A 70,964-nucleotide genomic window follows, 5' to 3' on the forward strand; every position below is an offset into this window, starting at 1 on the left:
ATCAAAACATTTGTCGTATAGAACGTCTTGATCTTGTTTGATTACAGAGCCACGTCAATCAACATCAATCAAACTCCGCCCACTGTTGTAAACATCTGGCAACTACTGTACTGCAGAGGTGATCACGTGGATTTCGGATTAACCGGAGCACATATTCGGTTTTAGCACCTGACTCGTAATGAACATTTTTTCGAATAACAATGTTGTCTCACTATTTTTAGATGATTAATTTGGGCTTCAAGGAAAATCCATGAGTTATTAATGTCAAAATCTCAGGTGCGCGCAGTTAATCCGCAAATCAGATAAGAGTCTGCTGTAAAACTATATATTCTTTATTTTACCAGGTAAGGTCCACTGATTTCTAGCTCTTTTTTTCAGAAGCTATCTGGCAATCACAAATTATAGCTCAGGAAGTGGCTTATTATCATGTGGCAATTTCTAGAAGCAGCCGAACACAATAAACGCGTGGTGACGTTGATTCTAAATGTTGGAGGGAAAAAAAACGGAGGACCCGGAGAAAAATCCACGCCACCGTGGGGAGAGAGAGAGACACGCAAACTCCAAATATACAGCAGCAGGCGTCAGGGTCGGGATCGAACCCATTGCCTCATGTAGCCCAGGCGATGTGTGTGCATTGCGTTAGTGTCACGGTTAGGGGCCATCTATTTAGTACGTACGCATGGAGGGAGGAGGGGTTTTTAACCCAAATGCGTTCGCTTGCGTATGGCGGGTCTACTCACAATGTGCATACGCATAGGAAACGGGGGGGGGGGGGGGGGTGAAGCCTCAATAAACACATTCCTGCGGAGGGAGCTGGTAGGAACGTTGGGTTGCTCGGTCAATGGGCAGGGTCAACGGCGGCGTGGTGTATTCCGCAAATATGAGTAGGTTAAACGTTGAGTTTTATAAGGGCACCACGGGGTGACCAGCCCCTCCCCACCCAGCCCCACCCTTCCCACCCCCCCCACCCAGCCCCACCCTCCCCACTCAGCCCCACCCTCCCCACCCAGCTCCTCCCCACCCAGCCCCTCCCCACCCTCCCCACCCAGCCCCTCCCCACCCAGCCCCACCCTCCCCACCAAGCCTCTCCCCACCCAGCCCCTCCCCACCCAGCCCCACCCTCCCCACCCAGCCCCTCCCCACCCATCCCCTCCCTCCCCACCCAGCCCCTCCCTACACGACGGACGGACACAATAATCCCCTGCGGGCTGGTGGAACCAGTGGGTTCCTACCAATATAATTTGTCTACATTGGCCTTCAACTGAGTTAGATAGTCCGGCGGTGGACTATCTGTTTGCTTAAACACGTTAATATTATTAATCCTTGATCGTTTCGGCGTGGCTTAAATATCGGCCGTACTATAGGATTCGGGGGGGGTGCGTCAGGCGAACGTACGCAGGTGGGGGGGGGGGTGTAAAATTCCGCGTGCGTACAGAGACGGGGGGAGGGGTCACGTTTTGACAGATTTTTGCTACCTACTCAATAGATGGGGGCCGTCCGTAAATGACGTCACGCGATTTTGGACGATTTTTGAACCCCCCCCCTCGTCACACGGCGTCACAAAAAGTCAGACCCCCCCCTCAAATATAACGTCACAAAGCTCTGCCCTCTCCCCCCCCCCCCAAAACTATATTTCCATTTTGAAAATAAAACATGCTTCGAATCGCTTTAAACTATTGCCATTGTCGTGCGTATTTAATGTGGCGCTGCACTCTGTAATAAATGTTTTCTCCTACAACATCAAAGTCTATTTAATTAAGTAGAACGTGTTGTCTATATTTATTTAAAGTTGCGCATTTTTATGTGACGTCACAATTCTCAACCCCCCCCCCCCCCATCGTCACACATCGTCACAAATGTCTGACCCCCCCCCCCTCCCTAGGTGCGTGACGTCATTTATGGACGGCCCCTAAGGCGGTTAAAATGTGCCCTTTCTACCTAAGAAATATCGCCAGAATGCATCGCTTCCTGTCGCCTGCTGACTTGGACAGCCTGGTCCATGCTTGTGTGTCATCCCGAGTCGATTACTGCAACGCCTCACTGGCTGGGATACCGAGCAAAGAACTGGGCAGACTGCAGCTTGTCAAGTTCAAGTTTCATTTATTAGCTATAGCCCTGTCATATAATGAATCAATGTTCGCGACAGAACATTGATTCATTATATATTTTTTCAATCCAACATTAATTTATGTCTGTGTTACGTTGCTCAATTCCTCCCGCAAAGCGGTTGTTTCTGCTGCGATGTCTGTCTGTCTGTCTCTGCTGCGATGTCTGTCTGTCTCTGCTGCGATGTCTGTCTGTCTGTCTCTGCTGCGATGTCTGTCTGTCTGTCTCTGCTGTGGTGTCTGTCTGTCTGTCTCTGCTGTGATGTCTGTCTGTCTGTCTTTGCTGCGATGTCTGTCTGTCTGTTTCTGCTGTGATGTATGTCTGTCTCTGCAGCGATGTATGTCTGTCTGTCTCTGCTGTGATGTCTGTCTGTCTGTCTCTGCTGTGATGTCTGTCTGTCTCTGCTGTGATGTCTGTCTGTCTCTGCTGTGATGTCTGTCTGTCTGTCTCTGCTGTGATGTCTGTCTGTCTGTCTCTGCTGTGATGTCTGTCTGTCTGTCTCTGCTGTGATGTCTGTCTGTCTCTGCTGCGATGTCTGTCTATCTGTCTCTGCTGCGGTGTCTGTCTGTCTGTCTCTGCTGCGATGTCTGTCTGTCTGTCTCTGCTGTGATGTCTGTCTGTCTCTGCTGTGATGTCTGTCTGTCTGTCTCTGCTGTGATGTCTGTCTGTCTGTCTCTGCTGTGATGTATGTCTGTCTCTGCTGTGATGTCTGTCTGTCTCTGCTGTGATGTCTGTCTGTCTCTGCTGCGATGTCTGTCTGTCTGTCTCTGCTGTGATGTCTGTCTCTGCTGTGATGTCTGTCTCTGCTGTGATGTCTGTCTGTCTGTCTCTGCTGTGATGTCTGTCTGTCTGTCTCTGCTGTGATGTCTCTGCTGTGATGTCTGTCTGTCTGTCTCTGCTGTGATGTCTGTCTGTCTCTGCTGTGATGTATGTCTGTCTCTGCTGCGATGTCTGTCTGTCTGTCTCTGCTGCGATGTCTGTCTATCTGTCTCTGCTGTGATGTCTGTCTGTCTCTGCTGCGATGTCTGTCTATCTGTCTCTGCTGCGGTGTCTGTCTGTCTGTCTCTGCTGCGATGTCTGTCTGTCTGTCTCTGCTGTGATGTCTCTCTGTCTCTGCTGCGGTGTCTGTCTGTCTGTCTCTGCTGTGATGTATGTCTGTCTCTGCTGTAGTGTCTGTCTGTCTCTGCTGCGATGTCTGTCTGTCTCTGCTGTAGTGTCTGTCTGTCTCTGCTGTGATGTCTGTCTGTCTCTGCTGCGATGTCTGTCTGTCTCTGCTGTGATGTCTGTCTGTCTGTCTCTGCTGTGATGTCTGTCTGTCTCTGCTGTGATGTCTGTCTGTCTCTGCTGCGATGTCTGTCTGTCTCTGCTGCGATGTCTGTCTGTCTGTCTCTGCTGCGATGTCTGTCTGTCTCTGCTGTGATGTCTGTCTGTCTCTGCTGCGATGTCTGTCTGTCGCTGCTGCGATGTCTGTCTGTCTCTGCTGCGATGTCTGTCTGTCTCTGCTGTGATGTCTGTCTGTCTGTCTCTGCTGTGATGTCTGTCTGTCTCTGCTGTGATGTCTGTCTGTCTGTCTCTGCTGCGATGTCTGTCTGTCTGTCTTTGCTGCGGTGTCTGTCTGTCTCTGCTGTGATGTCTGTCTGTCTCTGCTGCGATGTCTGTCTGTCTGTCTCTGCTGCGATGTCTGTCTGTCTCTGCTGTGATGTCTGTCTGTCTGTCTCTGCTGCGATGTCTGTCTGTCTGTCTCTGCTGTGATGTCTGTCTGTCTCTGCTGTGATGTCTGTCTGTCTCTGCTGCGATGTCTGTCTGTCTGTCTCTGCTATGATGTTTGTCTGTCTCTGCTGTGATGTCTCTCTGTCTCTGCTGCGGTGTCTGTCTGTCTGTCTCTGCTGTGATGTTTGTCTGTCTCTGCTGTAGTGTCTGTCTGTCTCTGCTGCGATGTCTGTCTGTCTCTGCTGTAGTGTCTGTCTGTCTCTGCTGTGATGTCTGTCTGTCTCTGCTGCGATGTCTGTCTGTCTGTCTCTGCTGTGATGTCTGTCTGTCTGTCTCTGCTGTGATGTCTGTCTGTCTCTGCTGTGATGTCTGTCTGTCTCTGCTGCGATGTCTGTCTGTCTGTCTCTGCTGCGATGTCTGTCTGTCTGTCTCTGCTGCGATGTCTGTCTGTCTCTGCTGTGATGTCTGTCTGTCTCTGCTGCGATGTCTGTCTGTCTCTGCTGCGATGTCTGTCTGTCTCTGCTGCGATGTCTGTCTGTCTCTGCTGCGATGTCTGTCTGTCTCTGCTGTGATTTCTGTCTGTCTGTCTCTGCTGTGATGTCTGTCTGTCTCTGCTGTAGTGTCTGTCTGTCTCTGCTGTGGTGTCTGTCTGTCTCTGCTGTGATGTCTGGCTGTCTCTGCTGTGATGTCTGTCTGTCTCTGCTGTGATGTCTGTCTGTCTCTGCTGTGATGTCTGTCTGTCTCTGCTGTGGTGTCTGTATGTCTCTGCTGTAGTGTCTGTCTGTCTCTGCTGTGATGTCTGTCTGTCTCTGCTGTGATGTCTGTCTGTCTGTCTCTGCTGCGATGTCTGTCTGTCTGTCTCTGCTGCGATGTCTGTCTGTCTCTGCTGCGATGTCTGTCTGTCTCTGCTGTGGTGTCTGTCTGTCTCTGCTGCGATGTCTGTCTGTCTCTGCTGCGATGTCTGTCTGTCTCTGCTGTGATGTCTGTCTGTCTCTGCTGCGATGTCTGTCTGTCTGTCTCTGCTGCGATGTCTGTCTGTCTGTCTCTGCTGCGATGTCTGTCTGTCTGTCTCTGCTGCGATGTCTGTCTGTCTGTCTCTGCTGCGATGTCTGTCTGTCTCTGCTGTGATGTATGTCTGTCTGTCTCTGCTGTGGTGTCTGTCTGTCTCTGCTGTGGTGTCTGTCTGTCTCTGCTGTGATGTCTGTCTGTCTGTCTCTGCTGTGATGTCTGTCTGTCTGTCTCTGCTGTGGTGTCTGTCTGTCTGTCTCTGCTACGATGTCTGTCTGTCTCTGCTGCGATGTCTGTCTGTCTGTCTCTGCTGCGATGTCTGTCTGTCTCTGCTGTGATGTCTGTCTGTCTCTGCTGTGGTGTCTGTCTGTCTCTGCTGTGGTGTCTGTCTGTCTCTGCTGTGATGTCTGTCTGTCTGTCTCTGCTGTGATGTCTGTCTGTCTGTCTCTGCTGTGGTGTCTGTCTGTCTGTCTCTGCTACGATGTCTGTCTCTGCTCTGGATGTATATTGGACTCCACGTGACGCCCTCTGCTCAATGAGACCTTCACCCGAGTCCTCACCCTGGCTGGTCAAACACGAGCCATGCCTGCCGCTGAGACCAGCGCGGGCAGACCTCAGCTTCCTCGCCGAATTATTTCCTGAGAACCGTTCGTAAGTCGAACGGTTCGTAAGTCGGAACACGGCAATGGGCTGTATTTAAATGCCCAATACGGTGAGTGTAAATGAAATGCGATGCGGTTCAACTAACGTGGAAACGTTGGTAAACTCATAGTTAAGAAGAAGTGTTGTAGATTTGCATGTAACACTCTTAAACACCTACCTTGAGTCTTGATGCTGGCTTGCTTGTCGGAAAAGGGATAATGAGACACAAAGACAAAGATCCCCCGTGTAGCCTGAACAGACTGTCGGGGCAAGTGCTGTTAGCGAGCACCTATGAAGGTTGGCACGGCACACGAGGGGGTGGGTGGCCAGCAAACACGCCCGGCCGCCTTTGTCTCCCCAGTGGCGATGTTTACACACCGCACCAGGTACTAATTTGAGGCATAGTCGACCTAGGGGATGCCCGGGACGGGTTCAGATAATCGTCACCGGTGTTGGCCGTGAGCGGGAATTGAGACGCTACAATTGCACACGCGCACGGTAGCACGCGCGCACACACACACATACACACACACACATACACACACACACACATACACACACGCGCATGCAACAACAACAACAACAACCGCCATTCGCCACTAAGTGGCGGTGACGTCACCACGACGCTTGTGCCAGGCCATGTGCACCCTGAGGCCACGTGAAGTGTCGAACGCCCGCTGGCAGGAGGTCACGGGGCAGACCCAGGTGCCACGGGTCGACTGACCGAGATGACCGAGATGACTGGCTGATGCACCACCTGTGCCCCCTACTGTGCCAACTTGCTGTGCTTTAGCCACCCGGCGCTCCGCTCGTTGTTGTGAGCGTCGCTCCTCCGCCCTCCGTTGTTGTTGGAGGGCGACTGCCTCCAACTGCCCAGTAGCGTCCTTCACGAGCCTCCTCCACTGAGGCCGATCTTGACACCGCTGGTACCAGTCATCGGCAAGTCCACTCAGCTCCACGTCCTCCTGTACCACATCACTCCATCTCTTCTCTAGCCCGTGTCACTCACACACTCACCCACTCACTCACCCATCACTCCATCTCTTCTCTAGCCCGTGCCGCGCCCGTTTAGCCCCCTCGATCCGGCCGAACAAAAGCTGTTTAGGCATGCGATGGCTGGGCATGCGGGCTACATGACCCAGCCAACGCAGCCTTGCCTGCCGGAGGAGCTCACTGATGGGACTTTGCCCAGATCTTTCAAGGACTTGTGAGCTCCTCACACAATCCAGCCTGGTTAAACCCATGATGGATCGTAGGCAGGCCAGCCTAAATGTTTCCAACCGGCGAAGATGCTCCACTAGGGGGGTCCACGTTTCGCAAGCGTAGAGAAGGGAGGGAATGACCGTGGCCGAGAAGACCTGAAGCTTCGTGCGGAGCGACAGACCAGGTAGCTTCCACACAGCGTTACGCAACCGATGAAAAGATATTGCCGCTCGACTGATTCGGAGTGAGACCTCTGCTGATAAACTGGAGCCGGTCATAAGCACACTGCCCAGGTATGGGAAACTCTCCACTCTCTCCACAACTGCCCCATCACCGATTGGGAGTTGTGGGGGTGGAGTGCCCGATGGTACAAAATACCCAGGCAGGTGCTTAGTTTTGGTGGGGCTGATGGTAAGGCCCCACCTCTTAGTGGCACGCTCCAGTCTCAGCAGCAGCGTCTCCAACTCCTCTTCTGAATGAGCAGCTATTACCAAATCATCGGCATACATAACGTGGTTGACCAATAGGGAGCCATCCCTTGATCGCACCCGGGCGTCGATCAGCCTCCCATTATATCTGTACCAAATGGTAATTCCCCCGGTACGCGCATGCACACACACAAAGACAAACATACACACACACCCCAACGACAACGATCCCCTGTATACTAGCAATACCTACATTTATATATCGCCTTTCATCAAGGATCTCATAGCGCTGTACAGGCACATGAGCAGCAGACACTCCGCATAAAAAGAATATAAATACATTTTAAGTAGCATTTACTAATAGGCTGTTGGGGGCATGGAAGCTGGTTCATACGTACTCGTGTTCGTAAGTGTGGGTGTTCGTATGTACGAGTGTTCGTATGTACAAGTGTTCGTATGTACGGGTGTTCGTATGTTGGGTGTTCGTATGTACGAGTGTTCGTATGTACAAGTGTACGCATGTACGGGTGTTCGTATGTTGGGTGTTCGTATGTACAAGTGTTCGTATGTACGGGTGTTCGTATGTTGGGTGTTCGTAAGTGCACGTGTTCGTATGTTGGGTGTTCCTATGTACGAGTGTTCGTATGTACGAGTGTTCGTATGTCGGATGTTCGTAAGCCCGGGTGTTCGTATGTTGGGTGTTCGTAAGCGTGCGTGTTCGTAAGCCCGGGTGTTCATATGTTGGGTGTTCGTATGTATGGGTGTTCGTAAGCCCGGGTGTTCGTATGTTCGGGTGTTCGTATGTTGGGTGTTCGTAAGCCCGGGTGTTCGTATGTTGGGTGTTCGTAAGCGCGCGTGTTCGTAAGCCCGGGTGTTCGTATGTTGGGTGTTCGTATGTACGAGTGTTCGTATGTTCGGCTGTTCGTGAGTCGGGCACTGCCCGTAACTGTTCTTACGGAAGCCGCCCCCTCCCCGCGCCCCACCTCAGCCGTGGCGAGCCAGGCAGGCAGGCGAGTCGGCGGTCAAGGGAACAGCCCCACGTCAAATGGAATAAGCGCGAGACGGGAAACGGCTGATGAAGAAGGCTGCCCGATAGCGCCATATTAGGGCATAGGGGAGAGAGCAGCGGGCAGGGGGGGAGAGGTAGGGGCGGACGTGGGGGGGGGGATGTGGGGGGGGGTGAGGGATGTGTGTGGGGGGTGGTGAGGGATGTTTCGTGGAGAGGAGGAAGCCGGAGGGAGGAGTGGATCGTGAAGGACTCTGCCGAGTGTTCAGAGTTTGCGAGCTCCTCTCCCCCTTGATGCTAAGTGGAAGCGGCGTGCGAGTTGGGAGAGGGGGTGAGTGATTGTGTGCGAGTCGGGGTGTGTGTGTCGGGGTGTGCGTGTGTGTGTGTCGGGGAGTGTGTATGTGTTCTTCGTGTGTTGGAATGTGAGTGTGGGTGGGTGTGTGTCTGGGTGGGGTTGTGTGAGTGTATGTACAGTATGCATGTGTTAAATGTGCGTAAAAGTTGGTGTGTCGGGGTGTGCGAGTGTGTTGGTATGGAGGGGTGTGTGAGTGTGTGTCGGGGTGTGTGTGTGTCGGGGTGTGTGTCGGGGTGTGTGTGTATCTATGTGAGTGTGTGACTGTGAGTGTGTTGGTGTGTCGGGGTGTGTGAGTGTGTGTCGGGGTGTGTGAGTGTGTGTCTGTGTGAGTGTGTCGGGGTGAGTGTGTGTCTGTGTGAGTGTGTGTCTGGGTGAGTGTGTGTGTGTGTCGGGGTGTGTGAGTGTGTGTCTGTGTGAGTGTGTTGGTGTGTCGGGGTGTGTGTGTGTCTGTGTGTGTGTCTGTGTGAGTGTGTGTCTGGGTGAGTGTGTGTCTGGGTGAGTGTGTGTGTCTGTGTGAGTGTGTTGGTGTGTCGGGGTGTGTGTGTGTCTGTGTGTGTGTCTGTGTGAGTGTGTGTCTGGGTGAGTGTGTGTCTGTGTGTGTCGGGGTGTGTGAGTGTGTGTCTGTGTGAGTGTGTGTCTGGGTGTGTGTCGGGGTGTGTGAGTGTGTGTCTGTGTGATTGTGTGTCTGGGTGAGTGTCTGGGTGGTGTAGCGGTTCGCGTGCTGCGCTACGAACCCGGCGACCCGAGTTTGATTCCCGCTCACGGCTAACACCCAGTGACGATTATCTGAACCGGTCCTGGGCCTCCCCTAGGTCGATTCAGCCTCAAATGAATACCTGGCGCGGTGTGTAAACATCGTCACTGGGGAGACAAAGGCGGCCGGGCGTGGTGCTGGCCACCCACCCCCTCGTGTGCCGTGCCGGCCTTTATAGGTGCTCGCTAACAGCACTTGTCCCAACAGTCTGTTAGAGGCTACACAGGGGATCTTTGTATTGTGTTGGTATGCGTGTCTTGAGTGTGTCTTGAGTGTCATTGGGGTGTATGTATGTGTGTATGTGTGTGTATGTATGTGTGTGTATGTGTGTGTGTATGTATGTGTATGTATGTGTGTGTGTTGGGGTGTGTGTCTTGAGTGTGTGATTGGGGTGTATGGGTGTATGTATGTATGTGTTGGTGTGCGTGTGTGTTGGTGTGTGTGTGTATGTGTGTGTGTCTTGAGTGTGTGATTGGGGTGTGTATGTGTGTGTGTTAGTGTGTGTGTCTTGAGTGTGTGAATGGGGTGTGTATGTGTGTGTTAGGTTGGGTGTGTGGTGACTGGAGTGTGTGCTGTAAGCTGTGTATGTCTGGGGGGTGGGGGTGTGTGTGTTTGTGTGTGTGTGCTGGTGTGTGTATGTATGTGTGTGTTGGTGTGTGTGTATCTTGGTGGTGACGATTATCTGATCTGAGCCTCCCCTAAGTCGACTCAGCCTCAAATGAGTACCTGGTGCGGTGTGTAAACATCGGCACTAGGGAGACAAAGGCGGCCGGGCGTGGTGTTGGCCACCCACCCCCTCGTGTGCCACAGTGCCCGGCCTTCATAGGTGCTGCAACTCGCTAACAGCACTTGCCCCAACAGTCTGTTAAGGCTACACGGGGGATCTCTGTCTTGTGTTTATATAATATGGGTGTGCATGTGGGGAAATCGTGGAGTCTGTACGGTTGGATGTGTGTGTGTGTGAGGCTGTAGGAGTGTGTCATGTTCAAGTGTTGTACAGTACGTTGTGGTAGCACGGTTGGCTACGTACGGTGCGAAAGAAGTCCAACATGTCACGTGTGTTCTGTACGGGGAGACAAAGGCGGCCGGGCGTGGTGCTGGCCACCCACCCTCTAGTGTGCCGTGCAGACCTTAATAGGTGCTCGCTAACAGCACTTGCCCCAACAGTGAGCGCTAGGCTATCCGGGGGATCTTTGTCTCTGTGTACACACCCAGACAATCTGTGTATACACACACAGCCACGCACACGGCTGTGTAGGAGTCTGAATTTGCTGAGTGTATTTCCTGTGGTCTGTGGTATGGTGGCGAGATGTTAACTACCTCGCCTGGTGTACAGGAGATCGTGGGTTCGATCCCGACCCTGACGCCTGCTGCTGCTGTATATTTGGAGTTTGTGTGTCTCTCTCATCATCATCATCACGGTGGCTAGGAGATGTCAACTACCTCGCCTGGTACACAGGAGGTCGTGGGTTCGATCCCGACCCTGACGCCTGCTGCTGTATATTTGGAGTTTGCGGTGTCTCTCATCATCATCACGGTGGCTAGGAGATGTTAACTACCTCGCCTGGTCTACAGGAGGTCGTGGGTTCGATCCCGACCCTGACGCCTGCTGCTGCTGTATATTTGGAGTTTGCGGTGTCCTCTCTCTCTCCTCGTGGTCGGGTGGACTTTTTCTCCGGCTCCTCCTCTTCTCACCCTCCACATTTAGAATCACGCCTTGAGAGCATCTGGCTGCTGTACATTTCCACGCGATGATGATGATGATAATCAACCATTTGTGGCCTGGTCACCTCTGAAAAAGATCTAGACAGCTCAGTGGGCCTTACCTGATAACATAAACAAAGTTGATGGTTTAGTTTATGGCTTTAACAGCCGCTCAAAAACGTCCGGCAGTAACAACGACGACACCGCGTGTGTGTGGTCTTGGAAGGAAACCGTTTTTACAATATCCGACGTTTCGGGCGATGGCCCTTTTGCCGCTATCATTGTGGTGACGCCAGGCCACCCGTGCGAATGAGACTCCTCTCCTGGTGGGCCGAGTACTCGCCTTCGCCACGTGGAGAGGAAGCCACGCGGCCGGTCACTGCCGCTCCCCTCACGGGGAGGCCTCGTGGCATGAGAGTCACTCTTGAGCAGTAGCGGTGTCTCACCTGAGCCTCACCTGTGTGTGTCTGTGTGTCACTGTGTGTGTGTGTGTCACCTGTGTGTGTGTCTCACTGTGTGTGTGTGTGTCACTGTGTGTGTGTCTCACTGTGTGTGTGTGTGTCACTGTGTGTGTGTGTGTCTCACTGTGTGTGTGTGTGTCTCACTCTGTGTGTGTGTGTGTCTCACTGTGTGTGTGTGTGTCACCTGTGTGTGTCTCACTGTGTGTGTGTGTGTCACTGTGTGTGTGTCACCTGTGTGTGTGTCTCACTGTGTGTGTGTGTCACTGTGTGTGTGTCTCACTGTGTGTCTCACTGTGTGTGTGTGTGTCTCACTCTGTGTGTGTGTGTGTCTCACTGTGTGTGTGTGTGTCTCACTGTGTGTGTGTTTCACTGTGTGTGTGTGTGTGTCTCACTTAGGCCTCGGCAAGGTAAAGTAATTTACCCTTTTTACCGGGTAAAAGGGTAAAGAGTCAAGGTGTCGACATGCCAAGGGGTAAGGTAAAGAGTAGGGTAAAGGTAGCTCGGAAGAATTACCCGGTAGGGTAGAGGTAGCGCGAAGTATTACCCAGTAAATACGGTGCCTTGTTTACCACTAGAAGCTCCGTCGCGCAGTCCTTGGCCTCCATTTAATAAGTATTATTAAAAAAAAACCTTTTTTTTTTTAAACACGCTTTTATTAAATGTACCCTACTAGTAATGGCAGAACTCCACGACTCCAGGAAGTGGCCCGAAGCTTGCCACAACGTAAGGGACCGTGGCCAATTACAGCCAACGTCAGTTGACTGTGGACAATTAGACCCAAACCGAAACATAACATATAAACAAGTAATGTTTTAAAACATTTATTTTTTATGATAGAATATAGCGTTGTCATAAGTATGACCTAAGTATACCAAAGTTTGCAGTCTATACCATATTGGGAAGTGGGTTAAAATTGAGTTGCAAGATTTGAGGATACAAGAACGACAACAACGACAGAGTGAATGCAAATTGGAATCATCGAGAGTATGTTATATGTATAAAGCGCTCTACCTATAGCATTTACCGTTATAAACCTTGTTGATGTGTAGTAGTACCCCAGTAATTACTCTGTAATTGGGTAATTTGTATGGAGTAAGGGTAAAAGGTAGGGTAAAGGTAGGCTCGTTGCTTTTTACCGTTTACCTTTTACCTTACCTTGCCGAGGCCTAGACTCTCACTCTCACTCTGTGTGTGTGTCACTCTGTGTGTGTGTGTCTCACTCTGTGTGTGTCTCACTCTGTGTGTGTGTCACTCTGTGTGTGTGTCTCACTGTGTGTGTGTGTCTCACTGTGTGTGTGTGTCACTCTGTGTGTGTGTCTCACTGTGTGTGTGTGTCTCACTGTGTGTGTGTGTCTCACTGTGTGTGTGTGTCTCACTCTGTGTGTGTCTCACTGTGTGTGTGTGTCACTCTGTGTGTGTCTCACTGTGTGTGTGTGTCACTCTGTGTGTGTCTCACTCTGTGTGTGTGTCACTCTGTGTGTGTCTCACTGTGTGTGTGTGTCACTCTGTGTGTGTCTCACTCTGTGTGTGTGTCACTCTGTGTGTGTCTCACTCTGTGTGTGTCTCACTGTGTGTGTGTGTGTCACTGTGTGTGTGTGTCTCACTCTGTGTGTGTCTCACTGTGTGTGTGTGTGTCACTGTGTGTGTGTGTCTCACTGTGTGTGTGTCTCACGGTGTGTGTGTGTCTCGCTGTGTGTGTGTGTGTCACTCTGTGTGTGTGTCTCACGGTGTGTGTGTGTCTCACTGTGTGTGTGTGTGTCACTCTGTGTGTGTGTCTCACGGTGTGTGTGTGTCTCACTGTGTGTGTGTGTCACTCTGTGTGTGTCTCACTCTGTGTGTGTCTCACTGTGTGTGTGTGTCTCACTGTGTGTGTGTGTCTCACTGTGTGTGTGTCTCACTGTGTGTGTGTGTCTCACTGTGTGTGTGTCTCACTGTGTGTGTGTGTCTCACTGTGTGTGTGTGTCACTCTGTGTGTGTGTCTCACTGTGTGTGTGTGTCTCACTGTGTGTGTGTGTCTCACTGTGTGTGTGTGTCTCACTCTGTGTGTGTCTCACTGTGTGTGTGTGTCACTCTGTGTGTGTCTCACTGTGTGTGTGTGTCACTCTGTGTGTGTCTCACTCTGTGTGTGTGTCACTCTGTGTGTGTCTCACTGTGTGTGTGTGTCACTCTGTGTGTGTCTCACTCTGTGTGTGTGTCACTCTGTGTGTGTCTCACTCTGTGTGTGTCTCACTGTGTGTGTGTGTGTCACTGTGTGTGTGTGTCTCACTCTGTGTGTGTCTCACTGTGTGTGTGTGTGTCACTGTGTGTGTGTGTCTCACTGTGTGTGTGTCTCACGGTGTGTGTGTGTCTCGCTGTGTGTGTGTGTGTCACTCTGTGTGTGTGTCTCACGGTGTGTGTGTGTCTCACTGTGTGTGTGTGTGTCACTCTGTGTGTGTGTCTCACGGTGTGTGTGTGTCTCACTGTGTGTGTGTGTCACTCTGTGTGTGTCTCACTCTGTGTGTGTCTCACTGTGTGTGTGTGTCTCACTGTGTGTGTGTGTCTCACTGTGTGTGTGTCTCACTGTGTGTGTGTGTCTCACTGTGTGTGTGTGTCTCACTGTGTGTGTGTGTCTCACTGTGTGTGTGTGTCTCACTGTGTGTGTGTGTCTCGCTGTGTGTGTGTCTCACTGTGTGTGTGTGTGTCTCACTGTGTGTGTGTGTCTCACTGTGTGTGTGTGTCACTCTGTGTGTGTCTCACTGTGTGTGTGTCTCACTGTGTGTGTGTGTGTCTCACTGTGTGTGTGTGTCTCACTGTGTGTGTGTCTCACTGTGTGTGTGTCTCACTGTGTGTGTGTGTCTCACTGTGTGTGTGTGTGTCTCACTCTGTGTGTCTCACTGTGTGTGTGTGTCACTCTGTGTGTGTCACTCTGTGTGTGTGTCACTGTGTGTGTGTCTCACTGTGTGTGTGTGTCACTCTGTGTGTGTCACTCTGTGTGTGTGTCTCACTGTGTGTGTGTGTCTCACTGTGTGTGTGTGTCACTCTGTGTGTGTGTCTCACTGTGTGTGTGTGTCTCACTCTGTGTGTCACTCTGTGTGTGTGTCTCACTGTGTGTGTGTGTCTCACTGTGTGTGTGTGTCTCACTGTGTGTGTGTGTCACTCTGTGTGTGTGTGTCACTCTGTGTGTGTGTCTCACTCTGTGTGTCACTCTGTGTGTGTGTCTCACTGTGTGTGTGTGTCTCACTGTGTGTGTGTGTCTCACTGTGTGTGTGTGTCACTCTGTGTGTGTGTCTCACTCTGTGTGTCACTCTGTGTGTGTGTCTCACTGTGTGTGTGTCTCACTGTGTGTGTGTGTCTCACTGTGTGTGTGTGTCTCACTGTGTGTGTGTGTCACTCTGTGTGTGTGTCTCACTCTGTGTGTGTGTCTCACTGTGTGTGTGTGTCTCACTCTGTGTGTGTCTCACTCTGTGTGTGTGTCTCACGGTGTGTGTGTGTGTCTCACTCTGTGTGTCTCACTGTGTGTGTGTGTCACTGTGTGTGTGTGTCTCACTGTGTGTGTGTGTCTCACTCTGTGTGTGTCTCACTCTGTGTGTGTGTCTCACTGTGTGTGTGTGTCTCACTGTGTGTGTCTCACTGTGTGTGTCTCACTGTGTGTGTGTGTCTCACTGTGTGTGTGTGTCACTGTGTGTGTGTGTCTCACTCTGTGTGTGTCTCACTCTGTGTGTGTGTCTCACGGTGTGTGTGTGTCTCACTCTGTGTGTGTGTCTCACTGTGTGTCTCTCACTGTGTGTGTGTGTGTCTCACTCTGTGTGTGTGTCTCACTGTGTGTGTGTGTCACTGTGTGTGTGTGTCTCACTGTGTGTGTGTGTCTCACTCTGTGTGTGTCTCACTCTGTGTGTGTGTCTCACTGTGTGTGTGTGTCTCACTGTGTGTGTCTCACTGTGTGTGTGTCACTGTGTGTGTGTGTCTCACTGTGTGTGTGTGTCTCACTGTGTGTGTGTGTCACTGTGTGTGTGTGTCTCACTCTGTGTGTGTCTCACTCTGTGTGTGTGTCTCACGGTGTGTGTGTGTCTCACTCTGTGTGTGTGTCTCACTGTGTGTCTCTCACTGTGTGTGTGTGTGTCTCACTCTGTGTGTGTGTCTCACTGTGTGTGTGTGTCTCACTGTGTGTGTGTCACTGTGTGTGTGTGTCTCACTGTGTGTGTGTGTGTCTCACTTTGTGTGTGTGTCTCACTGTGCGTGTGTGTGTCTCACTGTGTGTGTGTGTGTCACCTGTGTCTCACTGTGTGTGTGTGTCACTGTGTGTGTGTGTCTCACTGTGTGTGTGTGTCTCACTCTGTGTGTGTCTCACTCTGTGTGTGTGTCTCACTGTGTGTGTGTGTCTCACTGTGTGTGTCTCACTGTGTGTGTGTCACTGTGTGTGTGTGTCTCACTGTGTGTGTGTGTGTGTCACTGTGTGTGTGTGTCACTGTGTGTGTGTGTCTCACTCTGTGTGTGTCTCACTTTGTGTGTGTGTCTCACTGTGCGTGTGTGTGTCTCACTGTGTGTGTGTGTGTCACCTGTGTCTCACTGTGTGTGTGTCTCACCTGTGTCTCTGCTGTCTCCCCCCACCGTAGACATGTGGGAGTCACGCACGCAGCAGGCGGCCGCAGGCCCGGGCCCTCGCAAGGCCCCTCCGCCAGCCGTGGCCCCCAAGCCCAAGTTCAACCCCCACGCGGGGGGGGCCGCCGGAGCCGGGGGGGGCCCCCGCGCCGCGCAGGGCATGCTGGGAACGGTGGGGCGGCTGCCCCTCTTATCCGGAGACGGTGAGTGAACGCCAGTGGCTGCCAAAGGTCACACAGAACCGCATGGCCGTGCGTGTAGCGGATCGTTCGCCCCTCGGGAGAAACGTACGAACGGGAGATCGAGCGAACGGGAGATCGAACGAACGGGAGATCGAGCGAATGGGAGATCGAGCGAACGGGAGATCGAACGAACGGGAGATCGAACGAACGGGAGATCGAACGAACGGGAGATCGAACGAACGGGAGATCGAACGAACGGGAGATCGAACGAACGGGAGATCGAACGAACGGGAGATCGTGCGAATGGGAGATCGAACGAACGGGAGATCGAACGAACGGGAGATCGAACGAACGGGAGATCGAACGAACGGGAGATCGTGCGAACGGGAGATCGAACGAACGGGAGATCGAGCGAACGGGAGATCGAACGAACGGGAGATCGAGCGAACGGGAGATCGAGCGAACGGGAGATCGAGCGAACGGGAGATCGAACGAACGGGAGATCGAACGAACGGGAGATCGAACGAACGGGAGATCGAACGAACGGGAGATCGAACGAACGGGAGATCGAACGAACGGGAGATCGAGCGAATGGGAGATCGAGCGAATGGGAGATCGAACGAACGGGAGATCGAACGAACGGGAGATCGAACGAACGGGAGATCGAACGAACGGGAGATCGAACGAACGGGAGATCGAACGAACGGGAGATCGAACGAACGGGAGATCGAGCGAATGGGAGATCGAGCGAACGGGAGATCGAACGAACGGGAGATCGAACGAACGGGAGATCGAACGAACGGGAGATCGAACGAACGGGAGATCGAACGAACGGGAGATCGAACGAACGGGAGATCGAACGAACGGGAGATCGAACGAACGGGAGATCGAACGAACGGGAGATCGTGCGAATGGGAGATCGAACGAACGGGAGATCGAACGAACGGGAGATCGAACGAACGGGAGATCGAACGAACGGGAGATCGTGCGAACGGGAGATCGAACGAACGGGAGATCGAGCGAACGGGAGATCGAACGAACGGGAGATCGAGCGAACGGGAGATCGAGCGAACGGGAGATCGAGCGAACGGGAGATCGAACGAACGGGAGATCGAACGAACGGGAGATCGAACGAACGGGAGATCGAACGAACGGGAGATCGAACGAACGGGAGATCGAACGAACGGGAGATCGAGCGAATGGGAGATCGAGCGAATGGGAGATCGAACGAACGGGAGATCGAACGAACGGGAGATCGAACGAACGGGAGATCGAACGAACGGGAGATCGAACGAACGGGAGATCGAACGAACGGGAGATCGAACGAACGGGAGATCGAGCGAATGGGAGATCGAGCGAACGGGAGATCGAACGAACGGGAGATCGAACGAACGGGAGATCGAACGAACGGGAGATCGAACGAACGGGAGATCGTGCGAATGGGAGATCGAACGAACGGGAGATCGAACGAACGGGAGATCGAACGAACGGGAGATCGAACGAACGGGAGATCGAACGAACGGGAGATCGAACGAACGGGAGATCGTGCGAATGGGAGATCGAACGAACGGGAGATCGAACGAACGGGAGATCGAACGAACGGGAGATCGAACGAACGGGAGATCGTGCGAATGGGAGATCGAACGAACGGGAGATCGAGCGAACGGGAGATCGAACGAACGGGAGATCGAGCGAATGGGAGATCGAGCGAACGGGAGATCGAGCGAACGGGAGATCGAACGAACGGGAGATCGAGCGAACGGGAGATCGTGCGAATGGGAGATCGAACGAACGGGAGATCGAGCGAACGGGAGATCGAACGAACGGGAGATCGAGCGAACGGGAGATCGAGCGAACGGGAGATCGAGCGAACGGGAGATCGAGCGAACGGGAGATCGAACGAACGGGGGATCGTACGACGCCGGCCTGACGCCGTCGCCAGAGCGGAGGAAGAGAGTTGGCGCCCGCTGGCTCCTTCCCACCACGGGGTGGCGTCAGAGGCAGCCTCCTTGTGTCCACTGGCACAAATAACTCATCACATAGGGACTGTTAACTGCAGAGTCTGGTATATTACAAAAATATATAATTTTAAAATCTGTCCTGCCGAGCTGCTGCTTACAGCTAGATGCTTGCACGCGTTCTGGGAGCGCTCCTGGCCCCCTGCTGCTGGCTGGAGCTCGAGAGCAGAGATGCTCGTGGCTGGGGTCTTCATCGCTTCACCCTCCACTATTCTGTGGTGTGGTGTGTGGGTGGAGGGGTGGTGGAAGGTGGTGGTGGAGGGAGTTGGTGGTGGAGGGTGGTGGTGGAGGGTGGTGGTGGTGGAGGATGGTGGTGGTGGTGGAGGGTGTTGGTGGTGGAGGGTGGTGGTGGATGGTGGTGGTGGTGATGGGTGCTGGTGGGTGGTGGAGGGTGGTGGTGATGGGTGGTGATGGGTGGTGGAGGATGGTGATGATGGGTGGTGTTGGGTGGTGTTGGGTGGTGGTGGGTGGTGGAGGAGGATGGTGTTGGTGGTGGAGGATGGTGGTGGAGGATGGAGGTGGTGGATGGCCCCTATTTATAGGAAGCTGGGCACATGCACGTGTGATTGACACCTCGCTTGCTGCACGCTTTCATCATTTCCAATCGCTCCCTTTCCCCTATCCAGGTGGGCCCCGCCCACCCCATTGTGTTTCCCCTCCTGACTTACGTGTCACATGTGACACACACAAGAACGTCGCGCCGGGAGCCGACTGTGGTTCATCGCGTTTGTTTCCCACCCAAGCTTGGGTTGGCTAAAGGTCTGGAGGTAGAGATGGGGAGGGCAAGAGGCCCGTGGGAGCGGGGTCACGCGGTGGGCAGGCTTTAATTGAAGTAATGAAAGGGGAAATGAAAATAAACACAAACGTGATTCTTGGAGGCAGCCTGGAGCACTTCCCTTGCTGGGGGAGTGCGAAGCGATCCTCACCCCCCCCCCCGGGGCCCCCTCCCCCCGGGAACCCTCCCCCTGCAGCCCCTCCCCCCGGGGCCCCCTCCCCCCAACCTGCGCCCGCTCGTCGCTTTATTTCCTGACTAGCGGGAAGTACCTGGAGTTGCCCGGGCGAAAAAGATACACACATACATCGACTTGGACACACACACAGACATCGACCCACACACACAAACACATCGACTTACACACATATATTAACTCACACACACAGACATCCACTTTAGAGACACACACATGGAGTTACACACACAAGTCGACGTACACACATACAGCGACTCACACACACACATACGTAGACTCTCACACACACATCGACCTAAGCACACATATGGACTTACACACACACATATCGACTAAGACACACACACATGTGGAACTACACACAAACATCGACTCACACACACATATACATAGACTCACACACACATTGGCCTACACACACATATGGACTCACACACACATCGACTTACACACACATCGACTCACACACACAGACATGGACTTTAGATACACACACATGGAGTTACACACACAAATCGACTCACCCAGCTGCCTCGCGCTGTAGGGAGTTCTCGAACGATGGGTCCCAAGCATCGCCACTGTGGCTAGGAGATGTTAATTACCTCGCCAGGTCTACAGGAGGTCGTGGGTTCGATCCCGACCCTGACGCCTGCTGCTGTATATTTGGAGTCTGCGTGTCTCTCTCTCTCATCATCACCACGGTGGCTAGGAGATGTTAACGACCTCGCCTGGTATACAGGAGGTTGTGGGTTCGATCTCGACCCTGACGCCTGCTGCTGTATATTTGGAGTTTGCGGTGTCTCTCTCCATCATCATCACGGTGGCTATGAGATGTTAACTACCTCGCCTGGTGTACAGGAGGTCGTGGGTTCGATCCCGACCCTGACGCCTGCTGCTGCTGTATATTTGGAGTTTGCGGTGTCTCTCTCATCATCTCCCCGTGGTCGTTTGAATTTTTCTCCGGGTCCTCCGGTTTTTACCCCTCCACATTTAGAGTCAACAACAACGTCGTCACGTGTTTAGAGTCTTTGGCGGCTGTACGTTTCCACACGATGACGGTAAGCCACCTCGTTGAGCAATCGTTTGTGGCCACGTCGATTGGGAAAGAGAGCTAAATAGCTCAGTGAGTGCCTTACCTGGTAAAACTAAAAAAAACGAATTGTGATATAGTAAATAGTTAGCTGGTAACTGAGGTGCTCCATTACTGCCACGGCGTATGGAGAGCTACGGCAAGAGCTGTAGGTGGAAGGTTCATGGTCTCTGTGTGTACGTACGTTGAACTTCTTTCGCACCGTACGTAGCCAACCGTGCTCATCGGCGGGGCGGGGGAAGGACAACAAACTAAACATCACAAAAAATAGTTCCAAAGAAGTGAGTTTGTCAATCTGGGCTTCAAGTGTGCGCACATCTCCCAGTGGCTTCCTCATATCGGAAGGGGAAGAACGTTCCAGACGGCCACAGAAGCGGCGCATCCGAAAGCGCCGCGCGATGCGGCGACCGCCGTCTTTGTTCGATGGGCAGCAAGAAGCCGCTGCGAGGAAGCCTGGAGTTGGTGCGATGATGGTTTATCCTTTACACTATGAGACATCTCCTTTACCAGTGGCAAAATATAGTAGTAGGTTTTTTACCCTTTAAACTGGTACAAAACTGACACCTTTATACAAGGCATCATGTTTGCAATAACCACAACACAAGCAGTCAAAATGCAAACAAAAAGAAAAGAAACAACTCTGATAATGATAACAAAGGACAGTGCATTTTATTATCATTATCAAAGTTGTTTATTTTATTATGTTGAGGCTACGTGGTTATTAGAGTGGCCGTGTTGACGTGGTTATTAGAGTGGCCGTGTGGACGTGGTTCCCCGTGTTGATGGAGGCCACAGACAGAAATAGTCTCCGCCAGGAGCCGCGTGTTTACAGCGAGGGGAAGGGGAAGAGGAAGAGGTGGGAGGAGGAGGAGGAGGTGGGGAGAGTGAGCGAGGCCACTGTCCGAGCTAGGGAGCGGTTCACGATCGGTCGTAGTTCTTGTGGGAGACGCAGGTCCCACCGGGCGACAGTCCTGCTGCTGCTGCAGCTGCTGCTGCTACTGCTGCAGCTGCTACTGCTGCAGCTGCTTCTGCTGCAGCTGCTGCTGCTACTGCTGCAGCTGCTACTGCTGCAGCTGCTTCTGCTGCAGCTGCTGCTGCAGCTGCTGCTGCTACTGCTGCAGCTGCTACTGCTGCAGCTGCTACTGCTGCAGCTGCTACTGCTGCAGCTGCTGCTGCTACTGCTGCAGCTGCTACTGCTGCAGCTGCTTCTGCTGCAGCTGCTGCTGCAGCTGCTGCTGCTACTGCTGCAGCTGCTTCTGCTGCAGCTGCTGCTGCTACTACTGCAGCTGCTTCTGCTGCTGCTGATGCTGCTACTGCTGCAGATGCGTCTGCTGCAGCTGCTGATGCTACTGCAGCTGCTTCTGCTGCTGCTGCTGCAGCTGCTGCTGTGCGCCGTGGTGCACAAGCACAGACAACAGCGCCCTGTGTGGACAATCCGAACAAACAATCGCGTGCACAATTCTCAAAAGCGTCACTTGTATTTCCACAGTACCCAGACGTCGCACGCAATTTGGGGTCGAAAGCATTTGGAACCGTCAAGTTTCGTGTCTTGTCCTCTGGCTGACTCTCTCATCAAAGTCACCGGAGTTGCAGCGCCAATGTGATTTTACAACATGGGTTGCTTATTATTAATCATCTTCTTGGTTCTTTCAGTAAAGTCACGTAGAAGGGAAATAATAAAATAATACAAATAAAACATAATAAAATAATTCTCACGACGTTTCGGCCACAACGCAAGCAGCCGTCCTCGGGTCTCATTCAGACGCTGTCTCCCCGACAGACCTGTTCTTCACCTGAGGACGGCTGCTTGCGTTGTGGCCGAAACGTCGTGAGAATTATTTTATTATGTTTTATTTTTATTATTTTATTATTTCCCTTCTACGTGACTTTACCGAAAGAACTATGAGAACCTCATTTGCCAGTAAAAATAGGATAATTGTTTTTTTACCCTTCTATCTGGCAACAAAACTGACACCTTTTTTGTGCGCCCTTTGGCGTCATCTGGTCCAACCCATGTGAGACTAGGCTCTAAGGAAAGCTGCATCGGGTGTGGACCAATCAACTTCAAGGACAGCGCACATTATCAGAGTTATGTCTTTTGTTTGTATTATGACTGCAGGTATTGCGGTCTATGCAAACATGACTCCTTGTAAAAAGGTGTCAGTTTTGTTGCCAGATAGAAGGGTAAAGAACAATTTACCGAAAGAACCAAGAAGAAGATTCTCCCTTCTTATTCTTCTTCTTCCTCAGCACTGCCGTCCGGCGAGGTCACCCATTCCGGCCTTCCGGCCTTCGAGTGCCGAGCTCACACACAGGGCGGCGGCGGCGGTGCGGGGTGGGGGGGGTAGTTATGAGTCTTTTAGCTGCAGCGAAGCAATGATTGTGCCGATTGGATGTGCTCACGTCTGATACGGCTGTTGCTCCACAATTTCACCCACGTTGTTTTAAATATAATAATAATAACATTCAAAGGTCGTTCACGTCCATGGGCACCCAGACCTCGGCACGAACCCGATCCGCCCGCTGTGCCGCGGAGAACGGGCACGGCGGTTGTTGTTCCCTGACGGGGCGTGCACGTGCGTGTGTGCACGTGCGTGTGTGTGCACGTGTGTGTGCTTCCTCTGTGGAGAAGGTGTCTATGTAGGCCTTGCCAGTCTCTGTGGGTCTCTCTTTGAGTATATAGCTTGTATGGGAGTCTATTGACTTTTTGTTGTGAGTCTATGCGCCAATAAGCAAGCCTATGAGTCTCTGTGTGAGTCTGTGGGTCTCTGTGGGAGTCTCGGTTTTTCTGGGAGTCTTTGGGTTGATGTGTGAGTCTACGGGTCTCTATGTGAGTCTATGAGTCTCTTTGTGAGTCTATGGGTCTCTACATTAGTCTGTTGGTATCTGTGGGAGTCTTGGTTTTTCTGGGAGTCTTTGGGTTGATGTGTGAGTCTATGAGTCTCTTTGTGAGTCTATGGGTCTCTATATTAGTCTGTTGGTCTCTGTGGAAGTCTAGGTTTTTCTGGGAGTCTTTGGGTTGATGGTTGATGTGTGAGTCTATGGGTCTCTATGTGAGTCTATCGGTCTCTATGTGAGTCTGTGGGTCTCTGTGGTAGTCTCGGTGTTTGTATGAGTCGATGCATCTCTGTGGGAGTCTTTGGGTTAATGTGTGAGTCTATGGGTCTCTATGTGAGTCTATACGTCTCTATGTGGATCAATATGGGTTTATGAGTATAGCGATCAGTTCTGTGCGTCTCTTTGGGTCTCTGCGTGAGTCTATAGGTTCCATGCGAGTCGATGTGTTTAACGTGAGTCTACAGCTTCTCTGTGTTAGTTTGTGGGTCTCTGTGGTGCAGTAGAGTGACGTGGTTGGCTTGGGCCCTGGTGCATAGACTGAAATGAAGGGCTATTTGGACCCCCCCCCCTTATCCGGCCGTTATGCCCTGGCGCAGTCGCACCGCCCTGCGCACTCCCACTGCCCCATCGCTGCGAGCGCCAGCGTTGTGCAGACAGATCGAGCCTCTGTGCGAGGGCTAGGCACAAGCCGTGGGTCAGGGGAAATTGCTGCTGCGTGTGGAGGAATTTGCGGTTGTGGTCGTGTCGGTGGTGGAAACGTGGGGTGGGTGGTGGTGCCCCTCCTCCCCCTGCCCACCACTGTGGCCCACGCAAAGGGGAAGTGCGTGCTTGGGCTAACACCAGAGATGGGGGGGGGATAAAGTCGCGGCTACGTGCCGAATGAAATCATGGGTCGTGCCGAATGAATTCGAGGGCCGTATCTGCCCCGAGAGTTGTTGTTCTTCTGCCCCTACTTGACACCCTCTCGCCCGCTCCTTCCCCCGCTCACCCAAACCAGGTGACCTCCCCCCACCGCCGCCACCGCCGCCGTGCGAGGAGCAGGAGGAGGTCTCGGGGGGCCCCGTGTCTCCCCCGGGGGGCTTCCCCCTGCCCCCTCCGGTCGTGTCGCCAATCGCGGTGAGGACGAGGGGAGACACACGGGGGGGGGGGGGGGGGGGGGGTGAGGAGGGGTGGAGACACGGGGAGGCACGGAGAGATAAAGGGAGACACGGGGAGACACGAGGAGACACAATGAGATAAAGGGAGACACGGGCAGATACGGAGAGAGCAGGGAGACACGGGGGACACGGGGAGATGCAGGGAGACACAGGGAGATAAAGGGGAGACACGGGGGACATGGGGAGACACAGGGAGATACAGGGAGATACAGGGAGATAAAGGGGGACACGGGGAGACATAGGGAGATACAGGGGAGACACGGGGGACATGGGCAGACACAGGGAGATAAAGGGGGACACGGGACATGGGGGACATGGGGAGACACAGGGAGATACAGGGAGATACAGGGAGATACAGGGAGATACAGGGAGATAAAGGGAGATAAAGGAAGACACAGGGAGATAAAGGGAGACACGGGGGACATGGGGAGACACAGGGAGATACAGGGAGATACAGGGAGATAAAGGGAGATAAAGGAAGACACAGGGAGATAAAGGGAGACACGGGGGACATGGGGAGACACAGGGAGACACAGGGAGATACAGGGAGATAAAGGGGAGACAGGCACAGCACGCACGTGTTTAGGACTCACACACAATGTGCACACAGGTGCCTCTGTCCACGTGTTCGATTCCGGCTCGGGGTGACCAACATCTGAACTGGTCCTGGGCTTCCCCTATGTCGTCCGAGCCTTGTGCCTGGTGAGGTGTGCAATCAAAATCAGCATTGGGGAGACAAATGCTGCCGTGGGCAGCTGGCCACCCACCCCTCTCGTGTACCGTTGTGGGCCTTGGTAGGTGCTCACTACCAGCACTTGCCTCAACAGTCTGTGACAGGCTACACGGGGGGGGGAATCTTTGTCTTTGTCTTGTAGAAGCAGCCTCTGGGGAAGCAGTCGAGCATCGAGGTGGAGATCGATCAGCTGAACAGCCTCATCGCCGAGATGGAGAGCCTGGCTCCACTGGAGCCACGCGGGTGGCAGGTACGCACGCGCGCACACACACACGCACGCACGCGCACACACAACAACAACAACCGCCATTCACCACTAAGTGGCGGTGACGTCACCACGACGCTTGTGCCAGGCCAAGTGCACCTTGAGGCCACGTGAAGTGTCGAACGCCCGCTGGCAGGAGGTCACGGGGCAGACCCAGCAGGTGCCACGGGTCGACTGACCGAGATGACCGAGATGACTGGCTGATGCACCACCTGTGCCCCCTACTGTACCAATTTGCTGTGCTTTAGCCACCCGGCGCTCCGCTCGTTGTTGTGAGCGTCGCTCCTCCGCCCTCCGTTGTTGTTGGAGGGCGACTGCCTCCAACTGCCCAGTAGCGTCCTTCACGAGCCTCCGAGGCCGATCTTGACACTGCTGGTACCAGTCATCGGCATCCACTCAGCTCCACGTCCTCCTGTACCACATCACTCCATTTCTTCTCTAGCCCGTGCCGCGCCCGTTTAGCCCCCTCGATCCGGCCGAACAAAAGCTGTTTAGGCATGCGGTGGCTGGGCATGCGGGCTACATGACCCAGCCAACGCAGCCTTGCCTGCCGGAGGAGCTCACCAACGGGACTTTGACCAGATCTTTCAAGGATTTGTGAGCTCCTCACACAATCCAGCCTGGTTTAACCCAGGATGGATCGTAGGCAGGCCAGCCTAAATGTTTCCAACCGGCGAAGATGCTCCATTAGGGGGGTCCACGTTTCGCAAGCGTAGAGAAGGGAGGGAATGACCGTGGCCGAGAAGACCTGAAGCTTCGTGCTTAGCGACAGACCAGGTAGCTTCCACACAGCGTTATGCAACCGATGAAAAGATATTGCCACACGACTGATTCGGAGTGAGACCTCTGCTGTTAAACTGGAGCCGGTCATAAGCACACTGCCCAGGTATGGGAAACTCTCCACTCTCTCCACCACCGCCCCATCACCGATTGGGAGTTGTGGGGGTGGAGTGTCCGATGATACAAAATACTCAGGCAGGTGCTTAGTTTTGGTGGGGCTGATGGTAAGGCCCCACCTCTTAGTGGCACGCTCCAGTCACAGCAGCAGCGTCTCCAACTCCTCTTCTGAATGAGCAGCTATTACCAAATCATCGGCATACATAACGTGGTTGACCAATAGGGAGCCATCCCTTGATCGCACCCGGGCGTCGATCAGCCTCCCATTATATCTGTACCAAATGGAAATTCCCCCGGTACAGCTTTTGAAGGCTTCACAAACTACGTGGTCAAAATAGATGTTAAATAATGTGGGAGCCAGCGGACATCCCTGTCGCACCCCAAGGTGTACAGGGAAAGGCTCTGACTCCCGGCCACGTAGTTTTACCCAGAGCCCGCTCGCCATCATGAAGGTCCTTAATGATCGTGAGCAGAGGGTCAGGGACTCTGAAAGCACGAAGAACAGCCCAGAGCCCAGGCCTACTGATGGTATCATAGGCCTTGACCAGGTCAATAAAGCAGAAATGTAGGTCTTGTTGGAATTCCCTACACCTCTGCTGTAGCAGACGGACAGAAAATATGGCATCTGTGCAGGACCGCCCTTTCCTGAAACCGCATTAGGGCTCCACAAGCCTCTCCTCAGCGTGCCTAGCAAGGAGATGTTGAATAATCCGTGCCAGGACCTTTCCCGGCACACTGAGGAGTGAGATGCCCCTTTAGTTGTTACAGTCTGTGCGGTCCCCCTTCTTAAAGAGGGGGACCACCAGGGCATCCTTCCAATCCTGCGGAACCCGTCCAGTGGTCCAGACTGTTGTTATCATGTCATATAGGGCAGTATGTGCACAAACGCCACCGTCCCTCAGCATTTCGCCTGGGAGATCATCTCTGCCCGGTGCCTTTTCTGGTCTCAGACTCCGGATCGCCTTCAAAACTTCCTCAACAGATGGCACCTCAGCCAGCCACTCACAGGGGGTGACCTCTTTCAATATTTGAGGCACCGCAGCCTCAGCAGGGTTATCCCCACTTTGTGCCATGATGTTTTCCTGGCTGAGAGATTTCCCCTCCCCCAGGACCTCACTGAAATGTTCAGCAAATCTGCAAACCTGTTCCTGGGGGTCGGAGATTTGATTACCGTTTTTTCCCCTAATGATGGTAATAGGTGTGGCGCTGCAGGTTACTTTGTTGATGGAGTTAAATAGTGATTTGTGATCGCAGGCCACTGAGGCAGACTCTAGCTCCTCAGCAACCCGCGACCACCACCCATCCTTGCAGCGCCTTACGGCTCTCCGAACCTCCGAGCGAAGGCTGCGGTAAACCTCCTCATTCTCTGACGTGGGATGCTATAGCCGATGAGAGTGGGCCTGTCGCTTTTTCTCAACTAACCTGAACACCTCCTCTGTCAGCCAGGGTTTCTGGGGAGGTCTGGACCGCGTACCCAAAGCAGCCATTGCAGCTGCATGAGTCACAGTCCTAAACCTCGCCCATTTACCCTCAACATCAGGAGGAGTGGGGGACGATGCCAACCCCAGCTGCAAGCGATGATGAAATTCTCGCTTGCAACTTTCATCAGCTAACTGAGACCAGGCCACTTTTGGTTGGAATGGGGTTCTGGGTGTACACCCACCACCAGAGTGGAAGAATGGCAGGCGCATCTAACAGATGACTAGTCTATGGTCAGATGGCAGATCAGCTCCACGGTAGGTCCTGGTGTCAAGGACATGGGCTCGCATCCGCTGGTCCGTCACTATGTAGTCCAGCAGATGTTCTTGCTTGGACCCGGCATGCATCCATGATGTTGTGTGGATGCGCCGATGCCGGAAGAGCGTGTTGGTAATTACAAGCCCATGGGCTGCACAAAAATCTAGCAGCCTCCTACCGTTGTTATTGAGCTGATCTGGCCCATGCCTTCCAATCACTCCAGACCAGGTGCCAGCATCATGACCAACTCGGGCATTGAAGTCACCCAACAAGATGACTCTGTCCCGAGTGGCCACTTTAGCCAGCACCTGTGACAGGAGGTCATAGAAGGCATCTGACTCATCGGCTTTGCCTGCATCCCTCCACGGATGTTCATTTTCGGTGGGGGCATAAGAAACCACGACCACCACTCCTCGCCTCCGGTTGATGGGAAGGTGAGCCCAAAGAATCCTGGAGCTTACAGCTTCCCACACCTCACCGCCACGCTCCCACGTCCCCTTCATTCTTTTGTTCAGAAGAAGAGCCACACCCTGTTGTTTGGCAGTCTCCTGTCCCGAGTGGAGGACTGTCCACCCCTCATGGTGGCAGGAGCCAGAACCGGTCCACCGGACCTCCTGAATGCCACAGAGATCCAGGCGCTACCGGTCCAGCTCCCGACAAAGGAGTGGCAGACTCTCCTCCGCAGTGAGCGTTCGAACATTCCACGTGGCCATCCGCAATGGTTTTTCGTTGTTTCTGGAGGAGCCCCGAGGGTGAAGATTCAATCTCCTGGCTCCACCAAATGGGGTTTGGCCGGGAGACGTCATATACGCCTGTTCCCCCGGGGCCTCCGGCACAAGCTTGTTAGTTACATATTTATGTTTAAGTCGTGGTTTCGTGGTAATGAATTGAAGGTGGAAGGGTTACCAGCCCCTCGCACCCGTCCAGAGCCCCCGTTTAGCCACTGTGGTGGTCACAGACGCCATTAGGGGAGAGGCCAATGGGCATTGGCCCTCCCCCTATAGCAATGTCCACGACAGTGTTGCCCGTCCGGCACTGCGAGGAGGTTGGGGGTTGTTTTGCCGGACTACATACACACACGTGTACACACACACACACACGTGTACACACACACACACGTGGGTACAAAGATCCCCCTGTTGAAGAGGCTGTTGGGGAAAGTGCTGCCAGAGCGGAGCACCTTTGAGGGCGCCTCCCCGTGAGTGACCATCTCCTTGCGCTTTCGCAAACGGTGGCACCAAGTGCCGCCGGACGCCCGGCTACCAATGTTAACAATGATTCTTCTTCTCCTTCTGCGTGTCTGTTACAGGCGGCCAAGGTGACGTCCCACGCTGTGTTTGCTGGGGACGCCCAGGGCCCCGTGGCTCCTTCCAAACCCTCCCAGGGCCCCATGGCTCCCTCCAAACCCTCCCAGGGCCCCCTGGCTCCCTCCAAACCCTCCCAGGGCCCCCTGGCTCCCTCCAAACCCTCCCAAGGCCCCATGGCTCCCTCCAAACCCTCCCAGGGCTCCGTGACTCCCTCCAAACCCTCCCAGGGCCCCCTGGCTCCCTCCAAACCCTCCCAAGGCCCCCTGGCTCCCTCCAAACCCTCCCAGGGCTCCGTGACTCCCTCCAAACCCTCCCAGGGCCCCCTGGCTCCCTCCAAACCCTCCCAGGGCCCCCTGGCTCCCTACAAGCCATCCCAGGGCTCCACTCAGATCAAGTCGAGTGAGGCCTCCCCTGGGCCCAACCAGGCCGCTGTGCCCCGCCCTGGAGGGGCGGCTGGCAGCGGGGCCCGCTTCAGTGGCACCGCCGTCATGGGAGTGGTGGGAGCTGCCGGTGGTGGTGCGGTAGTGCATGGTGGTGGTGGTAGTGGTGCGGTAGTGCGTGGTGGTGGTGGTAGTGGTAGTGGTGCGGTAGTGCATGGTGGTGGTGCGGTAGTGCATGGTGGTGGTGGTAGTGGAGCAGTAGTGCATGGTGGTGGTGGTAGTGGTGCGGTAGTGCATGGTGGAGGAGGTGGTGGTGCGGTAGTGCATGGTGGAGGTGGTGATGCTGGTGGTGCCGTAGTGCATGGTGGAGGTGGTGGTGGTGGAGGTGGTGGTGGTGCGTTAGTGCATGGTGGAGGTGGTGGTGGTGGTGCGTTAGTGCATGGTGGAGGTGGTGGTGGTGTGGTAGTGCATGCTGGTGGAAGTGGTGCGGTAGTGCATGCTGGAGGGGGAGGTGGTGGCATGGCGAGGCCCGCCGGCAGCGCGGGCGTCCACTCCGGCTTCTCGGCGGAGGCCACGCCGAGCCGCCCGGCGTTCAACGTCCAATTCAACACCCAGCCCAAGGAGCACGCCCAGGCAGGGCCCCACAGCGGAGGAGGTCCCCACGGTGGAGGAAGTGCCCACGATGGAGGAGGGGCCCAAGGTGGAGGAGGGGTCCTTGGAGGAGGAGGAGGGGCCCACGGTGGAGTAGGGCCCCACGGTGGAGGAGGGGCCCACGGGGGAGGAGGGGCCCACGGTGGAGGAGGGGCCCAAGGTGGAGGAGGGGCCCACGGTGGAGGAGGGGCCCACGGTGGAGGAGGGGCCCACGGTGGAGGAGGGGCCCACGGTGGAGGAGGGGCCCACGGTGGAGGATCGGCAGTGCCTCCTGATGCGGTGGTCCCAGTTGTGCAGCATGGAAAGGTGAGTCCAGTGGTAGTGGTGGATGGGGGTGGCACCGTGTGTGTGCGTGCGTGTGCGTGTGTGTGTGTCCATGCGTGTTCTGGCTCCTGCCACCATGAGGGGTGGACAGTCCTCCACTCGGGACAGGAGACTGCCAAACAAGGGTGTGGCTCTTCTTCTGAACAAAAGAATGAAGGGGGCGTGGGAGCGTGGCGGTGAGGTGTGGGAAGCTGTAAGCCCCAGGATACTTTGGGCTCGCCTTCCCATCAACCGGAGGGGAGGAGTGGTGGTCGTGGTTACTTATGCCCCCACCGAAGATGAACATCCGTGGAGGGATGCAGGCAAAGCCGATGAGTCAGATGCCTTCTATGACCTCCTGTCACAGGTGCTGGCTAAAGTGGCCACTCGGGACAGAGTCATCTTGTTGGGTGACTTTAATGCCCGAGTTGGTCATGATGCTGGCACCTGGTCTGGAGTGATTGGAATGCATGGGCCAGATCAGCTCAATAACAACGGTAGGAGGCTGCTAGATTTTTGTGCAGCCCATGGGCTTGTAATTACCAACACACTCTTCCGGCATCGGCGCATCCACACAACATCATGGATGCATGCCGGGTCCAAGCAAGAACATCTGCTGGACTACATAGTGACGGACCAGCGGATGCGAGCCCATGTCCTTGACACCAGGACCTACCGTGGAGCTGATCTGCCCTCTGACCATCGACTAGTCATCTGTAAGATGCGCCTGCCATTCTTCCACTCCGGTGGTGGGTGTACACCCAGGACCCCATTCCAACCAAAAGTGGCCTGGTCTCAGTTAGCTGATGAAAGTTGCAAGCGAGAATTTCATCATCGCTTGCAGCTGGGGTTGGCATCGTCCCCCACTCCTCCTGATGTCGAGGGTAAATGGGCGAGGTTTAGGACTGTGATTCATGCAGCTGCAATGGCTGCTTTGGGCACGCGGTCCAGACCTCCCCAGAAACCATGGCTGACAGAGGAGGTGTTCAGGTTAGTTGAGAAAAAGCGACAGGCCCACTCTCATCGGCTACAGCATCCCACGTCAGAGAATGAGGAGGTTTACCGTAGCCTCCGCTCGGAGGTTCGGAGAGCCATAAGGCGCTGCAAGGATGGGTGGTGGTCGCGGGTTGCTGAGGAGATAGAGTCTGCCTCAGTGGCCCGCGATCACAAATCACTATTTAACTCCATCAAAAAAGTAACCTGCAGCGCCACACCTATTACCATCATTAGGGGACAAAACGGTAATCAAATCTCCGACCCCCAGGAACAGGTTTGCAGATTTGCTGAGCATTTCTGTGAGGTCCTCGGGGAGGGGAAATCTCTCAGCCAGGAAAACATCATGGCACAAAATGGGGATAACCCTGCTGAGGCTGGTGAGTGGCTGGCTGTGGTGCCATCTGTTGAGGAAGTACTGAAGGCGATCCGGAGTCTGAGACCAGGAAAGGCACCGGGCAGAGATGATCTCCCAAGCGAAATGCTGAGGGAGGGTGGCGCTTGTGCACATACTGCCCTATATGACATGATAACAACAGTCTGGACCACTGGACGGGTTCCGCAGGACTGGAAGGATGCCCTGGTGGTCCCCCTCTTTAAGAAGGGGGACCGCACAGACTATAACAACTACAGGGGCATCTCACTCCTCAGTGTGCCGGGAAAGGTCCTGGCAAGGATTATTCAACATCGCCTTGATAGGCACGCTGAGGAGAGGCGTGCAGAGCCCCAATGCGGTTTCAGGAAAGGGCGGTCCTGCACAGATTCCATATTTTCTGTCCGTCTGCTACAGCAGAGGTGTAGGGAATTCCAACAAGACCTACATCTCTGCTTTATTGACCTGGTCAAGGCCTATGATACCATCAGTAGGCCTGGGCTCTGGGCTGTTCTTCGTGCTTTCGGAGTCCTTGACCCTCTGCTAACGATCATTAAGGACCTTCATGATGGTGAGCGGGCCCGGGTAAAACTACGTGGCCGGGAGTCAGAGCCTTTCCCTGTACACCTTGGGGTGCGACAGGGATGTCCGCTGGCTCCCACATTATTTAACATCTATTTTGACCATGTAGTTCGTGAAGCCTTCAATAGCTGTACCAGGGGAATTTCCATTTCGTACAGATATAATGGGAGGCTGATCGACGCCCGGGTGCGATCAAGGGATGGCTCCCAACCACGTTATGTATGCCGATGATTTGGTAATCGCTGCTCATTCAGAAGAGGAGTTGGAGACGCTGCTGCTGTGACTGGAGCGTGCCACTAAGAGGTGAGGCCTTACCATCAGCCCCACCAAAACTAAGCACCTGCCTGGGTATTTTGTACCATCGGACACTCCACCCCCACAACTCCCAATCGGTGATGGGGCAGTAGTGGAGAGAGTGGAGAGTTTCCCATACCTGAGCAGTGTGCTTATGACCGGCTCCAGTTTAACAGCAGAGGTCTCACTCCTAATCAGTCGAGCGGCAATATCTTTTCATCAGTTGCGTAACGCTGTGTGGAAGCTACCTGGTCTGTTGCTCCGCACGAAGCTTCAGGTCTTCTCGGCCACAGTCATTCCCTCCCTTCTCTACGCTTGCGAAACGTGGACCCCCCTAATGGAGCATCTTCGCTGGTTGGAAACATTTAGGCTGGCCTGCCTACGATCCATCCTGGGTTTAACCAGGCTGGATTGTGTGAGGAGCTCACAAATCCTTGAAAGATCTGGTCAAAGTCCCATCGGTGAGCTCCTCCTGCAGGCAAGGCTGCGTTGGCTGGGTCATATAGCCCGCATGCCCAGCCACCGCATGCCTAAACAGCTTTTGTTCGGCCGGATCGAGGGGGCTAAACGGGCGTGGCACGGGCTAGAGAAGAGATGGAGTGATGTGGTACAGGAGGACGTGGAGCTGAGTGGACTTGCCGATGACTGGTATCAGCGGTGTCAAGATCGGCCTCAGTGGAGGAGGCTCGTGAAGGACGCTACTGGGCAGTTGGAGGCAGTCGCCCTCCAACAACAACGGAGGGCGGAGGAGCGACGCTCACAACAACGAGCGGAGCGCCGGGTGGCTAAAGCACAGCAAGTTGGTACAGTAGGGGGCACAGGTGGTGCATCAGCCAGTCATCTCGGTCATCTCGGTCAGTCGACCCGTGGCACCTGCTGGGTCTGCCCCGTGACCTCCTGCCAGCGGGCGTTCGACACTTCACGTGGCCTCAAGGTGCACTTGGCCTGGCACAAGCGTCGTGGTGACGTCACCGCCACTTAGTGGCGAATGGCGGTTGTTGTTGTCCGTGCCTGTGTGTGCGTGTTCGTGTGTGGGGAGCGGCGGTGTAGTGGTTAGCGCGCTGCGCTAAGAACCCGGCGACCCGGTACGATTCCCGCTCACGGCCACCACCGGTAACAATTATCTGAACTGGTCCTGGGCCTCCCCTAGGTCAACTCAGCCTCAAATGAGTACTTTGTGCAATGTGTAAGCATCGCCACTCGTGTGCTGTGCCGGCCTTCACAGATGATCGTTAACAGCACTTGCCCCAACAGTCTGTTAAGGCTATATGGGGGATCTTGGTCTTTGTTGAATGTTAGGGAGCCCCAATGTGGTTTTCAAGCCAGGGTGATATTGGACGGATGCCAAATTCTCTGTCCATCTGTTACAGCAGAGGTGCAGGGAATTTCAACATGACCTACATCTCTGCTTTCTTGACCTGGTCAAGGTCTATGATAACATCAAAAGGCCAGGGCTCTGGGTTGTTGTTCGTGTCTTTGGAGTCACTGACCCTCTGCTCACAATCATTAAGGTCCTTCATGATGGTGGGCAGGCCCGGGTAAATTTACGTGGCCTAGGGTCAGAGCCATTCCCTGTTCACCTTGGAGCCCAACAGCGATGTCCTCTGACTCCTACAATATTAAACACATTTTGACCACGTAGTTTGGGTAGTTTCATGACATTACTAGCTGGTACAATGGGAAGCTGATCGATGCCCAGGTGCATGCAAGGGATGGCTCCCTATTGGTCAAGCATGTTGTGTACGCTGATGGTTCAGTAATTGCTTCTCACTCTGAGAACAAGGTGTAGGTTCTGCTTCTGAACCTGGAGTGTGCCACTAAGAGGTGGGGCCTTACCATCAAATCCCACCACAAAACTAAGCACCTGCGTTGGTATTTTGCGCCATCAAAGACTCCACTCCCTCAACTCCCCACCAGCAGCATTATATTTTCATCTGCCGCGTAACTCTTTGTGGAAGCTACCTCGACTGTCGCTCAACACGAAGCTTCGGGTCTTCTCGGCCACAGTAATGCCATCCCTTCTCTGTGCTCCCGAAACATGGACCCCTCTGGAAGAACATCTTTGCCGGTTTAAAACCTTCAGGCTTGCCTGCCTACGATCCATCCTGGGTTTAAGCAGGTTGGATTGTGTGAGGACCTTGAAAGATCTGGACACGTTCCCATCAGTGAGCTCCTCCGGTAGGCGAGGCTACATTGGCTGGGTCATGTAGCCCGCATGCACAGCCACCGCATGCCCAAGCAGCTTCTGTTTGGCCGGATAGAGGGGGCTAAACGGGCGTGGAACGGGCTGGAAAAGAGATGGAGTGATGTGGTACAAGAGGATGTGGAGCTGAGTGGACTTGCCGATGACTGGTTCCATCGGTGTCAAGATCGGCCTCTGTGGAGGAGGCTCGTGAAGGACGCTGCTGGTCAGTTGGAGGCAGTCGCCCTCCAACAAGAGCAGAGGGCGGAGGAGTGACGCTCACAACAACGAGCGGAGCGCCGGGCTGATAAAATACAGCAAACGGGGACAATAGGGGCCACAGCTTGTGTATCTTCCAGCCATCTCAGTCGATCAGCCCGTGGCACCTGGGGCTGTCCTGTGACCTCCTGCCAGCGAGCCTTTCACACTCCACATGGCCTCAACGTGCACCTAGCCTGGCACAAAGCGCCGTAGTGGCGTCACCGCCAGTTAGTGGCGAACGGCAGCTGCTTTTGTTGTTGTTGTTGGTGTTGTTGTTGGTGTTGTTGTTGGTGTTGTTGTTGGTGTTGTTGGTGTTGTTGTTGGTGTTGTTGTTGGTGTTGTTGGTGTTGTTGGTGTTGGTGTTGTTGTTGTTGGTGTTGTTGTTGGTGTTGTTGTTGGTGTTGTTGTTGTTGGTGTTGTTGTTGGTGTTGTTGTTGGTGTTGTTGGTGTTGTTGTTGGTGTTGTTGGTGTTGTTGTTGTTGTTGTTGGTGTTGTTGGTGTTGTTGGTGTTGTTGTTGGTGTTGTTGTTGGTGTTGTTGTTGGTGTTGGTGTTGTTGGTGTTGTTGTTGGTGTTGTTGGTGTTGTTGGTGTTGTTGTTGGTGTTGTTGGTGTTGTTGTTGGTGTTGTTGTTGGTGTTGTTGGTGTTGTTGGTGTTGTTGGTGGTGTTGTTGGTGTTGTTGTTGTTGGTGTTGTTGTTGGTGTTGTTGGTGTTGGTGTTGTTGGTGTTGTTGTTGTTGGTGTTGTTGGTGTTGTTGTTGGTGTTGTTGGTGTTGTTGTTGGTGTTGTTGGTGTTGTTGGTGTTGTTGTTGTTGTTGGTGGTGTTGTTGGTGCTGTTGTTGTTGTTGTTGGTGTTGTTGTTGGTGTTGTTGTTGGTGTTGTTGTTGGTGTTGTTGGTGTGCGTGCACACACACACGCACCGCGGGGAGCGGCGGCGGAGCGCTTGGCACCCCGCGCTATGAACCCGGCAACCCGAGTTCAGTTGGCTATCTGAGCCAGTCTCGGGCCTCCCCTAGGTCGACTCGGCCTCAAATGAGTACCCGGTGCATCTGTGTAAACATCGCCACTGGGGAGACAAAGGCGGACGGGCGTGCGGTGCCTGGCCACCCACCCCCACGTGTGCCGTGCAGGCCTTCACAGGTGCTGCAACTCGCTAACAGCACTTGCCCCAACAGTCCGTTGAGGCTACACGGGGCGCCTTTGTCTCGCGTGGTCTCCGGGGGCCACCGGGTTCAGTCGCCCCGGGGCCGCAGCGACGCCGCCGCCGCCGTCTCCGTGACGCCCTGACGCGTGCGTTGCCATGGCGACGCTCCATTGTTACCAGGGACCACGGGGAGGGGATGATGGGGAGGGGAGGTCGGCAAGGGGCGGGGTGGGGTGGCGAGACGCCACCCATCCACGCACTTCTCCTGCGCACGCACGCAGCCTCGTGGTAGATCCACTGCTGGATGGATGCCCCCCGTCCCTCACGCCGTGGGGGTCATCTTGACCATACTTCCCCGCGCTGGTCAGTGCGGGTTGCCGCGCGCGGGAGAGGCCGCTGACAGCGCTGCGCTAAAGTCACGAACCCACGTGACCGCTCATGGCCATTGACGCCGGTGACAATTGTCTGAACCGGTCCCTGGGCCTCCCCTAGGTCGGCTCAGTCTCAAATGAGTACCTGGTGCGGTGTGTAATAAACATCGCCACGAGGGAGACAAAGGCGGTCGGGCGTGGTGCTGGCCACCCACCCGCTCGCGTGCCGTGCCAGCTTTAATAGGTGCTCGCTAACAGCACTTGCCCCAACAGTCTGTTAAGACTATTCGGGGGATCTTAGTCTTTGGTGGCGGTGGTTGTGATGGTGGTGGTGCTGGTGGTGATTGTGGTGGTGCTTGTGGTAGTGGTGGTGGTTGTGGTGGTGGTGCCCATGCTCTGCACGTGACTGCCCATCGTAGTCACCCAGCGCCCTGTGGAGGCAGCAGCAGGGGGGGGGGGAGGTGGGGTTGGTGGCTCACACACGGATGATGTGGAACTCCCTTCCCGCGGCTCGCTAGGAGGAGGCAGTGCAGCAAGTGGGATCATCGCCACCTGTTCATTCCATCTCTACAGGGGGGTGGGGATAGAGCGTTGCCCCCTCGCGCGAGGCGTGGGTTGTCTCCGGGTGCTCCGGTCTCCCCCCCCCCTCCCCCCACGTGCATAATAAACACGACGACTCGTCATTCATCGGCTGTAAACATCTTTAAGTCAATAAACGCACAGTGTGGCAGCAGCAGCAGCAGCTGGAGCAGTTGGAGCAGCTCCCTGGCTGAACAAGAGTCATTGCGACTCGTGTCGCGTTCTCTGGATAAACTCCGTGACACCGCCGTTGTTAGATAAGTGCAGAGCATGTTCGGATATGTCTATCAAGCCAGCACAAGTATTGCTCGCAGCTGCAATGGGCCATGTTAATAGCGTCGCCAAATGAGTATGTGGGTCTCTATGAGAGTCTGTGGATCTCTGTGATTATATTGATGTGTGTGAATTTGTGGGTCTCGGTGTGAGTCTATGGGTCTCTGTGTGAGTCTGTGGGTCTCTGTGTGAGTCGCTGTGTGAGTCTCTGTATTAGTCTGTGAGTCTATGTGTGAGTCTGTGGGTCTCTATGAGTCTATTGATCTGGGTGAGTTTGTGGGTCTCGGTATGAGTCTGTGGGTCTCTGTGTGAGTCTGTGGATCTCTGTGTGAGTCTATGGGACTCTGTGTAAGTCTCTGTGTAAGTCTCTGTGTGAGTCTCTGTGTGATTCTGTGGGTTTCTGTGTGAGTTTGTGGGTGTCTGTATGAGTCTATGGGTCTGTGTGTGAGTTTGTGGGTCTCTGTTTGAGTATATGGCTCTGTGTGTAGGTTTATGGTCTCTGTGTGAGTCTATGGGTCTGTGCAAGTCTATGGGTCTCTGTGTGAGTCTATGGGTCTGTGTGAGTCTATGGGTCTCTGTGTGAGTCTATGGATCTCTGTGTGAGTCTATGGGTCTGTGTGAGTCTATGGGTCTCTGTGTGAGTCTATGGATCTGTGTGTGAGTCTATGGGTCTGTGCGAGTCTATGGGTCTCTGTGTGAGTCTATGGATCTGTGTGTGAGTCGATGAGTCTGTGCGAGTCTATGAGTCTGTGTGTGAGTCTATGAGTCTGTGTGTGAGTCTATGGGTCTGTGTGTGAGTCTATGGGTCTCTGTGTGAGTCTATGAGTCTGTGCGAGTCTATGGATCTCTGTGTGAGTCTATCAGTCTGTGTGTGAGTCTATGGGTCTCTGTGTGAGTCTATGAGTCTCTGTGTGAGTCTATGAGTCTGTGTGTGAGTCTATGGGTCTCTGTGTGAGTCTATGAGTTTGTGCGAGTCTATGGGTCTCTGTGCGAGTCTGTGGGTCTCTGTGTGAGTATATGGGTCTCTGTGTGAGTCTATGGGACTCTATGTGAGTCTATGGGTCTTTGTGTGAGTCTATGGGTCTCTGTGTGAGTCTATAGGTCTCTGTGTGAGTCTATGGGTCTCTGTGTGAGTCTATGAGTCTGTGTGTATGTCTATGAGAACCCTAGATGACTGCTCACTGTGTTTGGAGCTAAAACCCAGATTGAAACCCGGGCTGTCTCAGCCTCGGCGTCACCTTAGCTCCGAACGTAACATATCCACGGCGGAGTGGTGGCGCAGCGATTAGCGCATTGCGCTACGCCAACCTGAGTTCGATTCCCGGCCACATCCAACGTCTTATCAACTACTAAACTAAAGTGCCTGTAATTACTCTACCAGGTGAGGCCCACTGAGCTCTTCTTCAGAAGCGACCTGGCCACAAATGATAGCTCAACGAAGTGGGCTCATCATCGCGTGGAAATGTCTGGCAGCTAAAGACTCTAAACGCGTGACGTTGATTGTAAATGTGGATGGATAAACCGGAATACCCGGAGACAAATCCACGCGACCACAGGGAGAGAGAGACGCAGACTCCAAATATACAGCAGCAGCAGGCGTCAGGGTCGGGATCGAACCCACTACCTCCTGTACACCAGGCGAGGTCGTTAACATCTCCTAGCCACCGTGGCGCTACGTCACCACCAACCCCCCCCCCCCCCCCGGGTTGTGCTCCCCCTCGCCAACCCCGCACGGACCGGAGCGGTGAAGTACGGTCAAACAACCCCCCCCCCACCCCCCCAGGGGTGGGGGGGAGGCGTTCATCCAGCAGTGGATCGGGAAAGGAGAACATCTCCATTGACATCCTCCTCTCACCCCCCCCCCTCACCCCCCTCTCACACCCCCCCCCCCAGGCGCGTGAGGGTGAGGGTGAGGCTGCCGCCGTGGACGAACCCCTGGGTGAGTGCGGGCGGTGGGGGCGGTGAGCGGTGTGCGCTCTGTGCGGGGTGCGTGGTGGTGTATGCGGTGTGTGCGGTGTGCGGTGGGGTGGTGGTGTGTGTTGTGTGCGCTGTGCGTGGTGGTGTGCTGTGTGTAGTGTGTGATGGTATGTGGTTGTGTATGGTGGTGTGGTGGTGGTGTGGTGGTGTGTGCGGTGTGCGTGGTGGTGTGGTGATGTGTGCTGTGTGGTGTGCTCTGTGTGCTGTGGGCGCTGTGTGTGCTGTGTGTGGTTGTGTGGCGGTGTGTGGTGTGTGATGGTATGTGGTTGTGTGTGGTGGTGTGTGGTGGTGGTGTGGTGCTGTGTGCGGTGTGCGCTGTGTGTAGTGTGCTGCGTGTAGCGTGCGGTTGTGCACTGTGTGTAGTGCGTAGTGGTGTGTGGTCATGTGTGATGGTGGGCTATGTGTGGTGGTGTGGTTGTGTGTGACAGTGTGGTGGTGTGGTGCGGTGTGGTTGTGTGTGGTGGTGTGTGGTGGTGTGGTGCGGTGTGCAGGCCCGTATGCAGTGCGAGTACGGTATCAATCTCTGTGGTGGCACTGGTGGCGCAGTAAGGCTTGTGGTGCGGTGGGAGTGGTGTGGTGACACACGCTGGTGTGGTGCGTGTAGGGGTGTGCGTGTCGGCGTGTGGTATTGATCTGTGCGCTGGTGCGCTGGTGCGTGTAGGGGTGTGTGCGTGTAGGGGTGTGGTATTGATCTGTCCGCTGGTGCGGTGCGTGTTGGGTGTGTGCGTGTAGGGGTGTGGTATTGATCTGTGCGCTGGTGCGGTGCGTGTTGGGTGTGTGCGTGTAGGGGTGTGGTATTGATCTGTGCGCTGGTGCGGTGCGTGTTGGGTGTGTGCGTGTAGGGGTGTTGTATTGATCTGTGCGCTGGTGCGCTGTGTGGTGCGTGTATGGGTGTGCGTGGCGTGCATGTGGTATTGACCTGTGCGGTGCGTGTATGGGTGTGGTATTGACCTGTGCGCTGGTGCGTCTAGGGGTGTGCGTGTCGTGCGGGCTGCCCGTGAGTGGCGAGGGCTGCGTGGCGGAGCAGCGGCTGCACCACGTCCACTGCTTCACGTGCGCCACCTGCGCCCGGCGCCTGCAGGGGCTGCCCTTCTACAGCACGCCCGGCGTGGGACACCTGTGCGAGGCCTGCTACCTGGTCAGCCCCCGGCGGCCGGGGTCACCCGCAGGGTCACAGCCGGGGTCACTGGGTCACAGCCGGGTCACAGCCGGGGTTACAGTCGGGGTCACAGTCGGGGTCACAGCCGGGTCACAGCCGGGGTCACAGTTGGGGTCGCAGTCGGGGTCGCAGTCGGGGTCACAGTCGGGGTCACAGTCGGGGTCACAGCTGGGTCACAGCCGGGGTCACAGTTGGGGTCACAGTCGGTCACAGCTGGGGTCAAAGTCGGGGTCGGGGTCACAGTTGGGGTCGCAGTCGGGGTCGGGGTCACAGTTGGGGTCGCAGTCGGGGTCACAGTTGGTCACAGCCAGGGTCACAGCCGGGGTCACAGTCGTGGTCACAGCCGGGGTCACAGTCGGGGTCGTAGTTGGGGTTACAGTCGGGGTCACAGTCGGGGTCAGAGCCGGGGTCAGAGCCAGGATCACACAATCAGGGCTGATGCTGCCTCCCTCTTGCTGATGTTGACACACCGCACTCCCCGTGCGTCTCCCCATGTCTCGCTGTGTGTCTCCCCCTTGCTTGTCCTGATGTCCCCCCCCCCCGTGTTTCCCCTGCGCGTGTCCCCGTGCGCTCCCCCGTGTCCCCGCGCGACAGGAGACGCTGGAGCACTGCAGCGTGTGCGGCGAGGCCATCGTGAACCGCATCCTGCACGCCACGGGGCGCGCCTTCCACCCGGCGTGCTTCGCGTGCTCCGAGTGCGGCACGAGCCTGGACGGCGTTCCCTTCACCGTGTGCTCCGCCAACCGCGTGCACTGCCTCGAGGATTTCCACAGGCAAACCGCACAGCCGCCGCCGCGGCCGCCATCGTCGCACAACCGTGATCACCACGATCACCACGATCACCGCGATCGTGGTCGCGCAACCACGATGACCGCAATCACACAACCAACATCACCAGGACCACCACGGTCACTGCAATCACATAACCACGGTCACCGGGACCACCACGGTCACCGCCACCACGGACAACCACGATCACCGGGACCACCACCACCACGATCACCACCACTACCACGATCACCAGGTCCCCCACCACGATCACCAGGTCCACGACCACCACCACCACGATCACCAGGACCACCACGGTCACCGCAACCACGGACAACCACGATCACCGGGACCACGATCACCACGATCACCACCACCACCAAGATCACCACAACCACACACAACCACGATCACCAGGACCACCACAGTCACCACAACCACACACAACCACGATCACCGGGACCACCACCACCACCACGATCACCACCACCACCACCACCAAGATCACCACAACCACACACAACCACGATCCCCGCACGATCACACAGCCGAGAAGCAGGAAGGCCTCGCTCGCATCATCATCAGCATCATCACTCCGCGTGTTCACCCAGGAAGGCTTTGCCGAGTCTCAAGAGCCCCTTGGTTCGGGAGGGTCCTGCCAGATTGTATCGGTAGGGGGCGATGCTGCCGCTGTGTGAACCCTCTAGAGTTTACTTTGCAGGGGATGATGTCTCGGCGTTGGGGGACGTTTTTTTTTGGCCGATAGCCGTTCACAACGTGCGATCAGCTACGGGAAGAGAATTGAGAATCCAGAGGAAAGCCGCCGTGTGGGACAGGGGCAGAACGTGCAAGCTCCATTCACTCGCACCAGCCCAGGCGGATAGCGACCCCTAGTGGAGAGCGGCCGCTTACGATGCGGTGCATGTGTGCGGTGTGGAGTGTATGGTGCGGTGTGGAGTGTATGGTGCGGTGCATGTGTGCGGTGTGGAGTGTATGGTGCGGTGTGGAGTGTATGGTGCGGTGCATGTGTGCGGTGTGGAGTGTATGGTGCGGTGTGGAGTGTATGGTGCGGTGCATGTGTGCGGTGTGGAGTGTATGGTGCGGTGTGGAGTGTATGGTGCGGTGCATGTGTGCGGTGTGGAGTGTATGGTGCGGTGTGGAGTGTATGGTGCGGTGCATGTGTGCGGTGTGGAGTGTATGGTGCGGTGTGGAGTGTATGGTGCGGTGCATGTGTGCGGTGTGGAGTGTATGGTGCGGTGCATGTGTGCGGTGTGGAGTGTATGGTGCGGTGCATGTGTGCGGTGTGGTGTGTACGGTGCGGTGCATGTGTGCGGTGTGGAGTGTATGGTGCGGTGCATGTGTGCGGTGTGGAGTGTATGGTGCGGTGTGGTGTGTACGGTGCGGTGCATGTGTGCGGTGTGGAGTGTATGGTGCGGTGTGGTGTGTACGGTGCGGTGCATGTGTGCGGTGTGGAGTGTATGGTGCGGTGTGGTGTGTATGGTGCGGTGCATGTGTGCGGTGTGGAGTGTATGGTGCGGTGTGGTGTGTACGGTGCGGTGCATGTGTGCGGTGTGGAGTGTATGGTGCGGTGTGGTGTGTACGGTGCGGTGCATGTGTGCGGTGTGGAGTGTATGGTGCGGTGTGGAGTGTATGGTGCGGTGTGGTGTGTACGGTGCGGTGCATGTGTGCGGTGTGGAGTGTATGGTGCGGTGCATGTGTGCGGTGTGGAGTGTATGGTGCGGTGCATGTGTGCGGTGTGGAGTGTATGGTGCGGTGCATGTGTGCGGTGTGGAGTGTATGGTGCGGTGTGGTGTGTACGGTGCGGTGCATGTGTGCGGTGTGGAGTGTATGATGCGGTGCATGTGTGCGGTGTGGTGTGTACGGTGCGGTGCATGTGTGTGGTGTGTACGGTGCGGTGCATTTGTGCAGTGCGGTGTGTACGGAGCGGTGTGTACGGAGCGGTGCTTGTGTGTGGTGCGTCTGTGTGGTGTGTAAGGCGCGGTGCGTGTGGCATTGTGCGCGTTGTTTACGGTGTGTGTGGTGCATGTGTGCGTGTGTGTGTGGTGCGTGCGGTGTGTGCGGTGCGTGCGGTGCGTGTGGTGCGTGCGGTGTGTGCGTGTGGTGCGTGTGGTGCGTGTGTGTGTAGTGCGTGTGGTACGTGCGGTGTTCATGGTGCGTGCGGTGCGTGTGGTGTGTGCAGGAAGTTTGCCCCGCGCTGCTCGGTGTGCGGCGAGGCCATCGTGCCGGCGCCCGGCGAGAAGGAGACGCTGCGCGTCGTGGCGCTCGACCGCAGCTTCCACGTCGCCTGCTACAAGTGCGAGGTGAGCGCGGGCGAAGGTCCCCCGCGTAGCCTGCGCGGCCTCACCGGGGCAAGTGCTGTTGGCGCGCCACTCACCCCCACCCTCCCCACCGCCGGTTCAGATTTTGAGGTGGTTGCCGTGAGCGGGAATGGAACTCGGGTCGCCAGGTTCGCCCGTTAACCGCTGCGCCACCGCTCCCCACCACCCAGATTTGTATTTATTTATTTACCAGGTAAGTTCCTGCTGAGCTCTGTAGATATTTTTCAGAAGTGACCTGGCCATGACAGATGATAGCTCCACGAGGTGGCTTACACTGGTCAAAAAAAAAAAACATTTTTTTCTGGCCTGGACTTTTGCAGCTGTTCTAGACTAATTTCAGGGTGCTGATTCCAAATCTGATCTCAAATTTGCTCTATCACATCTCATTTTATGCTATCGGCATACCCCATTTTCATTGATTTTACCCGAAATTAACTCTGTCACTTATGATTGCAAGTTGTTGCGAGGCAGTGACTGCTTTCGTGTTAAAATATGGTGCTGTATTTTTAGGATAGTGTGTTTATAATATCATTTTATGTAGATATCCACATTTATTTAATACTTTTCTTCTGCAGTTTTCATTGAAAATGCAATATTTGATATCTCAAAAACCTGATGTGATTAACAAAAACTGATGCCAGATTTGGAATCAGCACCCCAACATTACCTTAAAACCGTTGGAATATCTTATGCCAAGAAAAGTGTGTTGACCAGTGTTATCGTCATCACGTGGAAATGTACAGCAGCCAAATACTCTGAGCGCGTGACGTCGATTCTAAATGTCGGAGGGAAAAACCCGGAGGGCTCAGAGAAATAATTCACGCGTGGAAAGAGAGAGACACACAAACTCCAAATATACAGCTGCAGGCGTCAGGGTCGGGATCGAACCCACGACCTCCTGTACACCAGGCGAGGGAGTTAACATCTCCTAGCCACCGTGATGATGATGAAAGAGAGAGACACGCAAACTCAAAATATAAAGCTGCAGGCGTCAGGGTCGGGATCGAACCCACGACCTCCTGCATACCAGGCGAGGGAGTTAACATCTCCTAGCCACCGCGATGCCTCCTGGGATGGCTCTTCTGCTGCTGCTGCTGCTGTGTGAACGGAGTGGAACAACGTGGACGTCCAAGACAATAAACACCTCCTCGTTCGAGAACCGAACATCAATCGCACCACCTCCTGGCTACGACATTCCTCCTCTTCCTCGTCGAAGGCACCGCTGGTGGAGTCACCCATCGCATCGGGACGTCACCAAGAGGCCGATGCCGCCCCCTCGTCCATACAGCAGAGGTCGCAAACGGGTTTTGATTCCTTACCCGTACCCGGCCGCACCAGGGTCGCAAACGGGTACGGGTACCTGATTGCGACCTCTGGGATGAAGCCATGTTGCAGGCGCGGGTGGGTTGATTCTAGGAACTTGAATTGTGAGAAGAGACAAGACGTTGGGAAATGAGTGACAAACGGTGACTCACCAGTGACTCACGGCCTACCCGTACCCGTACCCGGCCGCACCAGGGTCGCAAACGGGTACCCGTACCCGGCCGGGAATAAAAACCCGTTTGCGACCTCTGCTTACTAGGTGTTAGGTGGTGGTGGTGGTAGTGGTGGTGGTGGGCACGGTGTGGGCTGCTCACCACCCCTCTGGCCACCCACCCCCTCGTGTGCCGTGCCGGCCTTCATGAGGTGCTACTCGCTAGCAGCACTTGCCCCAGCAGTTTGTTGACTCCCCGTGTGTCTCTGTGTGTCTCCGTGCGTGTCCCCATGTGTGTCGCTGTGTGTCTCCCGTGTGTCTCGGCGTGTGTCTCCCCGTGTGTGTCTCTGTGTGTCCCCGTGTGTCTCCCCGTGTGTGTCGCTGTTTGTCTCCCCGTGTGTCCCCGTGTGTCCCCGTGTGTGTCTCTGTGTGTCTCCCCGTGTATTTCCGTGTGTGTCCCCGTGTGTGTCCCCGTGTGTCCCCGTGTGTGTCTCTGTGTGTCCCCGTGTGTCTCCCCGTGTGTGTCGCTGTTTGTCTCCCCGTGTGTCCCCGTGTGTCCCCGTGTGTGTCTCTGTGTGTCCCCCGTGTGTCCCCGTGTGTGTCCCCGTGCGTGTCCCCGTGTGTCTCCGTGTGTCTCCGTGTGTCTCTGTGTGTCCCCCGTGTGTCCCCGTGTGTGTCCCCGTGTGTGTCCCCGTGCGTGTCCCCGTGTGTCTGTGTGTCGCTGTGTGTCCCCCGTGTGTCTCTGTGTGTCCCCCGTGTGTCTCCGCGCGTGTCCCCGTGCGTGTCCCCGTGTGTGTCTCCGTGTGTCTCTGCGTGTCCCCCGTGTGTCTCCGGCGTGTCCCCGTGACGCAGGACTGCGGGCTGGTGCTGTCCCCCTCGGAGGGCAAGGAGAGGGGCTGCTTCCCGCTGGACGGCCACATCCTCTGCTTCCAGTGCAGCGACTCGCGGCTGCAGGCGCGGCCCGGTCTGGCTGGCCCACAGCCTCTCTCATCATAAACACACTCACACACACACTTACATACATACATACACATACACTCACATACACACACTCACATACATACACACACATACACTCACATACACACACTCACATACATACACACACATACACACACATACACACACTCACATACATACACACTCACATACATACACACACTCACATACACACTCACTCACATACACTCACTCACATACACTCACTCACATACACACACTCACATACACACTCACACACACTCACATACATACATACACATACACTCACATACACACACTCACATACATACACACACATACACTCACATACACACACTCACATACATACACACACATACACACACATACACACACTCACATACATACACACACTCACATACATACACACACTCACATACACACACTCACTCACATACACACACTCACATACACACACTCACATACACACACACTCACATACACACACTCACATACACACACTCACATACACACTCACACACACACTCACATACATACATACACATACACTCACATACACACACTCACATACATACACACACATACACTCACATACACACACTCACATACATACACACACATACACACACATACACACACTCACATACACACACTCACACACACACAAGATATACAGAGATGCACACACACACAGGCCGATCCTATGGGGGATAATTTGTTGGACCCACATTACATACACGTACACACACGTGTACACACACGCACAGTAACACGTGTACACACACACACAGTAACACCTGTACACACACACGCACAGTAACACGTGTACACATACATGCAGTGGTCCTATGCAATGTATTAGTCCCTGGATTGGTGTCTCCCCGTGTCTGCCCATGTCTCCCCGTTATCTCCCCATGTCTCCGTTATCTCCCAGTGTCTTCCCGTGTCTCCCCGTTATCTCCCAGTGTCTTCCCGTGTCTCCTTGTGTCTCCCAGTATCTCCCGCATGTCTTCCCGTGTCTCCCTGGATCTCCCCATTTATCCCCGTGTCTCACCCGTGCCCCCCCCTGTCTCCTTGTGTCTCCCTGCGTCTCCCCGCGTCTCCCCGCGTCTCCCTCGTATCCCCCTCCCCCCTATCCACTCACTATGCCAAAGACTGCACGCAAGCGCCTAACATCCTCTTGTTAACCCCGGGGGTTCCGATGGGATGAGGGTCAGGTTGGATCGTGGCTCTGCAGGTCCCCTTTCTCCAGGGGGTCTGGGTCCTGACTGTGCACTTGAGGTGCTGGGCTGGGCTAGCTTAGGGTCAGGACAACGGCCTAGAGTCAGGGGTCGGAGTCAGGAGTCAGAGTCTGTAGGGTGAGGGGTCAGAGTCTTTAGGGTCAGGGGTCAGAGTCTGTAGGGTCAGGGGTCAGAGTCTTTAGGGTCAGGGGTCAGAGTTTGTAGGGTCAGGGGTCAGAGTCTGTAGAGTGAGGGGTCAGAGTCTGTAGGGTCAGGGGTCAGAGTCTGTAGAATGAGGGGTCAGGGGACCTTTAGGGCGTTCAGGCGCCACGTGAACCTGCAGGGTCCAAGCAGCGAGCTCAGCGTGGGCCCTTAGGCTGCAACGAGTCCAATGGGGGCCCATCCGAGGGGGGGGGTGACCCCACCCCGCCCACCCCCCATCCCTGTCCCATATTACACCCCCCCCCCCCCGCAAGCCTCTTCGTAAGCCTGGCACCTCGCCCCCCCCCTCACCACCTCCCCACCCCCCTCACCACCTCCCCCCGTGGAGCCCCGGTGCGATTGCACCGACTGCGCACTCGGTAGCTACTTGACCGCCCCCCCCCCCTCCCTCGCTTGCTGCGCCCGCGTGGGAGACCGCGCTAGTCCCCCACCCCCTGTATCGTGCTTCGATGCTCCAACGCTGCCAGTGTCTATACGAGTATAAGAAAGCGAGAGAGAAAGAAACCCCCAACAATATTGTTCTGAGAGTCGATTCTCCGGGACTCGCGGAGCCTGCGAGGGCAGACGCTCGATGCGGCGGGCGGCGACGGACAACGTCGGGTCCCACGATGTTGAGGCGGGAGCCTGTCTGGTTGTGTCCATCCGACTGCCTTGTCCAGATATTGTCGCGATATCTGGACAAACAAATAATCCGGGGTACCTGTGGCTCGCGCTCGCGTCCGGGTATCAATCTGGTTACCACGAAGACAGATAACTGCTGGTCGTCCATCTGGAGTACCTCTGGCTAGCATCCACATCCGGTTGTACATCAATTTTCCTGGATCACATGCATCTGGTTGTCCATCTGGGGTACCTCTGGTTGTCACTCATCCGGTTGTCCATCTGGTTTCCTGGATCACATCTGGTTGTCCATCTGGTTTCCTGGACCACATACATCTGGTTGTCCATCTGGATCACTTGCATCTGGTTGTCCATCTGGATCACATGCATCTGGTTGTCCATCTGGTTTCCTGGAAATCAGACATCTGGTCGTCCATCTGGGATACCTCTATCATGATACCTGTCGCGACGATTTGCGTTCGTTGTAGCTCTCCGTCATCTCCGTCTTCGTTGTTTGGAAAGGGCACCCCCAGTGTCAGCTGTCTCCGTGCGCCACGCGGCGACCTCGGCATCCGGCCCTGCGAGGCGGGCATTCGTCTGCTGCCAGTACGGGGTGGCGGGGGGGGGGGCGCGATGACCGATACGCATTGTACCCAAATTGAATAACTCCACTGCACTTGGTATCTGTCCGACGAGCTGATAACTCCTTTCACATTCAGTTAGCTCTCTGATGGGTTGCTTTGTAGATGTCCACTCCCATCTGGTTAGACATCTGGTTGGTTGGTACGTGGATGTCCAGTCCATCTGAGCATTTGGGATGAGGGCGTTCAATCTGTACAGTCGCCTCGCCGGATAATTGGCATTCGACTTTTCATCTGGGGGACAATCCACGTGGCGAGCATCCACCTGGGTGTCCCATCTGGGCACGGGTCATTCTGGAAATACTCGTGGGGCGCGCTCGCCTATTGCAAGGGTGAGGGCCCACCAGCTTCCCCACAGCAGAACGAACCACAGACAGATCTCTCCGTCAGCACGAGGTCGACCATCGGTAACCGTGCAGTCTCCTGCGGTAAGAATTCAACACCAAGACCAGCGGTGCCAACCAAATTCTCCCGCCCCCCAAACACAGACGCCAGCTCTCCGGACAGGTGGCAGAGCCTAGGTGAGGACCAACATCCCACCCCTGGCCCGCGATGACTCCTCGGGTCGTCGTCTTCCTTACCACGGAGTGGCCTCGCACAGGACTCGATCCGTACCGCCCCCCTCCCCCCACCCACCTCTGGCGGGTTTGTCCGGATTCGCCGTTGAGTGTTGTGTTCTCGTTGTGCGGTGTCGAGTCCCGCGAGTTTCCGCAGGACCGGGAGTCCAGCGCGGACCAAATAAAGATTCGCCTTTTGTACTCAGTTCCCGTGCCCGGACCCTGTCGCTGTATCACGGTGGTGGTGGTGGTGATGGTGGTGGTGATGGTGGTGGTGGTGATGGTGGTGGTGGTGATGGTGGGGATGGTGGTGGTGGTGGTGGTGATGGTGATGATGATGGTGGTGATGGTGGTGGTGATGGTGGTGGTGGTGATGGTGGTGGTGGTGGTGATGGTGGTGGTGGTGATGGTGATGATGGTGGTGGTGATGATGGTGGTGGTGGTGATGATGGTGGTGATGGTGGTGATGGTGGTGGTGATGGTGATGATGGTGGTGGTGATGATGGTGGTGATGGTGGTGGTGGCGATGGTGGTGATGGTATCCGTAATAGGGGAGCTGTAGTGTAGTAGCGGTTAGCTGGCTGCGCTACGAACCCGGCGACCCGAGTTCGATTCCCGGCCAACCACAGTGACGATTCTCTGTACCGGTTCTGGGCCTCCCCTAGGTCGACTCAGACATAAATGAGTACCTGGTGCGATGCGTAAAGTCATCGCCATTGGGGAGACAAAGGCGGCTGGGCGTGGTGCTGGCCACCCACCCCCTCGTGTGCCGTTCTGGCCTTCGTAGGTGCTACTCGCTAACAGCACTTGCCCCAACAGTCTGTTGAGGCTATACGGGGGGTACTTTGTGTTTGGTATCCGCAATAGAGGTTTTTGGGTTAGATCGCGTAAATATCTAAATGTGTCGTTCAACTCGCCACCACCCGACACAGCCAATTAGCAAGGCTTGTCACGTAAACAGAACGTGCCAATTCGTTACTAGAACAGCACTAGTGTGTAGTATATAGTGTAGTGTATAGTAGTGTAGTGTATAGTGTAGTGTATAGTGTAGTGTACTAGTACAGCACTAACCGGTGTGTTGGAGAGCCAAGCCACAACATTTACAATCTGAGTACGACGTTTCACCAGTAATTACAACCAGCTTCATCAGGCGACAGCCAGATTTTAATTGTAAACGTTGTGGGTGTTCTCTCCAACACACAACCGGCTAGTGCTGTACGAGTCACGAATTGGCCACGTTCTGTTTACGTGACAAACCTTACTAATTGGCTGTGTCGGGTGGTGGCGAATTGAACGACACATTTAGATATTTACGCGATCTAACCCAAAAAACCCTTCTAGCATGGATAATATTGGTCGCGAAGGCCTACTAGCAGAGGTCGCAACCGGGTACCTGATACCCGTACCCTACCCGATACCCGGCTACCCGTACCCAGCCGGGTACGGGTACGGGGTACCCGTTTGCGACCCTGGTGCGGCTGGGTACGGGTACGGGTAGGCCGTGAGTCACCGGTGAGTCACCGTTTGTCACTCATTTCGGGTAGGGTACGGGTACCCGTACCCGGCCGGGTACGGGTACCCGTTTGCGACCCTGGTGCGGCCGGGTACGGGTAAGGAATCAAAACCCGTTTGCGACCTCTGCCTACTAGGTGTTAGGTGGTGGTGGTAGTGGTGGTGGTGGTAGTGGTGGTGGTGGTAGTGGTGGTGGTGGGCAAGGTGTGGGCTGCTCCCCACCCCTCTCACTGACCAAGCCCCGGGCGTGTTTCCCAGGGAGCACTGCGAGGTTCACCAAGGCAGGTGGCCACCGTCGTGGGTGAGTAATTGAGCGGCTCGCAGCAAATGAACGAGTGAATGATGAAAGTGAGGAGTGGGTGGATGAAACGGGTGGGCGATTTAAGTGAGTGAGTTCGTGGGTGACTTACCGGGCGACTTGGAGAATGAATGAGCGAGTGGGTTAGTGGGTTAGTGGGTGAGCGGGTTAGTGGGTGAGTGGAGATGGTTAGTGAGCTGGTGAGCGCGTGAGTGACCAAACCCAGACAGATTTCTCGGTCGGCCGAGGTCTATCAACATTTCACAGTTTATTGCAATAAGTTTCAAACCAATGCCAGCATCCGGTCTCTACACGCGTCAATTCCGGCCATCCGAACGGCGGCGAGATGTTAACTACCTCGCCTGGTCTACAGGGGGTCGTGGGTTCGATCCCGACCCTGATGCCTGCTGCTGCTGTATATTTGGAGTTTGCGTGTCTCTCATCATCACAGCGGCGAGATGTTAACTACCTCGCCTGGTATGCAGGAGGTCGTGAGTTCGACCCCGACCCTGACCCCTGCTGCTGTATATTTGGAGTTTGCGGTGTGTCTCTCTCTCCGTGGTCGCGTGGATTTTTCTCCTGTATCTTACGATTTTCCCCATCCACATTTAGAATCAACATCAATCGTTTAGAGTAGTTGGCTGCCATACACGATGATAATAAGGCACTTTATTGGACTATCATTTGTGGCCAGGTCGCTTCTGAAAAAGAGCTATATAGATGAGTGGGCCTTACCTGGTCAAATAAAAACTAATTGTTTAGTTTTAGTTCAGAGTTTAACTTTTTTTTCATTTTACCAAGTAAGGCCCACTGAGCTACGTAGCGAACTGGCCACAAATGACAGCTCAACGAGGTGAATATCATACACGTGGCAATGCACTGCAGCCAAATACTGTACACGCGTGTTGATTTGAAATGTGGAGGGAAAAACCAGAGGGTTCGGAGAAAAATCCACGCGACCATGGGGCGAATATTCAAACTCCAAATATATAGGAGGCATCACTATGAGACCTCCTTTACCAGTGGCAAAATATAGTAATAGGTTTTTACCCTTTCAACTGGTACAAAAACTGACACCTTTATACAAGGCATCATGTTTGCAATAACCACAACACAAGCAGTCAAAATGCAAACAAAAATAAACAACTCTGATGATGATAATGATATGCACTCAATACTCTGATAGTGCGCTGTCTTTGAGTTGTACGCCTTTTGGCGTCATCTGGTCCAACACCAATGGAGACTAGGCTCTAAGAAAAGCTGTCTCGGGTGTAGACCAATCAACTTCAAGGACAGTGCATATCATTATCATCATCAGAGTTATTTATTTTTGTTTGCATTTTGACTGCTTGTGTTGTGGTTATTGCAAACATGATGCCTTGTATAAAGGTGTCAGTTTTTGTACCAGTTGAAAGGGTAAAAACCTATTACCAAAGGAGGCATCGTCAGGGTCGAGAACGGACCAACGACCTCCTGCAGACCAGGCGAGGGTAGTTGGCATCTCGCCACCGCAGCGCCAGAGTGCACACAATGTCCATTGGGTGCACTGTGTAAAAGCGCACCGTGTGAACACCCATTGGGTGCACTCTGTAAAAGCGCCACGTGTGTACACCCATTGGGTGCACTCTGTAAAAGCGCCTCGTGTGACCACCCATTGGGTGCACTCTGTAAAAGCGCCCCGTGTGAACACCCATTGGGTGCACTCTGTAAAAGCGCAAAGTGTGAACACCCATTGGGTGCACTCTGTAAAAGCGCCACGTGTGGATGTCCATTGGGTGCACTCTGTAAAAGCGCCACCTGTGGATGTCCATTGGGTGTATTTTGTAAAAGCGCCCCGTGTGTACGCCTATTGGGTGCACTCTGTAAAAGTGCCCTGTGTGAACACCCATTGGGTGCCCTCTGTTAAAGCGCCGCGTGTGTACATCCATTGGGTGTACTCTGTTAAAGCGCCACGTGTAGACACCCATTGGGTGCACTCTGTAAAAGCGCCACGTGTGGATGTCCATTGGGTGCACTCTGTAAAAGCGCCCCGTGTGAACACCCATTGGGTGCACTCTGTTAAAGCGCCCCGTGTGTACACCCATTGGGTGCACTCTGTAAAAGCGCCACGTGTAGACACCCATTGGGTGCACTCTGTAAAAGCGCCCCGTGTGTACACCCATTGGGTGCCCTCTGTTAAAGCGCCACGTGTAGACACCCATTGGGTGCCCTCTGTTAAAGCGCCACGCGTAGACACCCATTGGGTGCACTCTGTAAAAGCGCCACGTGTAGACACCCATTGGGTGCACTCTGTAAAAACGCCCCGTAGGTACATCCATTGGGTGCACTATGTAAAAGTGCACCGTGTAGACACCCATTGGGTGCACTCTGTAAAAGCGCCCCGTGTGTACACCCATTGGGTGCACTCTGTAAAAGCGCCCCGTGTGTACGCCTATTGGGTGCACTCTGTAAAAGCGCCACGTGTGGACACCCATTGGGTGCACTCTGTAAAAGCGCCTCGTGTGAACACCCATTGGGTGCACTCTGTAAAAGCGCCCCGTGTGTACGCCTATTGGGCGCACTCTGTCACCGCGTCATCCCGTAGGGGAGAGAGATCCCCGTCGTCACCTGCACACCTCACGCTGCTCGTCTCGCGGCCGCGATGTCGGGGTCCGGACCCCCTCAGCTGCGAACCCCCGAACTTGACATCGACCTGGGCAGCGACTCGGAGCTGACGGGACCCCCTTGCCGGGGTCTCCTGGAGGCGGAGGAGCCCCCGTTCCACGCCAGCTCGCTGCGGCTCGCCATCACCGATCCCGAAGGGGAGCCCGAGCGGTCCCCTTGGCGTGGGGGCGTTGGGGTCCTGGGGGTCCCGTGCGGCCCGCGGGGGACCGTGGTCTCCACGGTGACGAGGCTTCGCGTCGAGACCATCACCCCGGGGCCGAGGACCGCGGCCAAGGAGGCGAAAGTGAAACATTTCTTCGTGTTCAGGGTGAGTCTCTCCCCGCTCCCCACTCCCTTGCTGACCGCGGGTACCCAGCGGGACCCAGCGGGGACCCAGCGGGGACCCAGCGGGGACCCAGCGGGGGAAGGGGGACGAGAGGGAACGAGAGTGAGGGGTGGGGTGGGGGGCACCACCTTCATAGGCCGCGATTCCGACCGCGGCCTTGCCTAGATGCATTACCCGGCGAGGAGAGGGGAGGACTCGAGGGAAGGGAGGGGGGGGGCCCTGGGAGGGGACCCTGGGAGGGGGGGGGAGACCCTGAGAGGGGACCCTGGGAGGGGGGGGGGCCCTGGGAGGGGGGGGGACCCTGGGGGGAGGGGACCCTGGGAGGGGGGGGCCCTGCCTGGTTCAGGTCTCCTTTGCGCAGTGAGCCCCATAAATGGAGGGAGATGTTCTACGTCACCACCTCCATCATCAGCCATCGTCAATCCACTGCTGGATGAAGGCCTCCTGCCCCAGTCCACCGCCAGCTCTCACGAGCCCGCGATGTGTTCACGATCCACGCAGCACCTGCACACGAGCTGATGTCACCATCGCGACATCTCCCCGTGGTCAACATGCAGTACTGCACTGGATGCATGTGCGGGGTGTGGCAGGAATGGAGCGGTGGGCATGGAGTGGTGAGATTTGGTGCGGTGAGGGAGGTGTGTCGGAAACTGGTGTGGTGAAAATGGTGTGGTGGGAATGGTGTGTTGATATTTGGTGCGGTGAGGGTGGTGTGGTTAGATTTGGTGCGGTGAGAGGGGTGTGTCGGGAAACTGGTGTGGTGAGATTTGGTGCGATGGGTATGGTGTGGTGAGATTTGGTGCGGTGAGGGTGGTGTGTTGGAAACTGGTGTGGTGAAAATGGTGTGATGGGCATGGTGTGGTGAGATTTGGTCCGGCAATGGTATGATGGGAATGGTGTGGTGGAAATTGGCGTGAAAACGGTGTGGCGGTGTTTGGTGTCGCGATATTTGGTATGGCGGCATGATGTTGTGGTGATGGTGTGGTGTGTGGGGTGTTTGGTGAGGTCCCATCTGTGTTTTGTGATGCGGTGGGTGATGTGTGTGTGGTGTGATTATGGGGAGCGGTGGTGCAATGGCTAGCGCACTGCGCTACGAACCAGGTGACCCGAGTTCGATTCCCACACACGGCCGACACTTTTGACGATTATCTGAACCGGTCATGGGCCTCCCCTTGGTAGACTCAGCCTCAAATGAGTGTGTAAACATCGCCACTGAGGAGACAAAGGCGGTCGGGCGTGGTGCTGGCCACCCACCCCAATAATAGGTGTTCACTAACAGCTATATTGTGGGTGTTTGGTGTGGTATGCTGCCGTGTGACGGTGTGTGTGTGTGTGGTGTGTGCAGTGTGTGTGTGTGTGAAGTGTATGTGAATTGTGTGTGCAGTGTGTGTTTGTGAAGTGTGTGTGAAGTGTGTGTGCAGTGTGTGTGCAGTGTGTGTGTGTGAAGTGTGTGTGAATTGTGTGTGAAGTGTGTGTGTGTGAAGTGTGTGTGAATTGTGTGTGCAGTGTGTGTGAATTGTGTGTGTGAATTGTGTGTGCAGTGTGCAGTGTGTGTGTGAATTGTGTGTGCAGTGTGTGTGTGTGTGTGAAGTGTGTGTGAATTGTGTGTGTAGTGAAGTGTGTGTGAAGTGTGTGTGAAGTGTGTGTGTGTGTGTGCAGTGTGTGTGTGCAGTGTGAGTGTGTGTGTGTGCAATGTGTGTGTGTGCAGTGTGTGTGTGTGTGCAGTGTGTGTGTGGGTGCAGTGTGTGGGTGCAGTGTGTGTGTGGGTGCAGTGTGTGTGTGGGTGTAGTGTGTGTGTGGGTGTAGTGTGTGTGTGCAGTGTGTGTGTGTGTGGGTGCAGTGTGTGGGTGCAGTGTGGGTGTAGTGTGTGTGTGTGTGGGTGTAGTGTGTGTGTGTGTGGGTGCAGTGTGTGTGTGGGTGCAGTGTGTGTGTGTGTGCAGTGTGTGGGTGCAGTGTGTGTGTGTGGGTGTAGTGTGTGTGTGGGTGCAGTGTGTGAGTGCAGTGTGTGTGTGGGTGTAGTGTGTGTGGGTGCAGTGTGTGTGTGGGTGCAGTGTGTGTGTGGGTGCAGTGTGTGGGTGCAGTGTGTGGGTGCAGTGTGTGGGTGCAGTGTGTGTGTGGGTGTAGTGTGTGTGTGTGTGGGTGCAGTGTGTGTGTGGGTGTAGTGTGTGTGTGCTGTGTGTGTGTGCAGTGTGTGTGTGTGGGTGCAGTGTGTGTGTGTGGGTGCAGTGTGTGTGTGCAGTGTGTGTGTGGGTGCAGTGTGTGGGTGCAGTGTGTGGGTGCAGTGTGTGGGTGCAGTGTGTGTGGGTGCAGTGTGTGGGTGCAGTGTGTGGGTGCAGTGTGTGTGGGTGCAGTGTGTGTGGGTGCAGTGTGTGTGGGTGCAGTGTGTGTGTGCAGTGTGTGTGTGCAGTGTGTGTGTGTGCAGTGTGTGTGTGTGCAGTGTGTGTGTGCAGTGTGTGTGGGTGCAGTGTGTGTGTGTGCAGTGTGTGTGTGTGCAGTGTGTGTGTTGGCACAGTGGCGAGCACAGGTGGTGCATCTGCCAGTCATCTCGGTTGACCCTCCTGTCAGCAGCGAGCCTTTCACACTTGAATCCCATCACCTCAAAGGGGCAGTCCATAAATGACGTCACGCGACATTGGACGATTTTTGACCCCCCCCTCCCTTCGTCACACGGCGTCACAAAAAGTCAGACCCCCCCTCAAATATGACGTCACAAAGCTCTGCCCCCCCACCATCCCCAAAAAAAACATGCTTTAAACTATTGTCATTGTAGTGCGTATGTAATGTGCCGTTGCACTCTGATGTTGTTGGTGAAAACATTTATTAAAAAGTATACTTAATTAAGTATAACGTGTTGTCTATATTTATTTAAAGTTGCGCATTTTGATGTGACGTCACATTTCTCAAACCCCCCCCCCCCCTCGTCACAAATGTCTGACCCCCCCTCCCCCAGGTGCGTGACGTCATTTATCGACGGCCTCAAAGTGCACCTAGCCTGGCACAAACTGCATGCTAACGTCATCGTCACTTAGTGGTGATGATTGGGGACTGTCGTCGTCGTTGTTGTGTGTGTGTGTGATGGCGTGGTGCTGGCCACCCATGCCTTTGTGTGCCGTGCCGGCCTGCATAGATGCTACTCACTATCAGCACTTGCCCCAACAGTCCGTGGGATCTTTGTGTGATGGGGTGAGTGTGTATGGGGCCGTCCATAAATGACGTCACGCACCTGGGGTGGCCAGAACCACGCCAACACACACAGCAACAACAACAGCCGCCAATCACCACCACTAAGTGGCGATGACGTTAGCATGCAGTTTGTGCCAGGCTAGGTGCACTTTGGGGCCGTTCATAAATGACGTCACACACCTGGGGGGGTGGGTCAGACATTTGTGACGATGTGTGACGAGGGGGGGGGGGGGTGTTGAGAAATGTGACGTCACATCAAAATGAGCAACTTTAAATAAATATAGACAACACGTTCTACTTAATTAAATAGACGTTTTAATCAATGTTTTCTCCTACAACATCAGAGTGCAGCGCCACATTAAATACGCACTACAATGACAATAGTTTAAAGCGATTTGAAGCATGTTTTCTTTTCAAAATGGAAAGTTTTTTTTTGGGGGGGGGGGGGCAGAGCTTTGTGACGTCATATTTGAGGGGGGGGGTGTCTGACTTTTTGTGACGCCGTGTGACGAGGGGGGGGGTTAAAAATCGTCCAAAATCGCGTGACGTCATTTATGGACAGCCCCTTATCGTTTCGCGGGAAACCTCTTTGTATACCAATTTAACCATCGCGGGGGGTCAGTTTTGGCGTTTCGCAGGGATGCTGTAGCCGGAAGCACAGTGTCATTGTTTATTATGGCTGGTACCATGGGGGGGAGGGGTGGCGAGGGATACGAGGCATTTCGTGACTGCAAAGATTCATGTTCTTAGGTATTTGTGAAGGATTGTGTTTTTTTTTCTTCCTGGAGAAGAGAATTCACCGTTTTGTATGATTTACTTGAGTCTCCCTCGTTGACCAGCCTGTAGGGTGGACGTTGAAGTGCCACCGACTGCCTCGTATCCATATTCTTAGGTTTTTTCGGTAAAGTCACGTAGGTAAAAAATTAATATTTATAAAAGTAAAATAAAAATAGAATAAAAATCACGACGTTTCGGAGGCAACACAAGCTTCCGTCCTCAGGTGGAACCGTCACAGCACGATTGCTGTATCATTTACTTGATACAGCAAGCGTATCATTTACTTGATACAGCAATCGTGCTGTGATGGTTTCACCTGAAGACGGAAGCTTGTGCTGCCTCCAAAATGTCGTGATTTTATTTTAATTTTACTTTTATAAATATTAATTTTTTACCTACGTGACTTTACCGAAAAAACCTAAGAATATGGATACGAGGCAGTCAGTGGCACTTCAACGTCCACCCTACAGGCTGGTCAACGAGGGAGACTCAAGTAAATCATACAAAACGGTGAATTCTCTTTTCCAGGAAGAAAAAAAACACAATCCTTCACTGCATCTACATTGGTGGTTTAGTGTGAGAAATGTGTTTCCCATGAAAAAGTACAAAATGTCGTACCATAAATCATAACCCCATCTGTGTCATCTCTTGTGCTTTTCGGCCTTCATCTAAACCTCCCTACCTGCACCTTCCACCGTTAGTTTCTGAAAACGACATTGGTAACATTATTCAAAAACAAAAACGCACCGTCAGCCATGAATCACACCATGTTCGCCTATTTTAATTCCACTGTTTCCAAAATTATTCATGAATCTCGACGCTCTTTCGTGTTCCCATCGGCACTCAAGGTAGCAGCCATCGCCCCGGTTCGCACAAATCCATCTCTTGATCCAGTTTCAGTTTTCAGTTTCAGTTTAATTTATTAGGATTTACCCTGTGAGCCATTCGGCTCTTGATCCTGATATGCATGCAAACTATCGCCCTGTTTCAAATCTTCGTTTCTCATCGAAGGCGACCGAACGCGTTGTATGTGTAATGTAGTAACTCCACGGGAGACGACTTCACGGGTAACACACTCTTTATTTTATCAAACTTGGTTACAGGTGACTAACACCTACTTTGTATCTCGGGTGACAAACACCCACTTCGATACTTGGCGACTAACGCCCACTGAGTTACTCGGATGACCAACATCCACTTAGTACTCGGGTGACAAACACCCACTTAGCTACTTGGCGACTAACGCCCACTGAGTTACTCGGATGACCAACATCCACTTAGTACTCGGGTGACAAACACCCACTTAGCTACTTGGCGACTAACGCCCACTGAGCTACTCGGATGACCAACATCCTCTTAGCTACTTGGCGACTAACGCCACTGAGCTACTCGGATGACCAACATCCACTTAGCTACTCGGCGACTAACGCCACTGAGCTACTCGGCTTCACTAGGTCTTCAGCTCCGTCTTCGGGTCTTCAACTGGGTAACTCTCCCCGAGTGCTCTCGCGCGTCCCCCTTTATACCCCACCTGCGGACGTCGCTGCGAGCACCCACTTATTCGACCAATCACCGGGTGCCGGCTACGATCCTCTTTTCCCACATCTCATCGTGCCCCACCACTCACTCCGCGCCGCCTCGTCATCTGTCACTCCCGGCGCGCGCGTCCACACCACGCCCACAACGCGTGCCCAACCCCGCACCCCGCGCCGCCCCGTGATCCATCACTGTCACAGTCGGCGCACGTCAATACCACCACTACATCACCCCCTACCACATAGCTCGCAGCCGCCCCGGCTGCTACAAAAATTACAAACCCTCCCTGTGTGCCCCGTAACACAACACAACAACAAGAACAACAACTAAGCTAACAACACAACACGACGCGAACACCACCATCCGCAACCCTCAACCAATGCCACCGCGACAACAGAACAATATATACAAACCGGCGAGTGACAATAGCAATGTGTATACAAAAAAAATAAATGGAAATTTTTTTTTTTCTTTCGACTCGTGCAGTGTCCCCATTTCTTCCGAGCGTCCCTACAACGGGACATTATCCCGGCAGAGGGGAACACCGGGCGAGCTCGGTGTAGAGCACAACCAAAACCCGTCCTCATGAAAATTGTTGAGACCTAGCCCGAGTCCGCCTTGCCGGTCCGTCGTACGGCACCAGACGCGGTTGAACGTCCGGTGGTGCCGGCGGTTCAGGAAGACATCGGCCAGGCATCGAGGACTCGTGCGTGCCCCGGGGTTCAGGCTCTCGATGGTCAGCAGCCGTCAAGCCCGAGGCACCTGGGGGTGGGTCAGGTGGAGACACGTGAGGATCAGCCTGCGACACCTCCCTCCCCGAGTCGACGGTCACATCACACGCCCGGTCGTCACGGCACAGAACGGGGTCACACGGTGCCGCATAGGGCTTCAGTCGGGAGGGGTGCACATACCAACGGCGTTTCCCCCATTTAATCTGTATACTCTGGGGCCGTGCAACCCGCACAATTTCCACCGGTCCCCTCCAAGGTCTCAACAACTTGGGGGACGTAGCCAACGGTGCGTGTGGACAATGCAGCCAGGCCTTATCGCCTGGTTTCCAATCATGCGTATGCACCCTCCGCTCATGCAATTTCTCGTTTGCAATTTGCCGCGACCGCGAATTCAACCTTGCCCCCTCCCGCGCTTCAGTCAATTTGGCGATATTAAATTTGATGTGGTCTGCCAATTTAGATTTTGCACGTGGCTGGGAAATCCCCAGTTGGACGTCCATGGCCGGATCGGCCTCCCGCCCATACATAAGAAAAAATGGGGAAAACCCTGTCGCCGCATGAGGGGCCATTCGATAGGCCGCGAGTACCCCCGGCACCTGTAAGTCCCAATCAACCTGATCGTCGCAGACCTGTTGGCACAACATAGACGTAATCGTTCTGTTCAGACGCTCAACCATCCCGTCAGTCTGCGGGTGGTAGGGGGAAGTACGCACTTTCTTTGTACCCAACAGGTCGCACACCTCGCGCAACAAAACGCTCGAAAAATTCTTCCCTTGATCCGTCAGCAAGCGTTCGGGGGCGCCCTTGTCCAACACATAACCCTGGACAAAGGCGTCCGCCACCGCCGCAGCCGACTGGTTGGCGAGCGGCCATGCCATAGGCCATCGGGTGAAGTATTCCACGCCAACCAGCAGGAACCTATTTCCCCTTGGTGTAACCGGAAAGGGCCCCAAGATGTCCAACGCTACCAATTCGTTTATACGCGAAACCTGAATGGATTGCAGCGGTGGATTAGCCGCCAATGGTGGCGGTTTCCTTTTGGCGCACTCTACGCATCCCTTAAGAATATTCGCCACGTCGTTACCCATCCCCGGCCAATAATAGTCTCGCTGGATTAGGGCGAGCGTTTTGTGAAAACCCAGATGCATGAGCCGTTCATGAGCTGCCAGAACAATCCTACCCCGCATAGCAACAGGCACCACGAGCACGTGACGCCGGGACATGTTGTCCCACCTCATCAACAGGCCCTGTCTGCACACCCAGGAACCGACCCGCGCCTCCCCTTGTTCGGGAGCGCCAACTTTCCGACGCAGCGTAAGTAGGGAGCTGTCGGACATCTGGAGGCGGCCCCACTCAATGAGGGGCAACGACAACAGCGAATCCCTCCCCGTGGGGGCGTCCTCTCCCGGGGTGTCAGTGGCGGCGAGCGCAACTCCCGGGGCGCCGGCGACCGGGGGTTTGCACCGCGCTGATCCCAACAAACATGTGCAGTCCGTGCACGGCGGCAACCGCGACAAGGCGTCCGCGTTTGAGTGCCGCAACCCTTTTCGGTAAATCGTCGTGAATTGGTAGTCTTGAAGGACCTCCAACCATCGGGACAATTGGCCCGATGGCTGCGCCACGCGCATAGCGTATTGTAGAGCCGCATGGTCCGTCCGGACCGTAAAATGACGGCCGTAAAGATACGGCCTGAATTGCTGTGTAAAAAACACAATGGCTAACAATTCACGACGAGTTACGCAATAGCGTTGTTCTGCGGGGGAAAGAACCCTACTACCGTAGGCGACCACCCGTTCAACCCCCCCGACCAACTGTGAGAGCACCCCCCCGATACCCGTATTGCTGGCGTCCGTGTCAAGCAAAAACGGTTGTGTGAAATCGGGGTAACACAAGGGGGGAGCCTGCACCAAAGCGTCACGGAGGGAGCAGAACGCATCCTCCTCCTCTGCCCCCCAGTGAAACCTCACACCCTTAGCCGTCAAAGCGTGCAGGGGCTTGGCTATGGTGGCAAATTGCTTGACAAAACGACGGTAATAGGAGGCAAAACCAATGAAACTACGAACCTCCGTGACCGAGGTTGGCGTTGGCCATGAGCTGACGCAATGCGTCTTAGCAGGGTCCGTCGAGATCCCTGAACGACTCACGATATGGCCCAAATACCTGACAGATTCCCGAAGCAGAAAACATTTAGCCGGTTTAAATTTTAGCTTAGCGGAACGCATCCTGAGGAACACCGCTCTCAGTCGCTGGAGGTGCTCCTCGAAAGTCCGACTAAAGACGATAATATCGTCAAGATAAATCAAACAGGTATCCCATTGGAGGCCTGACAAAACCAATTCCATGAGTCTCTGGAACGTGGCGGGGGCGGAATGTAAGCCCATGGGCAAACGGTTGAATTCAAAAAGGCCCCCAGGTGTGCGGAAAGCAGTTTTAGGTTTAGACTCGTTATCGAGTGGCAATTGCCAAAATCCAGAAAGCAGATCGAGTGTGGAAAAAAACTGCGCTCCCGCCAAGGCATCCAGCGACTCATCCATCCTGGGGAGCGGATACGCATCCGCCATCGAGATTTTGTTTAAGCGGCGGAAATCGACACAAAATCGCAAGGACCCGTCCTGTTTCTTTACTAGGACAATAGGAGCACCCCACGGACTAGAAGAGGGCGAAATGATATCAGCCGCCAACATATCATTAACCGCCGATTGCACATGTTCCTTCTCGGCCGGGCTGAGCCGGAAAGGATTCTGACGAATAGGGGCCGCGTCCCCTGTAGCTATGTGGTGGCGCAACAGGTCAGTGCAGCCGATATCGTACTTATGTTTGCTGAACACGTCAGCAAACTCGATGAGCAAACCCCTCAATGCTCCCAATTGCACCCCGGACAAGTTAGCAGAACCCGCACACAGCGAGTCCAACCACTCAGTCCCCTCATCACTTTGAGGATGCGACTCGACAGTAAAATCAGCTTGAGCCACGAGCCGTTCCTCAACGGGCAGCGGCGCGGCGTGAGCCAGCACCGTTCCCTGCGCAATTACGGCCGGCCGCGACCCCGTATTCAGGACCATTACGAACGGCTCACTGTCCCCTCTCACCATGGTTTGAGCAACCGCTAAGTCGAGGCCCTTACTGGCTCTGTTTGACGGCCCCAACAGCACCCCCTGTGCCTCCGCACCCACCTCGAGTGGCTTCCTGAACCGAAGGGGTACTAACATTTGCGATCCCGGGGGTACCCGTACAGTGTGAGTCGCCAGCGCCTGCACCGTCGCACAAACCGTGCGCACTTTGATAGGGCTTGACAAGAAGGCAACCCGCCGACCTGACGGAAGCTCTATGCAGGCCTGATCAATAAGAATTTTGATGGGCATTTTTGACAAAAAGTCCGTACCTAGCAAACAGGGAACGGCCAGCGATGATGATACAAAAATAGGGCCCGCTAATTTAATGTCCCCAATGCAAATAGTCGCCCGAATCTGGCCGATGATCCCCAGGGATCCCCCATTCGCCGCATAAAATGGCACATCTACCGGCAGAAGGGGTCTACTTTGGACGGGAAGGATGTTATAAATAAGGTCCGAGATGATGGTGGCCGACGCACCCGTGTCAACAAGCACCCGGACCTCAACCCCGTCAATGAACCCCGTTACCACGGACGACCCGGCTGACGCAGCCACGATCCTGTGGGCCAATTCGGACCACTCGACTGCTTGCGGGCCGCGTACGGACCCCCCCCGCCGAATTGAACCCCCGGCACCCAGCCGCGAACCCCCCACCGCGAAGCGGCGACCCGAATGTGCCGTGTTTGTGGACCGAACGTGTGAGGTGCCGCGACTTGCCGGGTTTTGTTGGGACGACTTGTGGCCCTGGTCGTCGTCCCGACGTGGTCCTGCGATGCGCGGACGCGGGGCCCGGCACCCGGCTGCGACGTGACCCCGAAGGCCGCAGTTGTAGCAGACGACGGACGTCGTAGGTTTCGGTTGCTCCAGCTTGCGGGGCGAACGTGTGGGCGAACGACCTCCCGTTCTCCACTCCCCCGGACACGGTGCAGCGAAGGCCCGCTCCTGCACCGCAGCTGGCTGAGGTTCGGCGATCGTGGCGGCCAGTGCCGCATTCCCCGGCCATTTGCAGACGACCCCCGGCTTGCGTTTGAGGACCTCGTACGCGTGAATGCTCGTGGCGATCGCCAGGGAGCAGATCTCCATCTCGTCTGCCACGTTGATGGGGACCCCCAACTCGTGGGCCAACACCAGCAGCTGCTCCGTCACCATGGCGTCCTTCCCCTCCTTATCCATGCGGGGAAAAGCCGCGTCCGCCAAGGCGAGCAGTGCCGTGCGGTAGGCTAGCGTCGTTTCCCCAGCCACCTTCCGCCGATCGTAGAACTGGTGGCGGCACGTGGAGGGCGGCCCGAACACCTTCGCCATCAGGTGTAGTGCGGCCTGGAGCGTAGAGCGGGACGACCTTGCAGCAGATGTGAAGGCTGCAAGCGCGTCGTCGTCAAGCATCGCTGGCAACGCACGCAGGGCAGTGGTGTCGGACCACCCCGACATCTCCTGATGAGCGAGGAACCTTCGTTGGAAGGCTCCCCAGTCGCCCCCATCCGCCTTGAACGCCGACAGCGCGGGCAATCTTTGCTGGAGGACCCGATCGTCGTCGACGTCGGAGAGATTTTCCCGCGCTCCGCTGGAGTTGTGTAAAATGTCGGCTCGGTTGTCAGGCGCAAAATGGAGGGCTCCGGCGCGCGCCGATGACGTGGGCTGCGCTGCGCGGAGGTGTCCGGCCACGTGGCGTCCGTCTTTCCCGCCAATCGGTGGCGGCCCCCCAAAAACGGCGGCAACTTCCAGGCTTTTGGCGCGAAGCGCCCTTTGGCGGGAATCCTCCACCGTCGCTTCCTCCACGACCCCCGCAGCCGTTTTTCCGCTCGCCGGAACGGAGATGTCGGCCAAGACAGCGGCGGCGGCGAGTAGCAACTCCGCCAAGCGGGCGTGCGCGTCCTGGAGGCCGGTGTCGGAGGCAAGCGGAGCGTCGGCCATCACCGCGAAGTGCTGCATCGGCGGCAACTCCTCGTCCTCTACTCCCGAGGTCGGTGTCCCCGGTACGCAGTCGTCATCCCGACCTCGCTCGTGGGTACGGGTAGTCTTCCTTGTGTCCATACTTCTTGAAGACAGGTTTACTTCTGACGCCAGTTGTAATGTAGTAACTCCACGGGAGACGACTTCACGGGTAACACACTCTTTATTTTATCAAACTTGGTTACAGGTGACTAACACCTACTTTGTATCTCGGGTGACAAACACCCACTTCGCTACTTGGCGACTAACGCCCACTGAGTTACTCGGATGACCAACATCCACTTAGTACTCGGGTGACAAACACCCACTTAGCTACTTGGCGACTAACGCCCACTGAGTTACTCGGATGACCAACATCCACTTAGTACTCGGGTGACAAACACCCACTTAGCTACTTGGCGACTAACGCCCACTGAGCTACTCGGATGACCAACATCCTCTTAGCTACTTGGCGACTAACGCCACTGAGCTACTCGGATGACCAACATCCACTTAGCTACTCGGCGACTAACGCCACTGAGCTACTCGGCTTCACTAGGTCTTCAGCTCCGTCTTCGGGTCTTCAACTGGGTAACTCTCCCCGAGTGCTCTCGCGCGTCCCCCTTTATACCCCACCTGCGGACGTCGCTGCGAGCACCCACTTATTCGACCAATCACCGGGTGCCGGCTACGATCCTCTTTTCCCACATCTCATCGTGCCCCACCACTCACTCCGCGCCGCCTCGTCATCTGTCACTCCCGGCGCGCGCGTCCACACCACGCCCACAACGCGTGCCCAACCCCGCACCCCGCGCCGCCCCGTGATCCATCACTGTCACAGTCGGCGCACGTCAATACCACCACTACATATGCAATCGTTTAATTAATTATCTTCCGCATAACTCTATGATCAGGTTCAGTCAGGTTTTCGGAAAAATCACTCAACTGAAATTCTTTTACTTCTTGTTTCTATCTTCTTGGTTATTTCGGTAAAGTCACGTAGAAGGGAGATAATAAAATAATAAAAATAAAACATAATAAAATAATACAATTCTCACGACGTTTCGGCCACAACGCAAGCAGCCATCCTCTAACGATCTTGTCCTGTCCGCTGACTCTGGATCTCTTTCTTACCTCGTTCTCCTAGATTCATCTTCTGCATTTGACACTTGATCAGTCTTTATCACGTCGTGATCAACGGTATTTCTTCCTCGAACAAACCTCTACTCTATGCTGTTCCACAAGGCTCTATTCTAGGTCCTCTTCATTTAGACAAACTCATCTCAAGTTTTGGTATACAGTGCCCATTTTATATGCAGATGATACACATTCATATCAGTTTCGGTCAACCTGACGTACATCCAACTTCCACCCCGTCTTCCTGTCTGACCGCAGTTGCTAACCGGCTTACGGCAAATTCTCTTCAAATGAATAACGCTAAAACTGAAGTTCTCTTAGTTGGGGAAAAAAATCGCGTGCCTCTAAGCATCGGATTCTTGGTTTCATTCTCAACTGTCACCTCTCCTTTTCTTCCCACATTGCCTCATGTGCAAGACTGCAACTTGAATCACTACCTGTGAGATCTTCACTCAAAACTGCTCTAGAGGAGTTGTACACCCAGAGCTGCCACTGCAATTTAGTGGCCTAAAATACAATGTTTCGCTCCGGATGATTGCTGCAAAGTATGATCTGTGTTTGATTTAGTGTGCTGATCTTAAAGGTGCATTGAAAAATGTTGACACTCCGACTGATGCCCCTACTGTTGTGGAGTGACTCATGCAGCCAGCTATGGCTGTAGAGTTTGGTGGTACATGTTGTTGACGTCGTTTATTGTGAAAATTCGGTTACAGTTCCTATGATCACTGTTTCATTGCTTTTGTGGCTTTATTTTGGTGATTTTTGAAAACAAAATTTGGTTTGGCCATGTTTGTTTGTTGTAGTACAGAGTTAGACTGATGGCCTTAATCTAAGTTGTATTGTGGTTGTTGTTTGACTTGCATCCCACTGGGATATTTGCACAGGGTTGGTGTACGGTGATTTTTCTGCAATATTTTGCTGTCTTTTCTTGGATTTTCTGTTTGCACATAGTCACTTTAAGATGTTTTCTTGTTCATTTTTTTGTTTTTTGTTTGCTGCGATTGCACCCGATTCAAGAACCGAATGGCTCACAGGGCTACACCTAATAAATGAACTTTGAACTTTGCTTATTTTCATCTCCGTAAGGTTTCTCGTATCCTTAACTGTCCCTCCGATACGGCTGCAGAAACAATAACTCGTGCATTGGTTGCCTCCAGGCGAGACTATTGCAATTCTCTGACCTACGGTCTTCCCTTGTTTCTCTTCCAACAAGTACAGTGAGGGAAAAAAAGTATTTGATCCCCTGCTGATTTTATACGTTTGCCCACTGACAAAGAAATGATCAGTCTATAATTGTAATGGTAGGTTTATTTGAACAGTGAGAGACAGAGTAACAACAACAAAATCCAGAAAAACGCATGTCAAAAATGTTATAAATTGATTTGCATTTTAATGAGGGAAATAAGTATTTGACCCCCTCTCAATCAGAAAGATTTCTGGCTCCTAGGTGTCTTTTATACAGGTAACAATCCGAGATTAGGAGCACACTCTTAAAGGGAGTGCTCCTAATCTCAGCTTGTTACCTGTATAAAAGACACCTGTTCACAGAAGCAATCAATCAATCAGATTACAAACTCTCCACCACTACAAGAAACGTCTGACCTCTGTGATTGCCAACAAGGGTTTTGCCACCAAGTACTAAGTCATGTTTTGCAGAGGGGTCAAATACTTATTTCCCTCATTAAAATGCAAATCCATTTATAACATTTTTGACATGTGTTTTTCTGGATTTTTGTTGTTGTTATTCTGTCTCTCACTGTTCAAATAACCCTAGCATTAAAATTATAGACTGATCATTTCTTTGTCAGTGGGCAAACGTACAAAATCAGCAGGGGATCAAATAATTTTTTCCCTCACTGTACAATATGTGCAAAAATGCAGCTGCAAGAGTGCTCACTCATACCTGTAAGCGTCATCATATTACACCCATCTGACGATCCCTCCACTGGCTAACTAGTCAGTCTAGAATCACTTTCAAGATTGCACTTACTTCTTGACTTAAAGCTTTCGTGACTGCAGGAATTCATATTCGTTGGGTCTTTCGGTAAAGTCACGTGGATAGGTAAAAAATAAATAATAAAATGTATAATGGGAATAATAATAGAAATAAAATAATAAAAACCACGACGTTTCGGAGGCAACACAAGTCTCTGTCATCGGGTGGGACCGTCACAGCTAAATTTACTGTCTCAAGTGAGACAAAATCCCAAGAATCAAGCTCTTAAATACAAGTTTAAGGGGGGAGGGAAGGGGGAGGGGCTTATCTGAATGTGGAAGCCAATGAGTGGAACGTGTTAGGGGGGGGCGGGGCTAAAAGAGAGGAAAAACCTAAGAGTATGAATCCTTGCAGTCACAAAAGCTTCAAATCTAGAATTCACGTTGACAGGTTCAAAGCCTTTAGAGGCTATAACCCCCTTTTCCTGATGACGATCGCTGGCGTTGCAATCGAAACGTCGTAGATTTTTTTGTTATTTTCTTTGAACCGATCTACGTGACTTTTACCGAAAGACCCAACGAATATTGCACCTACTGTTGTCTACGTGACTTCTACCGAAAGACCCAACGAATATTGCACCTACTGTTGTCTACGTGACTTCTACCGAAAGACCCAACGAATATTGCACCTACTGTTGTCTACGTGACTTTGACCGAAAGACCCAACGAATATTGCACCTACTGTTGTCTACGTGACTTTTACCGAAAGACCCAACGAATATTGCACCTACTGTTGTCTACGTGACTTTTACCGAAAGACCCAACGAATATTGCACCTACTGTTGTCTACGTGACTTCTACCGAAAGACCCAACGAATATTGCACCTACTGTTGTCTACGTCACTTCTACCGAAAGACCCAACGAATATTGCACCTACTGTTGTCTACGTGACTTTTACCGAAAGACCCAACGAATATTGCACCTACTGTTGTCTACGTGACTTCTAGCGAAAGACCCAACGAATATTGCACCTACTGTTGTCTACGTGACTTCTACCGAAAGACCCAACGAATATTGCACCTACTGTTGTCTACGTGACTTCTACCGAAAGACCCAACGAATATTGCACCTACTGTTGTCTACGTGACTTTAACCGAAAGACCCAACGAATATTGCACCTACTGTTGTCTACGTGACTTTTACCGAAAGACCCAACGAATATTGCACCTACTGTTGTTTGAATTCTTCATGGGCTCGCCCCCCTGCCTGTCTTGCCGCTCTCATTTCGGTTTATCCCCCCACCTCGCGGTCCCCGCTCTGCTTCAAGCGAGGTTTGCTGTCCACCCCGAAAATTCGACACAAATCGATTGTGCAGCGCCCACGGTCTGGAACACTCTTCCTGCTGCACATGCGACAAATTAAATCAAGTAACTTATTCACATGTGAGCTAATGGCTTCTTTATTTGTCCAGGCATACGCTAGCACGTAGGCGTTTATATTATAGCATTCACATTGTACTGGTAGGAACCTCCTGGTTACACCAGCCCACAGGGGTTTATTGTGTCCGTCCGTCCGTCGTGCAGGGAGGGGCTGGGTGGGGAGGGAGGGGCTGGGTGGGGAGGGTGGGGCTGGGTGGGGAGGGGCTGGGTGGGGAGGGGCTGGTCACCCCGTGGTGCCCTTATAAAACTCAACGTTTAACCTACTCACGCCGGCTTGTGCCCGCCCTCACAGTTGGGCATATTTGCGGAATACACCACGCCGCCGTTGACCCTGGCCATTGACCGAGCAACCCAACGTTCCTACCAGCTCCCTCCGCAGGAATGTGTTCGTCCAACTGGCTTGTACCGTTTTTGGCCACTCCACCACGCTTCCAGTTAGAGTTCTCCAAAATCCGGCGAAATGTTGGGATCGTGGTCAGGGGGTATGAAGACCGACGAGATGAATGAATTTTAATTGATTTTCTCTGTAATAATCTTTTTCTCGTTATTTTGTATTTATTTGCTAAGTAGTTATGCTTTTGTTTTTGTATCGTCTGCGTAAGGGACTGGATTATTGATGTGCAGAGTTGTGGGATGGAATTGCATAAATGACGCTATATCAAATTAAATAATTATTATTAAGTGCTAATCCCCCCCCCCCCCGCCGTATAGCTATCAACAGACTCTGGGGGCAAGTGCTGTTAGCGAGCACCTATGAGGGCCCGCACGGTACACGAGGGGGCGGGTGGCCAGCACCACGCCCGACCGCCTTTGTCTCCCCAGTGGCGATGTTTACACACCACACCAGGTACTCATTTGAGGCTGAGTCGACCTAGGCGAGGCCCGGGACCGGTTAAGATTATCGTCAACCTGG

General features: G+C 54.2%; 1 protein-coding gene across 2 annotated transcripts; it reads left to right on the top strand.

The window, feature by feature from the left end:
- Window positions 1–8,309: 8,309 nt before the first annotated feature.
- On the top strand, window positions 8,310–49,677 carry LOC144740759 (uncharacterized). Of its 2 annotated transcripts, XM_078623505.1 has the most exons (10): window positions 8,310–8,434; window positions 15,970–16,158; window positions 24,052–24,170; window positions 25,087–25,194; window positions 29,153–30,487; window positions 39,427–39,472; window positions 40,482–40,648; window positions 41,264–41,442; window positions 43,638–43,758; window positions 46,103–49,677. In XM_078623505.1, the coding sequence occupies exons 1-10, from the start codon at window positions 8,398–8,400 to the stop codon at window positions 46,244–46,246; spliced, it is 2,445 nt and encodes an 814-aa protein (XP_078479631.1). In that variant the 5' UTR covers window positions 8,310–8,397; the 3' UTR covers window positions 46,247–49,677. The 2 variants fall into 2 exon arrangements, with proteins under 2 accessions (XP_078479631.1, XP_078479632.1); XM_078623506.1 differs by lacking the exons at window positions 40,482–40,648; window positions 41,264–41,442; window positions 43,638–43,758; window positions 46,103–49,677 and adding an exon at window positions 40,115–40,452.
- The last annotated feature ends 21,287 nt before the right edge of the window (window positions 49,678–70,964 follow it).

The sequence above is a fragment of the Lampetra planeri genome, unplaced genomic scaffold (genome assembly GCF_965212315.1).
Source record: "Lampetra planeri unplaced genomic scaffold, kcLamPlan1.2.h2 scaffold_287, whole genome shotgun sequence".
In the NCBI taxonomy this organism is placed as follows: domain Eukaryota; kingdom Metazoa; phylum Chordata; class Hyperoartia; order Petromyzontiformes; family Petromyzontidae; genus Lampetra; species Lampetra planeri.

Bases quoted from the DNA above. Each gene is read 5' to 3' on its own strand.
- LOC144740759 (XM_078623505.1), top strand. From the start codon at position 8,398: ATGCTAAGTGGAAGCGGCGTGCGAGTTGGGAGAGGGG. The intron at 30,488-39,426 runs GTGAGTCCAGTG...CCCCCCCCCCAG, and splicing joins CAGTTGTGCAGCATGGAAAG to GCGCGTGAGGGTGAGGGTGA. The intron at 41,443-43,637 runs GCAAACCGCACA...TGGTGTGTGCAG, and splicing joins TGCCTCGAGGATTTCCACAG to GAAGTTTGCCCCGCGCTGCT.